We start from the raw sequence: 72,089 nt of genomic DNA, 5'->3' as shown, positions 1-72,089 counted from the left end.
AACAACTTTACACCAAAGTTTAGTACCATTAGAAGGGAAATGAGGAAGACAAAGGCTAGGAGTAAGTCAAGGATGGATTGAGGTGTTACCCAAAAGTGGTTGAAGAGTTTTAGGATGGTGGACCAAAGAGAAAAGGAGAAGGGGCAATGGATAAAAAGGTGAGGCACATCTTCTGCCTCCTGAAGACATAAGATGCATTGATGATCCTATAGTTCACATACTATTTCGTTAATTCGATCATAAAAACATTTCTTCTTGAACAGGGAAAAATCATTGCGTTGAAGGAGCCTGCGGGAGAAGTTAGGGATGGAGAAAGCCCTTTTTTGAAGTTGATCCAAAGTTAGAACTCTGCCATAACAAAGAGTCTAAAGACAGGCATGAACATTATGAGGGATGGGGAAGAACCAAATTTTATTAAGTAGAGGAGAGGAATTCAAGGTAGGAAGAAGATAATTATCAAAGGAGGAGACAAAGAGGTTACCCAAGGGGTTGGGAGATCAGATGAGAGAGACTTCTCTAGAAAGGAGACAGAAAATGGGGGTGAGGGGTTGGAAAAGAGAATTGAGAGTGGGCCATTCAAATTGTAGAAGGTTTCTCTCAGAAATTGGACAATAAGAGAGAGAAGGGCCCTTATGTTCTGCATAGTGGGCAATGAGGTCGCCTTGATTAACGGCGAGAAGAAAGATGGAAATGAAAAGAAGATCTAAGGTCTACTTTCTTAACTACATGTCTTTTTAGAACCTGATTCTAAGACTGTTGCATAACTTGAACCTGGTAGAAGTTTTGAATGCATATTTGATGGAGGAGACAGATCTCCATGCCCCTGAAGCATAAAACAAAAGGCAACAAGGCACCAACTTGTAGTCTTCTAAAGAAGAGGATGGGGAGATTTGAATCTCCACCACTATTTACCTAAAAGGGAGTGGTTCATAGTCCTAATTCTCTTAAACCCAAGGCCACTGTACTTTTTAGGAGTGCAGATTTTGTCTCCGGACACAAGATGAAATTTAAGATCCTCATATGTGCCATTCTAGAGAAAGTCTCTCATGAGATTCTAGAGGTGATGCACAACCGAGGTAGGAAATTGGAAAAGGGACTACGCTTCTAGTTGGCAAATTTCCAAATGGATTTTTCAATAATATTGTCCAAGAGATGTTTCCTGGGCTTCCTAATGCAAAGAGGAAGGTCCAAGTAGGTGGAAGGAAGATGATCAATGACACACCCAAGATACTCGGCAAGGATTGCAGTCTCAATGTCATTCACCTTAACCACCACTAAAATTTTGATCTTAGAAATGTTGACCTTCATCTCGGTGGCAACTTCGAAACATCTAAGGAAAAGCCAAAATTTATTTAACTGGGTCGGCTTAGTATCACAGAAAATCAAGGCATCGTCGGCGTAGAAGAAATGGAAGAGGATGGGTTCAGTAGGGGAAATATGGAAGCCCTTAAGGATACCCTGATCATAAATTCCGGAGAGAGATCTAATAAAGAGCTTCCCAATGAAGGTAAACATGAATGGGGAGAGAGGGTATCCTTGCCTGAGGACTCTAGAGGCTGAAAAGAAGCCCATAGGTGGCCCATTAATGAGAATAAAAAAGTGGGGATTGGAGAGACATACCTTGATCCAAGATCTCCATCTATTACTAATACTCATTCGCAATTGAATCTTATAAAAATACTCCAGTTGATATTATTATAAGCCTTTTCCCAATCAAGCTTAATTATCAGGCCTTTGTCCCTAGAGAAAATTATGGAATTGATAACTTCATGGGTTGTGAATGCCCCATTGAGGGATTTGGCCTAACAATGAAAATAGATTAGGCAGGGGAGATGACAGAGTGTAAGATCGCTTGAAGGCAAGAAGCTAGGACCTTAGTAAGAATTTTGTATGAGGAATTAAGGAGGCTAAAAGGGTGAAAGTCTCTAAGATTTTTAGGCCCTTCAAGTTTGGGAATAAAATCAATGAAGGTGCAGTTGAGAGCAAACCTGGGGGTTTATCTCGCCCAAGATCCTAGACTACCCTATGAATCTCTTTCTCGGAGAAGGGTCTTTCAAGCCAAATAAAATCCTCGGCAGACAAGGAAAGCAAGGAGATATTGCCTATGGAAGGGTTAAGGTAGAGGGAAAAGAGAAGAGGTTTTTGAAGCGTCCAAAGTCTGTTCACTTGATCAGGTTGGGAAATGGTACGATCGCTGAAAATAAGTTGGGTGATAATGTTGCCTCTTCTCCTGACACTATTTGTTTTATGAAAGAAGGTCGTATTAAAGTCCCCATCTTAAATCATTTAATTCTGGACCTTTGGTATCATAAGGTTTCTTCCAGTTTGAGGAGAAGGAACATGTTCTGTCTAGCAGATGCTTTTCTACAAATTCTTGGGAAGAAAGAGATCTAGTTTCTTCTTGGGTGTTTAAAGAATGAATGAGGGCCATGCAAGCCACAATTTGATCCCTGAATTTTCCTAAGATGGAACGGCTCCACTGTTAAATGGAGATCTTCAAGAGTTGGAATTTTATGGAAGACTGAATCCGACCTTGTTGTAGAGTAGTTTTCGACACTTGTATCCTCAATGGAAAAAGGAGGAAGCTAATTGTGACCTAAGCCTACGGGTACCAGAATGCCTGCAGACTACGAAAGCACAATTCAAATAAACTCTGATCTAGAGAAAATTTTTGAAGGGCATCAGATTGGTCCCAAAAAGCATGTGAGGGTAGCACTTGGCTTCCTAAGAACACCCGTCATGTTTCGTCGTGATCCGACGAAGTTAAGGTGGATCAGATGCAAAATCAGTTCTCAAATTCGGGCCTTAACATGCTGAAAATACCTTATAACTAAAGACCTGTCACCGAGGCTTGAGATGAACACCAGACCACTCCCGTCGGATTCAGAAGATCTGAAAACCCCCATATATAAAATTTTTGCTCATTCGGACAATTCTGGACCATCGGCCAACTTACCCAAAAGGGTAGGTTACACACTATCCTGTTGCACCCTCTGTGAACCAGTTTCCATTTATAGAAATTGTGTTATTTGATTTTGGGATCACCTTCAAAATGTCATAACTTCTCCATTTAAAGCCAGAACGAGCCCAAATTTCAAGAGGTTCTGGGTCTCATCGACGCGCACGTTTTGATATTTGTGTTCGAAGGCATTTTTCAGCACCATGAATCCCCGATACGAAATAAAAAGAGAAGCCAGTCAATAAAACCTGACTGACAATGGAAATTTTGACATTCTCATAATGGCCCCAGAACAGGTCATGGTCTTCATAAGGACGCCAAAAAGTCTCCTGTCAAGTTTCGTCGCGTTCTGACATCTCTAACGCAGTGCAGACTGAGAAACAGTTCCAGCAGAATCAACCTCTAGCCCCTTGAAAAGGACCCCTATAATCGGAACCCTACTTTTAAAGTATCAAACTGCTGTGAGACCACCACCATTAGATCCGACACAGTTGAAAACCCTCAGGGGTCAAATTTCAACTTAAACGAACACTCCAGGAAGAAGTTATGGGTAAAAGATCAAAACAGGAGGAGCCGCACACTATTTCAGTTCACACTGCAACTAAACTCCATTAAAGGGGCAGTCACAAATAGTGACTTGCAATGCTCATATCTCACTCGTTCGAGGTTGGATCGCGCTCAAACTTATTGGAGCGTGTTTGTCTCGTTGAGAAGAGTGTTTCGATATGTTGCACGCGTCGTGACGATGCCCGAGCAAGGAGAAAAGCTAGAGAGAAGTTGCCGAGGTTTGTAAGATTCATCCAAATTTCCAATCACATGATCGTGACTTAAAAACACAATCCATGGCTCGAAGTTGGTATCCAATCGATCACCATGTCAAGCTCTACAAGAAAACAATCATCTTTCGGACAAACGGGCACCAGAGTAACGCCGGATCATTCATGAAAGATCACACACGTTCTAGAGCAGCAACATGGACTATTCTGGAATTTTCTCAATTGTTAGGAAGGGGCAAATTAGTCATTTTGCACTCTATTTTCTTATTTTATTTAATTCAATTAAATCTTAATTTTCAGCAATTAGGTTTAATTTTGATCAATCCACCCATGTTTTGGCAAAACTCTATATATATCACATACTATCGTTGTACATGGACCAAACTTTGCTTAATAAAATTTCCATCTTTTCTTATCGTTGGGTCAAGTTTCGAGATAGACAGGAAGGAGAGAGAAACTTTTTGGTCGGTACCCCTGGGCTTAAGGTAAATCTCCTTTTCTCTCTTCTCTTATTCTCTCTCTTCTTCTCTTTCTTCTCTTTCGTCTGAGCTTTTCTTAGAGGTGATGTGCGACAGTGGCAGTGTTGTGCATGCCTCTTCCTTACTTTCCTTTCCTGTGGTTTCGCAGGTCTTGCATGACGATGGCAGCGCCATGCACAAGTTTCTTTTCCCCTCTCTTCATTCGTCTCTATCTCTCAACGAAGTTCACAGATGGCCGTGCTCATCGCTGTCCGCAGGCGTATCATCGGCGTCCCACGGATGCCTATTGCCACCTACAGGGGTTCCATCCTGTTGCGCGCCTATCGCAGACAGCGATGCATATCGCCGCCAGCAAAGGGTTGCGACAATACCTATCGTCGTCCGTAGGCTTCTCTTGCGTCTCGCGCCAATCGCAGACGGTGATGCCTATCGCTGTCCGTGTACTTCTCTCTTATGCCCTGTGCTTACAATGATGCCTATCGCCGCTCGCGAAAGGTCGCCGCGATGCCTATCATAGTCCGCAGGCTTCTTTTGTGCGCTCGGTGCCTATTGCCGTCCATGAGCTTTTTTCGTACGTTCGATGCCTATCGCCGTCCGCAGGCTTCTCTCGTGTCCCACGCCTATCGCCATGCACTTCACAAGAAGCTTTGCCACCCGTGGAGGGATTATCTTTTATTGTTGCCAACGGCGATGCCGAACGTCGTCGAAAGTTCGCTGCCTGCCCCTTTCGCCATGAGTAGCAGTGTCCAGCGTCGTCTAGGGGTTGCGACACTGTTACTCCACAACCGTGGGTAACGATCTTAACGCCATCGGTACCCTCCCACTTCACCGTCTTGCTCCTTCATTTCGTTCTCTTTTCTCCTCATTCTTGCTTGACTAAAGGATAAGCTCAGTCTAGCACTATCATAGTGGTCTGGCTGTCGAGCAGTATTGCCGTCATGCTGGTCCTGAGTATCATGCCCGTCTTGCTGCCACACTAGATTAAGACAATCATATCGATTTTTGTTTCGAGTAGTATTGCTGTCGCACCGGTCTGAGTTACCGTGCCCGTCTTGCTACCACTCCAAGTTGGTCTCTGTGCTGGTCCATCTATCATGCTAGTCTCGTCCCCTTATCAAGTCATCTTCTCTTTTCTTTCTTCATTCGAACCTTTTTCTTCATAACCATAACTTCTCATCTCTCTGCCATATGAATGTGCATTGCCCTAAGCCAAGGGTCGATCCTTCGGCCCACTTGTCTTGCAAGTTAACCATGATAGTGTTATGCAGAAAAGAAGAAGATTGCAAGTTAAGGGAGGCGATTCCAAACCAGCTGAAGCAGCTGGGGGGTTTTCTATCGTGATTTAAGAGGGCACCTGCGCAAGTCAGCCTGAGTAAGTCACGGCCCTAGGTGAGGTTGGTCCCCACCTCACGAATGACATTTCTCTCACTAATTAGGCACCTGCCTTTGTTTAGTGAACAAGGTTCCAGAGAGAGCGATCTCAGGTCCCGGATCTTCCGAATCCGAGACACATGTCACACGATCACCTAGATCTCGGGAGGCAAGATCGAGGCATCCGACCAGTTTGGAGATTCCACTGGGGACTTATTACCCCTTCTTCGGTTCTCTCTTGCTAGATCATATCACCTTTTATTTTCTGTACTGCAATCTATGGCATTTGAGTTATTCAACCCGTTCATCCGAGTAGGGGATTTTCTCATCCCCGTACTCGTGACTGTCCCAGGGAAGTGAGCTTCTCAAGCCTTGTTCCCCATATTCCTCTTGAGTCAGGACTCACAGTCTGGCTCCTAGGTTCTCTCCTAGATTGGTGCGAGAAGGGACTTGAAGGTCCCTAACTCCCCACTTTCTAGTCCTGGTGGACCCTCCACTATGGCCCTTTGCATTAGTAGCACATTGGCACAGCACACACCCTACTACTGGCAAGTCCCTTGCTGGTCATATTACTGAGGTACGCCGAAAGGCTGCCCTTTCGCTTTTGCGAAATGTAAGCATGTTGCCATCGCTCTTGAGGATCTCCGCAAGGCCATCCCCCATACTCCTTCATCACCCCGAACCTTTATGCCTAAAGGCTCGACACACGAGGGGGAGATCCTAGAGCCTCCACCTCTTGCACACGCCTAAAGACTCGTGGTCCGTCCACTCGAGCCACACCTTAGGGCAACTTTCATGCCGCCTTGAGTTCATTTTCAAGGCTAGGCCTTCTCAGGCCAAACCCTGCACGCGTCATGCATCTACATTCCACAGCTCGAGGCAACACCAATTCTGAGCCAACTCGAGCACACGAGGGTCGACCACTTCGTCCTCCCTCTCAACACACACGACTGCATCCTGTGAGGGATAGGCTCCTATCCGGTCCCTCACAGACACGAGCTCGTAGGTCTCAGCCTCCTAAGGTTGAACCAGCTTATCAAGCCCAGGCTGACCCCCAAGTCACCTGGATGGCTACCTCCAAAGGTGCACACGCACCAATTTCACAGGTTCCTCCTCGATCCCGACTCAGGGGAGGTCATGAGCTAGTTGCTTCTTCTGTCTCTCTTCCTTCGCCAGGAAAACACCTCGAAACCTGATACTCAAAGGTTTTCTCTAAGAGTACCATCTTGAGTTAGCCGCCCCAGGTCAGCCATGTAGGTCACAAGGGAATTCGGGGTAGAGGCCTGATGGAGAATTCGGGGCAGAGGCCTGATGGAAGATAGAAGCCTACTGACTTCAAGGCAGTAGCCCGGAATGCCCTCTATTTTGGGACCTCATTCTCTGCTCCAGCAGATAGACACAGCCCTCGCAAGCTCAAGAAAAATGGAGTAGTCCAAGTCTCAAGCTCGATTCTGGACTGAAATCTATTGCAGTCTCAAGATCAAGCAGAAGAGAGGCCTGCAACTCCTGACTAGAGAGACTCCTAAGGCAGTTGAGGTTACCACTCTCGATGACCTCCTGCCTCACAGTCCCTTCTTCCCTCTTCGGATTCTAGAACCTGAGTAAGAAGTCCAAGATTGCTCGGTGGTTACCGTTACAGGAAAAGATTGAGCTGCCAAGAAGTCACTGTCCCAAGATCGTCAAGAACCGGTCCCTCACACGGTCGACGTACAAGGCTCGAGTCTAGTTGGGGCATGCTGAGCCCCTACAGACCAACTTGTCATGTACGACTCGCCAGTCCCGACAGTCCACAACTCTACAAGGCTCCGACCTTCCAGAAGAAGCAGTCAGCGTCATGGTGATCAATGAGCCGGATGATGCTCAAGAAGAGCAGATGAACATGTTCGAGGTTGTAGTTCATTCTCGAAAAGATGGATAGCCTAAAGGCCTCTAGGTCCCCTGCTTCCCCACCTCACCATGAGGCCAACTCCCAACCTGGACAGGACACAACTCCCGGGCAAACTCCCCCACTGGCCTTCCAAGACATCTCTACTCCCCGCATGGTTTCGCAACCAACATAACATCCATGGTGACCCATAGTCTTAAGAATAAATTCTCGGGCATGCAAGGGGCGTCGCTTTACCAAAAGTTGTACCCCTCGTATATTGACCAGGTGTCGTTTCTCCCAAACTATCAAAAGGGCAAGTTCCCCTCGTTCAATGGTACTATGTCCCCGAAATAGCATACCGCTCACTTCCAAGGGGCATGTCGAGAAACGGCAAGTGACGGGTGACTCCTCCTTTGTCAGTTTGTCGAGACTCTCGAAGGGCCAGCCTTCCATTGGTATGCTCGGCTAACTCCAAGCTCGGTGCACACATGGAAAGAAATGGAGCAGTTATTTTACCAACGCTTCTATGAAGTCCAGAGAACTGTGGAATCCATTGAGCTTCTCACTCTGACTCAAGACCCTGGTGAGCAAGTCGATAAGTTCATCGTCCGATGGAGAGAGTTGGCAACCTATCATGCCACTCCCATGACTAAAAGAGGAGCAGTTCAAACCTGCATACAAAATATGCTGCCCGAGATCGCCTTGCATGTTGAGGTCTCCAATCCACCCTCAACTCATCTCTAAAGCGGTTCATATAGAAGGTCTGTCCAAGCACCATGGTGGATTTCACCAGCAGACCTCTAGCTCAGGAAACGGTCGGGGCAATGGCAATTCTCACTCCACCAATAGGAGCAACTAGCAAAAAGCGGTGATTAGTGCAGCTGTCACCATGACTGACACCAAGAAAGCCGCCCCACAAACTTGGGACCTCTTCAAGGCACAGACACCTCAGACTGAAGGCAAGCAGCAACAGTCTTATAACAAGGTCTCGCCCCCTAAAATTATAAATCGAAGTGATTACTGGATCCAGCATCAGAACAACATGTACCCCTTCGAGAAGGAGTGGGTTCCTGCACTGCTTCGATTATTACTAGAGCAAAACATGATCTAGCCGCCGGAGGTCAACACCCCAAAACAAGCTGGACAGGTGACACACGAGTGGTACTGCGCCTATTACAGGAGAGTAGGCCACCCCACTAAAGAGTGCTATATGCTCAAAGACATTATCGAAGCCCTTATTAACAAGGGCCAAATAAAGCTCGAAGAGCTAAAGAAAGCATTTAAGGCAACTGAGGCTTCCTACATAGAGACAATCCAAGACGATGACGAGGCACCTGCTGTCCTTCATGCATTATTCTCAATAATGTCTCATCACGCCAAAGCCGACAAGGCAGCCCAAGTTCTTGCCTCCAGAAACTGAAAACTTCTAGTGTCCGTATCATCTGATACGAGGCCATGACTTGAGCGAATGCACTGGCTTCCACAAGCTCTTGGCAAAGAAAATGCAACAGCACCAAGAAGTTCATGGTAATCCAGAAGGACACCCTCAAGTCCCTGCTCCACCAATGCGAGAAGACCTCTCGACACAAGCCTAGGGAATTGCTGAGTTAGACCCTCTGCAGGCCCTCTTCGAGGCGATGCTCCAACACTCGCCACTCCCAAGCTCGCCAGGCAACCTAGGCATTTGCCCAGGGTACAGAAAATCTCTGGTGCCCATATCACCAGGTATGGGGCCATGAGCTCGTAGAATGCTCTAGATTCGAAGCTATAGTCTCGGAGAAGGTACAGGAAGGCCACATTGTTTGTGCCATTCTCCTAGAACACTTCTAAGCCATGACTCCTGTCCAAGAGAAAATCCCACTCCAGGTCCCCTACGAGGATATCTCAAACCCTTGATTTCTCAGCCTTGGGAAGTCTATCATGGGTGAAGCAGACTCAAGTCCCTGCTGATGCCTAGACAGCCCAAGCCAAGACCGAGCCATCTTCAAGCTCATGTTCCAAGGTGGCCTCCCATATGGTGCAGATCTTGGAAGTACCATCCAGTATGGGGAAAATGAACCTAAGATCAGGAAAGAAGCTACAGCCCACACCTCAAAAGCTCAAGGTCCTCAAGTTTCATGATCCTTCATTTTTCCCTAAGCCTCAACCTCAAACTTCTACATCCCTAATACAAATCCCCATTACCTCCCATCAGCCCAGACTGCACCAGCCGAACAACAAAGTCCGCTAGGGTCACAAACCAAAATTCAACCAAAGCCTGCTCCTAAACCTACCCTACCACCTAAACCAGTGACTGGATCAGGAACACATAAGGCTAATGATGATAAGATGAAATATGATGTAATTGGGCATTTGAAAAAGCTTCCAACCCTTCTAAGTATCCATGACACCCTTATGCTATCCAGAGACTACCGTTTGGCCTTGGTTCAAGCCCTTTCTAACCCGGAGGTGTACGAGATTGAAGTGGAGCCTATTGAGGTGGACCCAGCCATCCTGGGTGGGTGCTTGGCAATCACCTTTTTCAAAGATGACCTGCAATTGGGAGGCAAATTTCACAATCGCCCCCTCTTCGTGAATGGTGATTTACACGACTGTCCTATCAACCGGATTATGCTGGATGGAGGGTCAACAGTCAACCTGATCCCAAGAAGGATCCTCACCCGACTGGGATTAGGATCTGGTGACCTCACTCCTACCCACATCATTGTTCATCTTTACCTCAAGATTGGTGACCTGAATGACTACGCCTTTAATCGACACCGATACATCTTACAATGTCTTGCTCGGCCGCCTTTGGCTTCATGATCAGGGGGGGTCTCTTCCACGCTCCACCAATGCTTCAAGTACAATCGAGATGGGAGACAACACATGGTCAATGCTAATAAGAGACCGTTCCCTGTAGCCGAGACTCACTATGCTGACGCTAAGTACTATTTCATAGACCTTCCAGCACCAGAAAGGCCAAAGGATGATGATTGGAAGCTTGTGAGAGAGACAGGACCCTGTCTCATGAGGATGTTGAAGACCTCGGGCGAATGATTACAGACATGTTCAAAGAAGAGGAAAAACTCCCCTTGAGTCCTATCTACCCAACTATACCTTGCCACCTCTCCGAGGTCATGGTGTCATCTCCCGAAGATGAAGCTTCTACCTCTACTTCTAATTCACCAGAACAAAATGATGACATAAAAGCACCTCCTAAAACTGAGGAAGCCCTAGAGGTAGACCTTCCAGCACCGAGGGTTACCTATATGTCGGACTAGTAAAAGGTCCTGCATGTTCTCATTGCTCTTCTAGAAGCACAACTGGCATACCTACCACCAAGGAAGGTACTCTAAATCTCGTGCTCCTTGAATAAGGAGATCATCAGTAGCCAAAAGAAGGTCTTACACTTCTTAGAGGTTCTCGGAGAAGTACAGGTGGACAAGAGTCAGCCCTCCAGCTCTCAGGAACAATACCTCATGACAAAATTAAGAAGTGAGGTTTGCAACCTCCAAAATCAGTTGGAGGTTATACGCGTCTCTTCAAAGCACTTGAAGGAGTTGTCCCTGAGACTAAGACCTATGATGAGCTCAAAAGTAATGCACCTCGAATCGAAGCCAAGGCTTCCTCAGATTGGAGTGTTTACAGCGAACAAGCTCACCAAATCATGAGAACCATGGATTATGAATCCCTGTAGAATCAAACACTAAGGGGCAAGGAAGCAACTGCTCTCCCATTCGAGGTCATTGAAGCCACAATAAGCTGTCATAAGACAAAGCAAGGGGTGGGCTATTCTCTTTCGTCTCACATTGTGAAAGGACAGATGTAATAAAATAGAAAGAGAAGGAAGAATAAAATAGTCGCGCATCACACTGAAGCAAAAAAAAGAATTTTATTCATAAAGCAAGGGGAAATTACAGGTGTTAAAAATATGGGAAAACGAAAAGAAATTAAGATGACACTTCAAAATCAATCAATCAATCCATTGATCTTCCCCTTATATGTTGCAGCTGATCCCCTTGCCTGCTCGATTTCGCCTCTCAGTTCAACCACTAGCTTCGCCTTATGCTCCATCAAGATGGTCCTTTCTTCCAAGGAGTACTCGAGGGCCAAAATATTATCGGCACGCACCTGGTCCTTCGCTTCCCATGCAGCAGTCTCCTCCAGCTTTTCAAGATTTTACATTAGCACTAATATCTTCGTTCATAGGGTCATCACCTTGTGGTGATGAGCGACAGCTTTTTCCGTAAGGTCGGATCTCTGAGAGACTGCGACATCCTTTTGCTGCAATTGAGATTCTACCTATTCACGATGGCACATAAGGGAGGACTCCAAAGGGGGTAACTACGAACTCTCTAGCCGCAGCGTAGTTGCTTCTTTGCCCAAGGTCTTTATTCTCCACCCTTTTAGCTCGTTTACGATATCATCGAAGTAAGGGACGGCCTCTGGTGCACCCCTACAAGGGCGACCTGCCTCAACTACTGGATTGCACCATTAAGTTCAGTAAGAGGCAGACCCTTCAGTCTCTGCACGCTCAAACGAAGCATGTTCATAATTATGCCAGACATCCCACTCAAGCTAGGCCCAGGCAATGCCGTTGTGGTCGCTGCAATAGAAGGAGCATCAGTCTCCGTGGCAGAACTCGAAGAGATGATAGCCATGTGAGTTGCTGGCTCTTCCTGAGGGACGGTGATGCCTAAGCTCTCATCATTTGCAGGTGTGAAGGGGGCCTTAGTTTCAACTTGTTGCGCCCTCACAGCCTCCTCACCGGGCCTGTTAGCCTCACCATTAGCAAGCTTGGTCCCTCCAAGGCCAACCTCTTCTCCTTGCCCCTTGTTTTCTGAAGCAGTTGCAATATCCCTTTCAGGGCCAACTCCTTCTCCCTTTTCTATAGGTTCGACACCTTCCCCCTCTTCTTCTTCTCCCTTATCATCCACAGTAGCCATTTCAGCTACAGGCTCTCCCATAGGGCCCGCCTCCTCAACAGACCGGTGTACCGCCTCTAGACCCTCAAGGTCTGACCACTGAGGATGTCTTGCCTCTGCATCCCCTAAAGCTACAACACCTGGGGCAGCAACTTCCTGCTGCTCAGGTGGCCCCTCTTCAGTCCCTGAGGCACCAGCGTCTTCTATGACCACAAGCTCTACTAGGGCTTCCCTTTCCTTGGTATGCATAGCAACCTCCTAAGCTCCAAAGGCCCTCTTCGCCTCGACCGCCTCATCAAGGCCAGCCTCATCAGCCTCGTTCACCTCCATCGGGACTGGGCCCTCCTCTTCAGCCACGGACGTCACTTCCTAGTCTGAAGCAATTTCAATCGGGGTAGTGGAATCTGAGGCACCGGCCTGAGCCTCTGAAGGGCCAAAAGAAGGTTCAGGTAAAAGAGAACATGAATCCTCAAGAGCAAGGGGTGATGCAGAAATAATAGAAGACACATATGACTCTGAAGAAGCAGCCAGTGAAGAACCATCTTTCGGCTCTCGAACCACTGGACGTTTGAGCCCTTACTCTTTGGAGTCCGACATGCAGGTGCATGAGGAACGATTGAGGCAGCCTGTTTCCTCTTCTTCCCTTTCGCTTGAGAGGGTGCAGCAATCTCAAAAGCACCCCCTCGAGAAGAGCCGATAGCAAGCTTGTTGTGAGGACCGCTCCCTATCAACTCGTTTAAATCCTGGACCGAGTGCCCTTCATACCCAGGAACCTTGCTGCCCTCGTTCCATTTGAAGATAGCAGAGAGTTGTCAAAACTGCTCTTTGTCTTCTTCTCCAAATTGAGAAACTGTGGCAGAGACTTGTCCATGGCAATCTCGTGAGGCCGCTCAACAGTGCGCTAGTTCCAAGGAAAGCCCAGGGTGCATATCTCCCCCAAAGGAGGAGTCATCGCCATTTTCCTTTGCCGTGTGTCCTGGCTCCAGCGGGAGTTATCCCCTTTTCAGGAGTGGTCGGCTTCCCAATACCCCTTACTGGTGATCCACCACCAGAGTTCGTGGGCCTCAGTCGCTTGCACTATTTTGCTAAAATATGGCAGCACGTACTTGTTGACCTTTGTAAACTCCAAGCACGTGGCCTAAGCTATGCGAATGTGCCTCGAGAGCCAGGTCTCACGATGGTTCCCTAGTTGGTCTTTCTTTCTGCAGCTGGCTTCATTATGCCGCTTCTCAAAGAATACCGAGAATGGACACCCTTGGTCCAGCTTGTGTTGTCGGGCAAATCGATGAGGGAACTACTCCTCAAGCTTGGCACTATGAATGGTACGGTAAGGTAGCACCTCGCCTCTGACACTCAGCATATACATCAGCTCCTCATGGGTGGTAGGACCACCATCCAGGCTCTTGCTCAGCTCATCAGCAAAAGCACGATCTGTGACGTTCCCAATCGGGAAGGCCGGTCTACTCATATGAAGATGGTCATTGTATAACAAGTTACGTGCATGACCAGGAGTGTGGAAGATTGCTTTTTGCCTAGCAATCCTCAGAAGAAACAGGCACATTATCTCATCCAATACCCTAGTTTTGAGGTAGGTGTTGGGGAAATAAGCCCCGAGCCAGCCATACACATAGTGGATGGGGAAAGGCATCTTAAAGTCCCTTGGGAAGGCTTCGCCATCCACTATGTCGTTCCCTCCTTTGTCGCCTTGATACATTTTTCCCTTGGACACGACTCCCAGCCATAATAGATGTTGTACAAGACCGGCTGTGCGAGCGCGTACTCTCGCCCCCTCACCATGTCACAGGCTACATAGAAATTGCCTGGACATATACTTTCTGCTCCTCCGGGAAGAGGAAACTTACACAGAAAGAGTACCAGATACCCCGCCAAGAGGATGTGGTCGTTCCCGTGGTGAAGCTCAAATATTGGAGGGGTTCCCTTCATTGATTCTTTCCCCTTTCTTCGTGGGCTTGGGCAAGCCTCATCATCACAGTCCCCATAGAAGAATGCCACCCACTGGGTGAAGGAGATGCGTCCTTTCTTGGACTCAGAGCTGAGCAGCTGGTAAACCCCAAATAACTCCTGTAGTCAAGCTGGCGGGTCTTCTTTACGGACCCGTTTTCCTCCAAATATGACTGAGTTCGGGGGCACGAACGCGTCATACATAGCACTGATGAGTGGGAGCCCACCGATGAAGTACAGGTATAGTAGAGAAATCCTTGTTTCCCCATGACCAAGCAGCCATGTATTCCTGGCATGACTTCAAGTTTCCAAAAGCACCTTGACCGTGTTTGAACAACGGTCATAGTATCTTGCTGAGTACTGAATGACGGCCAGTAGGGAAGCACGCTTCAAAATATCCTTGTACCGACTTAGCACCCTTACAGTGCAGGATGAATACCCTTTCAGATACTGGTGCTCCCCTTGCACTCGGAGACTAGAAGAAGACCACTTCAGGCCCGAGGTCTTCACCATTCTCTTGCCTAGGGTCAGCAACTCCCCGCCTGGGGCTATATTTGATGCAAACAGTGGAGGAGGCCTACCCCTTCTTCTATTTTCCCATTGTTGTCTTCTCTTACCTCAAAGCGAACAGGGTCACTAGCAGAGTTGACGCTCAAAGGCCACCTCGGTTCACACAAAGCCTCAGTGAGCCAGATTGGCTCACCCCTCACCAAGCTTTTGCTGGTGAATTCGTTAGTGCCAAGCTCCCCTACTCATGGGAGGTTCTTCACATCTGGAATGGCGCCTGAAAGCTGGGCCATGAAGCTAGAACAAAGGCTTCACCGTCGCATGCAAGTCACTAAGAGGCAGCCTTGTCGCCATGCGCAAAAGGCAAGGCTATCGCCGGTCGCGTAAGACTTCCACAAAACGATAAGGCTTAGCGTCAGCTGCGTTCGCAATGGCGTATCGCCGACTGGTCACTTAAGGCATAACGCCAGTAAGGGCTATCGTCGTCTGCCCACTGAGGTAGTATCGTCGTGCGCAGAAGGTTGGGTTATCGCCATATCACAACAAAAAAGGCTATCGTTGTGCGCGGAAGCCAGAGCTACCGTCGTCTCACGACTAAGGGGTTATCGCCGTCTGTCGAAGTAAGGCAGAAGCACCGCGCAAAGACCAAGACAAAGTGTGGTTGTTCACACACGTCACATGTGCGGCACACCACGTCCCTTGAAATCTGGGCACGCCGCCTGACACTCGCGACAAGGCCTGTTACCGCGCTTGCGAAGAGTGAACTCTTGTTGTCCCATGACCCTTCACCTCCCCGACCGTTTCAACCTTATGATGCCTCGAGTTCTCACCGGCGTGTCTTCTCCTCACTAGGAATCCAATCCTACTCGCCGTGATAGCCTTCCTCGTGTATTTCCTCTCTTCCACCGGTGACCGAAGCGAACGAAAAACCACTGGAATTCCTGTAGAAGCTCCCCTGTGACCTTGCGGGTTTCCCTTCTCCCTTCTTCCCACCCCTTTATCTGTCGAAAAAATCACAGCAAAGCCACTGAACCTTCTCCTTCCCTACCACTAAATGCAAGACCGCTAGAAGTCCACCAAAGACTCCCTATGCACACCGAAGATAGTGTCGCAACTTGACGGCACCACTATTTCTCTCACGATAGCTTCAATGGTCATCGTTCTTCATCGGAAAAGCCTTGGAGAAGCCCTGTGAAGCTTCTTGTTCCCTGCTCGAGAGGCCTTGACGCTCTCTAAAAATGTTTGTAAAGCACTCTGCAAGGCTCAAGACTTGCTCAAGTTCGATGAAGAGCTCCTGAACGCCTACACACTGCAAGTTTTGGCTCGAAGCTCGACAGAAGCTCCGGCTCTCTCTGATACTCACTTCACTGTTTTACCTTTTGCCAAAACAGTAAAATACCCCCTTTAACAGTCTGCAGTGCTGTAAAGTGCCCGTCACAAATTCGAAATGACGCTCCAAGTCCTTGTCTTCAGACAGCGATAGGTCCAGACCGGGGCAAGTTAAGCCCGAGGCCCGAATATGAATCGTTGCCGCCTATGCCTTATGAACCTGCTGTCATCTGTTGTTATCGTTATGCCTTATCGCCATGCGTCCTTCAGATGTTATCGTCGCGCTCCTCACCAAAAGCTATCGTCGTGCGCTTCACAAAGGGCAATCGTCGCGCGCTTCACCAAAGGCTATCGCCGCAGGTTCACAAGAAGCTATCGTCGCACGCTTTACAAAGACTTATCATCGCGTGCCTCACCATAAGCTATCACCGCATGCCTCACCAGAAGCTATCGTCGCGCGCTTGACGAAGAGCTATCGTCGCACGCTTCACAAAGAGCTATCGTCGCATGCTTCACAAAGAGCTATCGTCGCATGCTTCACAAAGTGTTATCGTCGTGGACCTCACTAAAGGCTTAAACACCGTATGCCGCACCATTTACATTTCCTATGCTAGTGCCGTGTGCATGCTATAGTGTTGTCTACTGTGGATTTTTCCCACTTTTTCCAGATCGTAACTTGTCATCCCCATAAGCAAGCCACTACTTTGCATCCTTAGGGAGTCAAGTCTCCAGTTACGGCTCCGTTCCCCATGGAGTCACATTCCCTACCCACTTAAATGACCTTCGTGCACGACCCTAAACTGCATGATCCAAACTATATGACCTTAAACTGTAGCGGAGGTCTAGTAGCACGACCTTAAACTGCACAGTCCTTGTAGCATGACTCTAAACTGCATAACCATGGTCCAACTGTATGACCTTAAACTGTAGTGCACGTCCTAGCCGTATGACATTAAAAGGCTTAGCACCATGGTCCAAACTATATAACCTTAAACAAAAAAAAAAGAATAGGGTCGAGGATAGACAACTATTGGTATCTTTACCGATAGCGAGAATAGAAAGAACCACTTTTCCCTCTACTGAATATGGGATTGGATCACCACACAACTGAACTCTTGGATCAACTGCTTATCGGGCATTTCTTTCTACTACCATACCCCTGTCTGAGATAAAGGCACGGTTTAGCTCTTGCCCAAATAAAGGCATCTTGATTACCTGCTCAACAAGGGGAGGGACGACCACTCGACTACGTTGGAAAGGCTAGGCTATTCGCTTTTCTAATTCTGGTTCTTGCAATCGACATGGTCCTCAAGTGACCACGACTTATACAGCTATGTTGGCTAGTAGGGTAAGGGGTAATCCTTCAGGCAAGCTATCCCACTTGATCTGTGGTTTGAGTCCAAGTCACATATAGATTTTATTAGGTCAATTGGGTTCAAGTCGAGGCCAACCCGACTCAAATATATTAGTATAAATTACATATAGATAATACTACTTATGTAGTATAAAACATATAAAATAATTTTTTATATGTTTATTTATAGACCCCTAACCAACCCGACCCACTTCAATTGACTTGGACCCAATCCATACCCAAACACACTTCAGGTTAGGTTTGGGTCTAACTTAGACCAAGTCGGCCTGATCCAACTCGACCTATTCCCACTCCCTTTTTTTTTTGCTGTAATTCAGTGAGGAAGACAGATCCCTACCCATTTTTTTCAAACGGATTAAGAATTAGCTTTATGAAGGTGTTAATGGAACAATATTAGTGATGGGAATGAAAACCACAACGTAGTGACTCGGGGTACTACCGCCACAACCCTAGGCCCTTCCCGTTCCCACCCCCTATTTTTGGGGGTAATTTAGTGAGGATGACAAACCCCTACCCGTTTTTCAAATCGTTAGTGGTTTTTGAATGCTTTAAGTGAGAATGGAAGCCTAAACCTTAGCTGGGACACAAGTGGTACTACCACCACAGCCCCGACCCCATTCTTACCCCCTACTTTTTTTTTTTTGGGTAATTTAGTGGGAAAAACAAAGCCTTACCCGCTTTTTAAATAGATTAAGAGTTATCTTTTTGAAGATATTAATAAGATTGTGTTCGCGATAGGAATAAAAACCACAATGTGGCGACTAGAGATGCTACCATCCCAGCTCCTTCCCATTCTCACCCCTTATTGCATTACACAAAATGCATAGCCGACCGAAAGTGACCGACATCTATAACCCAAATGGATTGCACGAAGTCAGATATATTTAATAAACAAATTGACCGCTCCCATTTTTGAATTGCTCTAATATCTATCAAAATCGATGGGTAGCAACTAAAGCTATTGATATTCATAAGATTGATAGAGCGTTTGGTACCAGCCTTCCCTTCACATGCATTTCATATGTGGAGCAAAACCCAGCCTCGAATTAACGAAAGAAGATTAGTCCCAAATTTTGTTAAGTCAAAATTCACTCTCATTCTGAAAAGGAACGCTGCATTCGCAAGTCCAAAACAGAGAACTACAATACAATCCAATTGTTAGAGAGAGAGAGTTCATAGCTCAAGATTTAAAAAATAAAAAAATTAATAGTTGGTCTTTCATGATACTATTCCCAGGATATACATAAAGCATCAAGTTTTCTGAACAATCTACCAACATGTTGGGCATCCCAAAAAACCCATAATATATATTAAAGAAAAAAAAAGAAGAGAGAACTTTACAGTTGCTCCACTTAAGGCTCACTCCAGATGGAGTGAGAAGGATACTATCAGTAACCCCCAAAAGCTTAAATTGGATCAGAAATGGCCCCATTTCACTTAAAAAAACAAATGAGGCACACCCATTCTTGAGATATAATTAAAAGAACAACAAAGGTGGTTATGCCTAAAACTCCATAATGTAACTGATCAATGTCCACAACAATCTGAATTATAGAAAAATCTAGACTTAAGGCTGCTATCATGACCCACACCAACACTGCACTTACCAGCTGAGGCCAGAGGTCCAAGGAAAGAGTCAGTTACCTCCTCTTGCTTCCTTTCCTCATTACTGAAATTCAAAACTTGACCTTTGTTTTCAAAGAAGAATCGTGTCTGTATTTTGCATTCTGTGGCCTTCATATTGGAGACCGGTTTATAGGAATAGTCTGGCCAATAATAGAGGCTACTTAAGAAGGTCGAAGTGGGGTCAAAGCCAAAAGCCTCAGAATAATCCATTGTGCTAGTCGAGTCTCTTGTACTCTCTGTGGTAAAAGAAGCATCATCGGAGCTCGTAAAGAGCACTCCATCACTGAATGCATAATCACTAGAATCTATGCTTGGTGAGATCCTGGTTTGGCTACTTATACAGCTGTTTTTACTGTCTGGCTTTTGAGCAGTTGTGGGGTGAATGTAACTAGGGGGTTTGCTATGCTTGTGTCTTGGAGAGCTTTCGGGACAAAGTGGGCAAGGCTTCAAGGAAGGGGAGGAATGAGAAGTGGTACTTTTCTCAGCATAAATTCTTGGCGGTCGAGGAAAGGACCTGTCAAAAAAAATAACCCAAATCAAAGTTGGGACGAGCAGCTTTTTAAATGAACCATGCATGATAAAGAAATGAGGAAAAAGAAAGAAAAAATGAAGGTTTTTTTTTACCTGGAGTAGAACAATATGTATGCACCTTCTGACATCACATGACTCGTTGTCACAGGCTCAACCTGTGGACTCACAGGGGAAAGTAAACAAGATTTGCAGGTCAATTTCAGCAATAAGGGAACTAGGACTCCAACATAGATAAAAATTGGTGAAAAATAAGGAGTCATATTATACCATGATGCATGTCATCTACTCTGTACATACCAATAAAGGAGAGTGGAGAGCTCAAAGCTACCATTGTCTGCTCAAGAGAAAACATGGCTCTTCTCCACTGTCACTGACTATGGATGGTGGAGATGATATATATAATGTGTGATACATCATAGAATGCTTTTTGATATATGTAAGAAACCAGGGAAATATACTACGATAGCATATAGCATACGGCTTGTATAGTAATGCATCATCAACCATCTGTTGTCATCAAAGGAACGTTGAGGTGTAGCGTTCCTCCTGTAGAGTCCTTCAAAATGGGTCCTAATGGACTGGAGCGGATTTTACTTAAGAACTATAAGATGCTAGTAATGAATTTGGCAAATACGGAAAACATCACACAAATGCATCAGCATAAAACATTGACAGTTCCATGATTCTTGGGTGAGAAAATTTTTAATGCGATCTCAAGTAGCCTATTGAAATCATCCGAATTTTCTATAAAAAAACCATCCATTAGTTTTTAAGATAAAAGTCTTATTGTGATCTTCATTCCATAAACAAAAGACTTTGTTCTACGACTTCATGATCATCCTCTTTGTGTGAATAAAAAAAATTGCCAAACATTGAATTCTTGGTTTTTTCCTGATAAGTTAAACTTCGATTACTTCTTGCCTCTTCTTTTTGGCACTAGACATTAATGCTTCTCGCTGTGATTTCCTTTTATGAATAGATGTGCCATTCATGTCCATTAATATAGTAAAACTACTTAAAAAAGCAATATCCAAAGGGGTCGCTTGGAAGTCGCTACCATTCAAGCTTAATACATTCTCACAACTATTACAACAGAAAAACCAAAATGCTCACAATTACGTTTGTTTGATTTTTTTTTTTTTTTTTTTTTTTTGATAACTGCTCTCAATTATGTTTTTGCCAAGCTATCACATACATATAATGATGCAACTAACTTCCTTTTAGGTTACCTGTCAAAGAGGGGAAAAAAAAACCTTTGGGCTAACTATAGAAAGGAAAAAAAGAAATCTTGAAGAAATATCCTCTTAGGCTTCCTCTCTCTCTACGTCCTTGTGCATTTATTGCAAAATGTTTTGGCAATATTTTATTTTTACTTCCCACTATTTGTCCACAAAACAACATCCTTTTCCTAAATATTACATAAGTTCTAATGCGATGGTCATTATTGCTAATTATTCAATATTACTGACCACATTCTTTTCCTAAATCTGACAAGCTGAGAGGATAATTAAATGTTTATGGCGTGCAATGCTATCTATGCCTCACTAGATACCCTAATGGAGCGAGTTCATTCGCCCATAGGGGATGGGATGAGCACATCTTCATTGGTCTGCAAAGGTGTCTATACCTCACTATAAACCCTAAAGGAGGGCATTCTTTTGCTCATAGGGGATGGGACAAGTACACATTCACAGACCTGCAGAGGTATGTCTCACTAGAAACTTTGAAGGAAGGAGTTTGCTTGCTCATAGGGAATGGCACGAGTACATGTTCATGGGCCAGCAAAGGTATGCATGCCTCACTAGACACCCAAAAGGAGGGGTTTGGTTGCACATCGGGGTTGCAAAAAGTATGTGTTCATGCACCCGCAAAGGTACCTTGCCTCTCTAAAAGAGAATTTGTTTGCTTATCGAGGATTTCTAGATCAATCCCAACACCAAGAGTGGCCTTTGGAAACATACAAGGCATGGACATTGAGAACATCAGGCCTTGGTAAAGATCTCAAAGTTAGCCAGTTTCTGGGAGAAGGTTAAAGGAAGCTTTGATGTGCTAGCAGAGCCAAGCTAATTTAAGCTTTACTCAACAGATATGGAGATCCATCCTGTCTCGGTTAACAAAAACATGGAAAGTAATACTGAAACTCGATGAGGAAATAGAAGCCTGCATGGACCTGCTATTCTCAAAAGGGCAGGTATATTATCTCTGGATAAGTACCGTGCCTTTGGTACCATCTGAAGAAATAAGATGCAAAATTTCTCCAGTAAAACAACACTCAAAGAGGTAACATAGAGAAGTAGGTGCAGGAAAGAGGTCGATCACCAACAGAATGTACTGGACACTCTAATAGGCATGAACTGGAAAATCTGGACTCTCGGAACATCAAACATAGAAAACCACAACTGGTCCCAATCACAGATTGTAAATGGCAACCATCAGATGAAGATAAGTCCAACGCCGAGAGATCAAAATTAAATGGTAGAACTGGATTTGGGGGTATATACTTCAACTCACGAGGATATTTTATGGGTGCCTTTGCAGGTCTGCTAGACGGGTCCCATAATGAGGCATAACCTCATATTATAGTAGTAGCTATTCTTTGAGTGACAATGAGTTATCAATGATATGAATTCTTTCTAGGGATGAATTGGTCCAAAATTGTTAATGAGCTGGGGTGGAAGCTAAGGAGGAAAGCAAGTCATTGACGTCAACTAAGCACAAAGTTCTAAGCAATTGAATTCAAGAATACATTTAGGGAACGCCACATGGTCAAGGATGTATTAGCACAAAAAGACACAAATCACTCAAGAATCTGGAATGCTGTGTGAAAATTTTCGAAGAGAGTGATTATAATGATGTGATGTTTAACGCCACAGATACCACCAATGGAAAATTCTAGTTTTAAACAGCAATAGAAGGGGTGGGGATGCCGTAAAACCCCAGATGCATAGCCAAAGAAAGAAGTGATTCAGGATTTTTTTATTACAAGTACTTTGGTCCAAATAGCAACGGTATAGTTTCAACAACTTTAAGTCAATTATCTTTTTTCAGATTAAAAGATACATGCAAAATATGGAAAATACAACCAATAAAAATAAATTCCTTTATTGGATTTCATTGTTTCTTCTTTCTGGTTTCATTATTTGATGTAACTCTTTACATGTCCAATTAGCTAATGCAAGATCCACCTCTCGCAAATACCACTTGGAACCATGAAAAATCAAATTAGTTATTGCATGCTGTGCAATGCATACACATGTTTGCATATGTGCAACACAAATTTTTTACTTTTTTTTTACAAGGAAATAGATGAGCTACATATAGAGGACCCAGGATGCAATGAGAAGGAAAGGAATGATCATGTATCACAAGCATATTGAGGACTAAGTTTATACATAGAAACCATCATGAATGTCAATGTTAAAAACATGACATCCACCATGCAACTTGAAACAAGGCCAGCATGTGTGTAACACAAAATTAAAATGTAAAATGTATAAAAAATAAATATTTCCTGCATAAAAATGAAAAATTATGAAAAATTAAATTATAAAAAAATAATATGAAAATATATCAAAACAGGGGTCATTAAAAGTTTATAGTGCACATATGAAATATTTGATGACTGGTAAATCAACATCATCATCTGAACCTTATGATTAGTAAATATTATGCTAAATTAACAACATATTTATCTTTAACTTATTCTATCAGTTATACCTTATATTTCGATATTTGTACAAGCAATATTACACATCATTGCATGGACATGGGCACGTGTGTTAGTGTCTTACAAGAGTACAGGGAGCCAATTTGCTCATTCCATGAAGAGAGGAATCAACAACACGGCTATATTGTGAAGAGAACAATATCCAACAAGTATTCCACTTCATAATGAGTAGCAAGAAAGAATCAAATTATACCTTAATTGGCTGAAACCACAGATCTTTCCAAGTTCCATAAACATTTACAAAGTTCACAGGTCTCCTTAGAATTAAAAAGAAGATCAAGCCTCTAAAATGATGTAATCAATGGTTAATAAACAAGAAAAATCCAGAAGAATATGCATATGCTCGTTGATACGTGTCCAACACAGGTACAACACCCAACTACAAGAATCCATATATATATAAAAAGTCATTGTAAGTCCTTCTCATAAGTATTGCTTCTTTTGAATTATGTTTCTCAATGTGAAATACTTGCATACATAACTCTTCCTCCTAATCTGTTACCTATTTTCTTCTTTTTATAGGAAAGTTGATTACCATTATCTCTTCCTTTTTTTAACGGTTATTATCCATCATATGCTCGTCTGTTTGAAGCTATATGTTGAAGTTATTTAATCATCCTCTTTAAGTCAGTTTGAAATTTTAAATAAAGGCTAATAAATGATAATGCTTTCTTGGAAATTAGAAACCTTTATTCTTGAAAAATGAGAACTCAAGGAATAGAAGGGCCCATACCCCATTATTCGAAAGCTGACACCTCTGAAATGGAGCGTCTACACCTCCATCAGAGGTGTTGAGACTTCCCTTTTTTTACTTTGTTTGCCTGACATCGGCAACCCGTACAGATCATGTTAGTCCCATTTCCAGCCATATTCCCATGTGTGGAAGAACACAAAACAATAAATTCTGGGGATTGGATGCAACAGTCTTGATGACTCTGGATGCTTTAATCAAGGTTTATTAGATGAGAGATTACCCCCCCAAACCCCCCACCCCCATCAAAAAAAAAAAGACAAGATATGAGGATGTAGGTACATTAAAGAACTGAAATTGTGGCATTTACACTTGCGTATTCTAGAGGACTCTTGGATAGGGATCACTGTTCATTGGCTACCAAGACCCCAAACAGATTATGAATAGGTTGCTCTGTCAAGTTGAGTGAATACTCAAATTTTTGACCAAGGCCACAAAGAAAAATCCAGAATGGCAGGTTTTAGTGTATCACAGGGCACAAGGATAAGTGGATTAAAAAGTTCTATGTTGGAAAATTGAGTGTCGAGGACTCTGATTGGTCTCGTATGTTTCTTTGACTAGAGTAAGAATTTGATGAGAGTTAGAAAGACCAATGATTATTGAGGATGACTCTTAAACATATGATGTAATGGTTCAGAGGGGCTGCCAATTCAACAGAGGCTAGTAATTTTGCAGAAATTCTGCATCTTCAAATTTTTAAATAGAGGATATTAGTCATAGAACAAGATGAAAATAGCATGGGCAACAAAGGTGTAACTGGGATACAGAAGGCTATTGAACGTGTAGACACTATAGCTTTTGTTTATCCTTCGTTTGTCTTGTTATTGTAAGTTTCACATTATTCTTCAAATATAATCTAGAATACACTGAAAATGAATGATAAACAAGTTTCAGGTGATTAATATTCTACCATAACAAGATGGAAAATGATCAGGTAGAACCAGATCTATCCAGGCTATGTAGAGACCATCTCAATACCGGTTAATCAGTTGGACAGTGTTGGAGTGAAAGTATGACTCACTCTCACCACAACAATGTCCATCCATTTTCCAGATAATGTTAGGCTGGTCTTGACCAACGTCACAGTGGAACAAATTCTACCTAACCACTACCAACAAAATATAGATTTACTGGCCATTCTTCTTTATTTTGACAAATATAAAGATAGCATTAGTGAATTTCATTGAGTGCATGATGTAGTACGCATGGGTAACTTTAGGATTTTTCGGATTATCATTAGGATAGTAAAGAAGTTTCAACCTTTCAGGAATCTAGGGTTTTCAGGAAATGTATTTTAATAACGTTTCATTGGTTTCTATAATAGACAAGGATAATATAATAGACAAGGTTTTCCTTTACTTTTGGAAGGTTTAGTGCCTGGCTACCAGGATATCCCAACCCAAACGTTGATCGCGCTTTGGGATCTCGCTCCCGCACTCTTGGATAGGGATCTCCATGGCATTTCAATCCCCACATTTTGGGATCTCGATCCCCATTTTGTAGCGATCGCTCCTAGTCATTCAGAGCGGCATCAAGAGGCCAAGAAGATGATTCATGTGGAGTGTAATTGCTATCATACTCAACGCTTTTCGGTGTTGTTAAGCGTAAAATTGTGAATAAAGCAGCTTGTTATGCTTTTGGATGTTGCAAAGTGACTGTAAATAAAGCAGGTTTTATCAATAAAAATCAGCACCCTTGTATTTTTATTTGTTATCTTGACGTTCCTCATCATATTATGTTTTGTTGTTGTGTGTGGGATTATTGTCACATAATTACGACCTCAATGGAATACCAAAATATTGTTTATTAGTTACATACAAATCTGATTAGTAAATATTTACATTTATTGCACATTTTGTGTGTTCATTTTTATTGTATTCTGTGGGATAATTGAATTTTTTATTTTTAAAATGCTTTTTCAAAAATATTTATCAATTAAAACTTTGTACGGAATCTGCTCCCGATCTAAGGAACTTCCTGTATGTATCGATCTATCGCTTCCACTCCTAACCCAGCCCCACCCCAAGAAACTATGGTTTAGCGGTACGTAGGATGCATATAAACATGTGGTTTTACAATTTTTTGCAGGGAGCTAGTTAGGGGAGGTGCAGATCTCCCCCTCCAAATCTCGTTCCAGTTATCTTAAAGCCGGACCTGGAGCCGAAGCCGGAGCTCAAGCAAAACGTGCTCCCCTTCCCAAAATTAAGGAATCTCAATATGTATCTTATAGTGATCTTGATCCCTGAATAGATGGGATCGTGATACCTAACTAAAAGGGATAATGATCCCTATGGGAGGGGGATCCCAACCGACCTGAAATTGGCGGCTTGATCCTAGATTAAGGGGATATCAAATCTAGGGGGAGTCACAAAAGTTTTTAAATTTTGTAGCCACGTCTTTGCTTTCCTGCTTATTTTTTACTTTTTGACAATTTTCTAGTGACTAACCATCTATCGAAGATTTTTGTTTTATGTTTTCATGATCATGGTTTGCATCGGTGGTTAAAACCATCAATTGGACTTGGGATTGCCTTAGTCGGCTCAATCCCAAGGGGTACCCTGTCCTCGATAATCCCAAACTGGGGAATCAACCGGGTTATCTAAAGCAAGGCAGTTGACTGCAATGAATTGCCTGGTGTTGCCTGGCTCAATCTAGGGACTTGGCAATTCCAAAGTTTGGTTCTCCCCATGGTCCTACAATCTTAGTTTTCTCAAATTGTTATGGGACTTCCAGGCTATAAAGTTTGCATCGTGCATGTTTATAGATAATGCTGAAAAAGTGTATTATATATATATATATATATATGTAGAGAGAGAGAGAGAGAGAGAGAGAGAGATTTAACCATGGTTCGATCCCTCAAACCAGAAAACAATGGTTCATTCCAGGGCTCTTGCTCCTAACAATTATAGTTTGGAAGTACTGTCCCTCTCCACTCTATTGGCTCCTATAGCTTGTGGCTCATGTTAGACTTAATGGTAATTTGTCTTGTATATTTCCTTATCCCTTCGTTTGCCTGTATCAATTAGTATGAAAAATACATTGCAGAATCAAATAAGGTACTTTGGGAATCTGGAGTATCATAAATAGGGACAAAAAGGAACAACTGAGGAATAAGAAGCACATAGTAGAGTTCAAGAAGTGGAAATTCACAAAGGACAAAAATAATACAAGTAATCAACCTATAAAGGTAATCCAAAATAGTCTAAAAGCTTCATAGGATCTCAAAGGACGAAGAAAGAGAGGAAACTGGGGATCATGCTCCATAGTTCACTCAAGATAGAGCAAGATGTTATAAAACATAGTACCACCTATGATACGACTAGGAAGGGAGGAGAACTTTAATAAGAGGGTAAATCAATCATAACCAAGATAACGAGATACAAAAGGGAAGAGTCTGACGAACTTTGCTGTTATGTCAGGGCGAAATTCAGATGATAATTCATCACTAGAAACGATAGAAACTAAAGATGCAAAGGAATACTAAAAAAAAGTGAACCGGGAATTTTGTCCCTACAGTCTGGAAGTTTTAGTTAGACAAAGCAGAACTGGACGGTGAAAAGCCCATTGCGACGAACATTGCTGTAATGGTAGGATGAAATTCAGATGATAATTCATCACTAGAAACCAGAGAAACTAAAGATGCAAAGGAATACTAAAACAGTGAACCACGAACTTCGTCCCACGAGTCTGAAAGTTTTAGTTAGATATAAGCAGAACTGGATGGTGAAAAAGCCAATTGCATGAAGTAAGTGAAACCAGTTCAAGGAGAATAAGATAGATTCTCCCAAATCCATAAAAAAGGTTGCCAAGCAAGATTTAGAAGAAAAAGGTAGAAATAAAGGATATAGCCATTGACAAAAGAAAAGTTGATAGATCCAGCTGCTGCTAGTGCAAAAGTGAGGGATAAATATGAGAAATAAAAGATATATGACAAAAACATATACGAAATGTTGACCAAAAGGAATAAAGCATAAGGCCAGAAGAAGGGTACTCAGGACTAACTCATTCTGCAGCAACTCCAAGTTAAAAAGATAACATTGTTCTGGATTTAACTATCAAAGACAGATTTTAAATTTTGTTTCTTTTTCTCATTTTTACAAATATTTTTTCTGGGGTAGGTAAGCAATTGGATTGGAGCCCTTAATGGTACATTGCATTTATATTGTGCTAACCATCGAGCAGCGAACCCCATATTCCACCATCAGAGAGATTGAAAAAGTGAACTCTTAATAAAACAAATTACAAGAAGGACCACAGGTTCCAGGACTCAAAGAGGAGCTATGGCTTGCTCAACTGCATTACACAAACTCAAGACATTTACTAAGAGGAGGGAACTCTATGATGTTCATAACAATCTGAATGTCCCTAGGATTCCTTGGATATGTTTAGGATGTTACAATGTGTACTCAAATACTGAAGGGTGCTCCCCCTTGTAAATGCAAAAGGAGGACTCAATGACAAGCTATAACAGTCTAATCTATATATCTAGGTCACCCAGGCAATAAATTCTCATGGGGCACCAAAATACAATTTAGTGGGTCAAGATGATTTGATAAAGAGATTTTAAATATTCATTTGACACAAGCATGCCATATATTTCAAAGAAATAAGAATCCCAAAAGAAAACCAAAATTGCATTTATATATTGATTCTCCAAGACTTTTAGAGGGACAAATCAATTCCAACTAATCAGTTTGTACAAGTTTATACACAAAAAGTTGAGTATATTTATAGTAGAAAATTGCAAGAACTTTGCAAACGTATATCATTAGACATGTACATATCGGGCAATATAGGAGCAGGATATGTAACAATGAGGCAGCTTACAAATAAACAAAGAGAACATCAAGTTACAAATAATGAGAACCTTAGATGGTCTCTTGACTGGAACGTCATGGAAGATGTTCTTATTAACCAGCTATAAAAAACAAATAGGTAAACTTATTATGAGATGTGCAATTTCCTAGGTTTCAGTAGTTCTTAATGGAACCTGCAAGGTTAGAACCCTTTTGCTTTATGAGCGTCACATAATAAGAAGGGAAAAACCTATATAAAGGCTACCATAGATTTCAAACCATAAGCACATCTGTGGAATGTAAAATTAAACACTCGAAATATTAGAGAAAGGTCATGGCATTATAGTTGAAAATAACCTAGGGTCAATTGAAGAAGAAAAAAGGAGGGAAAAATAAAAGTAAGAGATTAGAGAGTACTAAGAGAGGGAAAGAAAAGGAAGAAGAAACAGAATAGAGGCATGAGGAAGAGAGAGAGGGTGATGGTCTAGAAAGACCAGCATGCACCTCCTTTTATAGTAACAAAAGTAACCAACTACAATACTGCCCATGGAACAATGAAATACGACATATAAGTCCTAAACAAATATAAAAGACATTTATAGCCCTCAAATATAACAAGAGTTAATTGTTTCCAATGCTCCCCCTCAAGCTGGTGCATACATATCAATCATGTCCAACTTGCTTGTGATATCTTGTGGTCTATCTCGTCTAACAATTTTAGTGAAGATATATGCAAGTTGATCTTTAGACTTCACATGAGGAGTATGAATGATCTTGTCAAAAACATTCTCTCTAATGAAGTGACAATCTCCTTCAATGTGTTTAGTATAGTATTCTCATAGATATGAATGACAACTTCATTGTCACAGTACAAAGTCATGGGAAGCTTAATTGTACCCAAAATCAAATAGAACATTCTTGACGTATATTATCATCAGCCATAGCCCTGTATTCCACCTTCAACATTTGATCTTGCCACCACATCTTATTTCTTTCTTTTCTTTAAGAAATTAGATTTCCTAAATCAAAGGTGCAATAGCCAGTTGTGGATCTCTTATCAGTTTGGCATCCAGTCCAATCAGCATCAATGTAAATGGAACCATCACAATGCCCTTGATCGGAGAAAAATATCCCTCCCTGGAGCAGACTTGAGATATCTCAATTTTTTGATTCACTACATCAAGATGTGGTTCGCATGGTGCATGCCTAAATTGGCTAACCACACTAACAACATAAAAGATGTCTGGTAGTGTGATTGTGAGGTATATGAGCTAGCCCACTATTCATCGATACTGGTTGGGATTTTTTAGTAACTTTCCCCTTTCTCCATGGAGTTTATGATTAAATTCTAATATCCCATTTTTTGTGAAAGGTCGGCACATATTTTCTCTGAGAGATGGCTACCCCTTTCTTTGATCTTGCACTTCAATTTCCAAAAGACACTTAAGCAGGCCTAAATCTTTGATATCAAACACCTTGCTTAGATATGGTTTAATATCCTCAATATCCTTCACATTATCCCCTATTACAATAGCATCATCAACATACACTATGAGGGCCATAATCCCAACACTATTCTTCTTTACAAAGATTGTATGATCATCGTGGCTTCTTCTAAACCCAAATTTCAGCAGCAGCTTTCTGAAATTTTCAAGCCACGTTCTAGGAGATTATTTATTCCATAAATCACCTTCTTTAACCTGAAAACATTTCATATCACCCCCTTAATCTAAAACTTAGAGGCATGGCCGTATACAATTCTTCTTGGATGCCTCCATGCAAAAATACATTGTTTACATCTAGCTGGTGGAAAGGACAAGATTTATTAGTAGCTGGATAAAGAATGATCCTCACAGTGTTCAACTTGGCCACAGGAGCACATGTTCTTGCTAGTCTATGCCAGGAGTCTGAGTGAAGTCCTTTGCAACCAATCTAGCCTTATACCTTTCAATGGAGCCATCAGCCTTGTACTCCATCCACATCCTATGACCTTCTTCCCTTTAGGAAGGTTGGTGATTTCTCGTGTATTATTTTGCTCAAGTGCTCGAATCTCATCACCCATGGCAGCCTTCCATTGAGGTTGTGAAAGTTCCTTTGCAACACAAGAAGGTATTTGCTTAGAAGACCAAACTGATACAAAGGCACAATAAAAAGAAGACATAAGAGTTATAGGGTACAACTTCCCTATAGGAAGTTTGAGTACAAGAATACTTAACCTTATGTACAGCAATAGGTAAGTCCACATTAGGACTTTTAGAGGAGGTGAAAGAATTACCTGAGTTGAAAATAGCTCCTGATTCCAGGTTAGCATCTGGGGTATAATCATTTAGAACTTTGGGTTGTACCATCTTCTTTCTCTTGATACATGTTTTCAGCTCCTTCTCTAGGTGTACACCGTTCTTCTTAGATACAACATTGTCATGGGATAAAAGTGGTGTGGGAACAGGAAAGGGAACCACAAATATGCTCCCTTCACCAAAATGTATCTTATTCTCCCCCTAAAGAGCATACTCATGACCAGTAAATGATAAGTACAAAACAGACTCAAAGAAAATAACATCCATGGAGACATAACAGACTTTGTTAATAGGATCATAACACTTGAATCCTTTTTTATGAGATGGATATCCCAGAAAAACACGTTTGACAGCTTTAACATCAAGCTTGTCCTCTTTGGACCAAGTCTATGGACAAATCCTATGCAATCAAACACTCCGGGGGGTACAGGAAATACGAGACAATTTTGATAAATAATTTTAACAGGAGATTTGCCGTGACAAACACGAGAGGGCATGGGACTCATTAAAAAGCAACAGTGAGAACTTCTTCAGACTATAATATTTTGAAGATCTTCATTTCTAGTAAGAGAACTCAGGTGACTTCCAACAAGTACCTATTTTTCCTTTCAACAACGCCATTTTGTTGAGGTGTCTTCAGACACATTGTTTGGAACTCAATCCCTTGATAAATAAGAAAATCTCTGAGTTGGTTTGACATGTATTGTAGGCTTTAATTTGCACAACGTATGAGTTTTAACCATCTTGTGATAAACTAGAAATAGATTAGCGATTTCATCTTTGTGTTTAATTAAATAAATAGTTGCTAATCTAGATTAATCATCCATAAAGGAAACAAAGAAATGAAAACCAACAATGTCCAAAAAAATGGCTCTTCTAACGCCTAGGCAGGCCAGGCAACTTGGGTGCATCGCTTAGGCCTAGGCAGCCTTGGGCGGGTTGCACAGGACTGTGCCTGCCCAAGGGAAAAAATGCCCCTCATGGAGGGGTATTTTTGTACTTGTCCCCCCAAAATAAGGGGGAAAGGCCAGGGGGTGCTTAGGTTTTTATGTGTCCTAAACACTAATTCCTACACGAGTGAAAAGAAAACACACATTTTTTGCTTTCTTAATAATTTGATCGGTTAATTCAACGTTTTGCTTTCCTGCTAGACTAAACTACTCGTATTGAGTACATTTTCGCTTTGGACTACGGAGTATGGATTAATGTGATTATAATTTATGATTTGTGAATTGTGATGTGAGTTTGTGACTATATGACTATTATACTTTCCTTGTTATTGTGTAAGTACTTAGTACTAGTAATCTAGTACTGAATTTGAATGTTGGATTATTATTTCCTATTTTTCTTAGTGTGTTATTAAGTAATTGTCCAAATCTTATATACTTTGGTTTGTCTTTGGAGTTTGGATTGATTGAACATAATATATATATATATATATATTAAAAATTCCTTAATATGCATTTTTTACATACAATTTGGACCTAAAGCAGTTTTTTCGGACAACTCTCACCCCTGTTCTTCTACCTGGCCCACCAAGAAATATGGGTGGTTGTTGGAGTTAAGGCCCTCTCAAGCTAAGATTCCCTCACTCGGTGGGAGTGAGTGAGTGAACATGAATCTAAGTACTTGGCGCACTGGGGCCTAGAATCATATATCCCAAATACAAGGCATTGAGATACATCGATGAGAGAAAGAGAGAGAGAGATTACTTACAAAGGTGTGAGGGTCACCTCTGAGTCAGGAATATACTTAGATTGTATGCCTCATAGATGATGTATTGGTCAAGGCTAAGAAAACCAATAAGAGATTAGAACCTGAGTGCCTTAAGAGTGATAACTCTATATAGGATGGTCATGATTCATGGGACATGTGTCCGTACCTAGACACAAGACCACCCTATAGCATGTACACCCAAGTTGCATGGGAAGGCACTCTTCTGATGTGTGATCCAACTAGGAAGAGCTTGTGCATTTGTACCTTGAGAAGACCCCTGTATATGAGCATTTCTATGTCCCTTAGGGTGCACTTGTAAACCATTGACATCCAAGAATAATGGGAAATTCATTGGTATGACTTTGATAAGCCATATTATGTGCTCATGCCATAGATTGTGGAGCATAGGCTTGTTGGATTATTCCGAGAAAATTGACCATTATTCCAAAATAGCCCAATGGAGTACTTTAGTAACCTGGATTTCAAGCTTAGAAATCTCATTTACCAATTTTCCATTTTATTGTGATGCCACAATGGTATTTATGATAGAAAGTGCTTTATGGGATTTTTTATAATTTTTTGAAATTTTTCTGAAGCATTAAAAATGAGATTTTAAAATTGTGTTGCCCAAATTCCAATTAAGGACACCTAGTGGGGGGGCCCATGTACCACCCAAGTGGCCATAGGGATGACATGTGGCTCCCCTATGGCCCCACCTAGGGCTGACTTCGTCATGAGTCAAAACCTAGTGGATGTCCACGTGTCTTTTGTTATGTTCATTTAAGTTATAAGGTTTTAATTATGAGAAATTGTTTTATATTTTAAGTAACATAATTAGTCATATGCTATTTTGGCACACATGGTCTTATTCACATTTACTTGGGGTTTTAGGCATGCAATGAAACTTTAGCTTAAATCCTAATCCATCAGAGAAAGTGATGTATTAAAGTGGCTTTTGTGTCGCATCACCTCATTGGCTAGAGCCCATGTGAATATCATGGCTTCATCCCATTGGATGAAAGCAAGATATTTACTAAATTACATGACGGCCACGCCCTACACCTTTATTCCTTGTTTAATTTCAAAAATTACCATGGGCACTTTTGGAATTGAGAAATGGCAGTTTTGAAAACTTTTCTCTACATATGGCAATTTGGTAAATGGCTAATCTAGGGTTTCCTAAAGGAGGGATAACGGTGTGAAATCTCATCAGCTAGACAAGGATGAGGGACTAGGATCAAAGCCTTCTTATGCGCTATGGAAGATGAGCATTAAGGGCCATGATCTATTCACTTTAAAATATCTAAGGTGAATTACCTATAAATAGCCCCCCATAGCCTCGTTCTCTACATACTTATGAACATATTTTAAAGATAGTTTACAGAGAAAATCGAGAGCTCCACGCCCCACATAGTGCTTTCTTCTTCCTTGATCCAAATTGTGGAGAGCAAAGTCCCTATTGCAATTGAAGCTTCCTCTCATGGTGTCTAGGCTTGAGGTAACTTCCATAGCTCCATTTCTTTCTTTCCTAGAGTAATATGATCACCTTCTTCTTGAGGTAAATTCCATTTTGAATTAGCCTCTTAATATTTATATACTTGAATTTTTATAAATCCTACGTGGCTAGTTCAATACTTTGCACCTAGACACCATCTTCTTTTTGTTATTCATCATCTGGTATCTCTGAGATTTTTTATCATATCATCAAGCATTTGGTATGTATTTGAGTACCATTTCATTGGCCCTTGATCCTTGAGTGTTTCTCTCATGAAACTACTCTTGTTTCCTTAAGAGTATGGCCATCTACACTCGTATTGTTCAAGGTGTTTATAGCTAACTTTTTCTCACTGTTTTGAATATCAAAAGGTCATCTCTCTCTCTCTCTCTCTCTCTCTCTCTCTCTCTCTCTCTTTCTCTCTCTCTCTCTCTCTCTCTCTCTCTCTCTCTCTCATTTTAAAGTTAATCAAGTGCAAGCTTCCCAATTGAAGAGTGCGATCAGCCCTTTGGATATGAGCCATCATTGCCTTCATCCAAGGGACCACACTAAGTGCCTAAAACATCCACTTGAGTGACCCTGGCGCAAAGGGTTCGATCATCAGCTGTCCACCATTATTCTGTACTTATTTGTCGTAACTTTGAGTTCATTTGTGTTTTATATAATCAAGTGTTGCTCATGTAAAATTTGGAGTTGGTTTATGGAAAAGAGAAGTATATGTACAATCCATATACAAGTGTATGTGCTGAGTGATGTAGTTTACTTCTATGAATACAATGTGTTTGTTTTTATGACTTGGGGAATCTAGAGAGTCGTATTTCTTTCATTTTCAGTGATACTTGAGTCTTTGTAAATCAAGTATTGTGGCCATAGTGAGTGAAGTTGTATTTGAGAGAAATGCTTGTAAAAATTTTAAGTTGAGTAACTAGTGCAAATGTTGTACAAGGAGCACTCCATTCTCTATACCACTGTCAGTGGCGACCTAGGTGTTGGGCGGCAAGGACCCACCGGCTGCCCAGGCACCGACTGGAGTTTTTTGGAAACTTGGAAACCAATCACAATGGCAACTGTAGGCGGACCCCACACATCAAAGTGTATGAGACAAAAGGAATATCACATTTTTATTAATGCTGAGTGGAAATGAAGTTCAACAATGTTTTGACGACTCACAAATATCACACTGAAATTGCACTTGACTCAGAGACTTAAACGCTTTAGGAAATTAAGAACGCAATGCAAAAGACAACGCATGACCTAGATGGGTGTACACAAATGCACCCTTTCTTTATTAGCAATGGAAGATGTGGCGACAACCAAGCCACGATCTGGAGTCTCCAAAAGGAACTACCCTCCATCATCAGGATCACATCCAAGTGTCTTCCCCGTCATCAAGTCCTGGAAGACATAATGAGACGGAAAAAAAGTTACACTGTAGTTTAAAGTCTTTGCGATATTACTAATTGACATGAGGTTATTTGAAAGATTGGGGTTAGGCAAGGTGGACCACAAGTTAACAGGAGTAACAAATATGGGCTCCCTTCCCCTTGACAGCAATAAGAGAACCATCTACTATTTTAACAGATTCAATTAGAACAAGGAATAAGAAGAGAAAAGATCAGTCATACCAATCATATGTTTAGGAGCTCTAGAGTCAATAATCCAACGGGATTTAGATGAATTTATCGAGGCATGATGAGCTGATGTAGATTTTTCTATTGGGAAATATGGGATTCATAGGAAGGAAAGTTTCGAATGGAAGCTTGCTGCTTGAGATCAAGATGCTCTCTTCTAGGAATATTCACCAAGCATCTTGCTGCCCATGCATAGCAAGAGTAGTACTTTCACTAATCGTTGCTGAATTTGCTTGACAAAAATTATGTCTAGGGCGTCCAATCAGATCTCAACATGTATCCCTTGTTTGTCGAGTCTTCCCACAGCGAATGCACTTTAACTTATCCTTCTCATCAAATGTGGGGTTTCCGCAACCACATCCACCGCCACCACGGACTGCGCTTCGATTCCCAAAACGTCCTCCACCTCGATTACCACTTGAACTTGAGAGTGGGGCAGATCTTCTATTTCGCCTATCATTCCATTGCTTTGCGGCGAGTTTGTTCACACTGAAGAAGAGAAACAATTTCAATTGATGGTAGAGTCTCACCACCTAGAACATTTACCCTAATTGCTTCATATTCCCTATTAACTCCTCTCAAAAGATAAAAAATCTTCATCTATTTTAATTTCTCTTGGTTCCCTTGCACAAGATGAGCACTGTATAGGTTGTTAAGCCTCAGAAATTGCATCCCGTATATTGCAGTTCATAAAGGTGCGATTTAGATTGGGCTGCATAGAATACAATAACCAATATTCCATATCATCAGCCTCTTCATATTTAAGACACTTGCGATTTGGTTTTTCTACACGACCTTCAATATATCTCATTTTTTTCTACCTACCAAGAAATAATCTAACTGACTTCGCCCACTCTAAATAATTTGTGCCATAAAATTTAACTGTGGTAATTTGGAGTCCAGACTGCTCCATATTTAATGTTTGTTAGGACTTCTTCTACTGGTTGAGATCTGGTTACAACCTCAAATCTAATCAATAGTTTAAATCAGGTTACACCCTCAAATCTCTCCCAAAAAGAGATTTATCGATCTGCTTACACCTAAGATCTGATCACACTTTTTTTATTCCAAAGAACATCTCAGATCTCTTCTTAAAAGGATTTACAGATCTGGTTACACCGTCTGATCTGATTACACCTCATTTTTATTCAAAAGAACATTAAAAACAATGCTGCCAATATTGTTTTTATTGGGTACACAAACCCTAATCCATCTGTGATTTAGGTTTTCTATCAAACACATGATCTACATCAAGAAATAACCAAAAGAACTCATCTTGATCAACACAATCCTTGCTGAAAAAAAAAGGATAGGGTTTCAAGGCATGATAACATCATCTAATCATACGGATGACATCAGCCCCAAATCACATCTCCACACACCTTCTATTTTGATACCAAGTTAAACTTAACCTAGGGTAAATTAAGAAAGAGAAAAGGAAGGAAATATAAAAGCAAGAAATTCGAGAGTAGTAAGAGAGGGAAAGAGAAGGAAGAAGAGAAGAGAGAGAGAGAGAGAGTGACGTGAGGAAGAGAGAGAGGGGGGAAGAAAGTGAGAGACAGTGGCGTAATGGTCTAGAATGACCAGCATGCAACTTATTTTATATTAACAAGAGTAACAATTACAATACTGCCCATGGCACAATGAAATAGGGCATATAAGTCTTAAACAAATATAAAAAACATTTATACCCCTCAAATAGAACAATAATTAATTATTTTCAACAATTATAAGGAGCAAAGTAAGCAAATCTGAAGTTCAGTTAAAATGAGGTTTTCCTATTTTTTAACATCTATATCTTATTGTAAAGAAATGTCAGTTGCAGTAGCTGGCAATTGTCCCATGCATCAGAGTACAGGTTGAAAATATTTTTAGTAAGTGGGAATTTGCATTGAGTATATAGAGGTATATTAAAGGTTTAATAAAATGCATCTCACAAAGCTAGAAACAATAAACCATTTTAATTACAAGTATACTATATTCCAATAACTGCTGTATAACCATAATCATTGGATCATCATTGTCCAATGAAATGATGGATGGTGATGGAGATAGAATGATAGATAGGTATATACATAGAGAGAGAAAGACAGGGACCTGCTAGTAAGGTCAGCTCCCGTTAAGGTAGGTCCCACATGCTTTCCATCACCCTTTCATTTCCTTGAACAATGATTATTCCAATGGAATGTGCTCGGCCTCAGTCCATTATATTGTAGTGGTCTTTCCCTTCCTAGTATTATATTCAGTTAACAGCCCATTTATGATTAGGTAGTGTTACCTCAGTATCATCAATCCTGAACCATGCTCCTTGAAGGTCCTTCACATATGACACATAATGACCAGAAAAAGAAGCATTTGACGAATCCAAATGTACAACTACACCATACAGCATGTAAAGAGGAGGACTATCACCAGTTCCAGTCATGTACGGGATCATGTCTAACATATCGGGGAAGGTCACGCATTTATTAAGTTTCCCATATTTCCCTGTCTGATAGATAAAACCCACAAATATAAGAAGCAATAAAGTTAATAAGTTACAACAACAGAAAAGAGGAAATACAGTATCTATGCTAACACAAGTGTGTGCATGTCCATGTGCATGCATGCATGTGTGTATGTGTGTGTGTGTGTAGGAGAGAGAGAGAGCGAGAGAGAGAGAGAGAGAGAGAGAGAGAGAGAGAGAAGTGACCTGGAATCTTTTCAATACAATTGTCAGAATATTAGGTGCCTCATGAATACTCAACTGCTTCTTGGCTTTCACATATGCTGCACATCTACTCATCACAATATGGAAAACATTAAAAGTGTATTTCGTGACTAACAAAAGATAAAAGTTTCACAGAAGCATAAGATTATCTGTGGGAAGAAACATAAAACCTTCCACATCTGTACTTGTTATCTCCATCCAAAAACTCAGGAGCTGTAAACTGGCAAAGTGCATCCTCCAAAGAGCCGACCCAACCAAGTATCTCCAGTGTAAGATCCATGATATTTTCATATCGCTCAGATTCATGTTGGCATCTTAGACACTTCACCTGGTTTCAGTGAAAGGAGGCTACCGTAATAAACTTAGTGATCAGGAGAGTAACAATAACTCGTAATAAAGACCTGAGGCATCCACCGGCAAAGCACAAGCTCAGGCTTTGTTCATATGGCAAGAACCATGCCTAGAAATTGAATTTCAAGGAGGTACAAGGCTAATATTAACATATAGGATATGGTATTCCTTCAGCCAAATGGCAAACCTTGGTCCAAGTTCAGCAGAATTCAAATCGAATTGGAATATAAATGTGGGTTCTTTTCCTAAGTTTAACTAAAATAGATTGAACTTGAATCACTTACAAATTTTAAAAATTACAAACAATTTCAAAAAGACTTCTAGTTTAGATATCCAAACTTTGACTTTGACTGTTAAAAGCATTTTTTGAAATCCCAATACTTAGAAATCTTGAAAATAGCTAATTATCCTTGAGGAAAAAAGAGAAGCCATGATAAATCACTGTGATTGAGGAAGAAGTAAGGAGCACCTTTGATCTAAGACAACCACCAAAAATCTGATGAATAAATGTTGTTTCTTGCAATTGTGGATCGACTTTCTTCTCACCTCCCAATTTCTCAAGGCAAATAGATTGCATAGAAGTAACAAGAAGCCTGGATAAAAATGGCTTTATCAATCACAGAAAAAAAGAACTCCAGTCAAACAATGGAGAAGGAAAGCAAGAAACACCCTCATAGCTTGCCATGACTAAAGAAAATACTCGGTGACATTGTGTTTCAATGAAAATGAGAAAATACCATTCAAAGAGAAGTGTTGCAATTTAGAAGCAAACACACTGTTAGAATCCTTCTCGTTTTTTTGTTTTAAAAAAAAAAAGGATCAAACCCACCTTAAGAATTCATGGGCGTCTTCCTGGCTCCCTCCACCAATTCGACAGCCAACGTTCTGCATGTGAGAGAGGATTCCAACAAGAGACAGAGGGCCACCATCTTCCCTTAGATTTGATATGTGCTGCTCAAGTGCGCACATGAGGCACCATTCACTCATCCAACCTATATCCAAGTACTGAGGAATCAGACTGAAGTATGAGTAATAAACACAAGATAGCATGCATAAAAACTAAAGATCAACTACACAAAAGCAAGCAAAGAAAAACAAATGAAACATGAAAATTTGTACATTTTGCAGAATGAGATTTCTGGAGTAGGTAAATGGCAAGTGGCTTTGTGTAGGTCAAGCATTGAAGTACTGCATTTGCATAGCAACTGCAAAATAGCAATCATTATCATTGGGATTTAAGTTCAAAATCCCACCATCCTAAGTAATGCAAGAGAGAACCAAAGTAAGATAGTGCAGCATCAGATAGATGACATAGAAAGCAGAAACCATTTTCAAACAAATTACATTTTCCATTTTTTCCGCCATGACTTTCTTAATGCTCAGAATGGTGCAAAACATTGATATGACTATGAATACCACAGTAAAGGAATACCTGTTCCCGCAATTCAGAAGGCCTCTAGGTGACAACTCCATGGCTTCACAAGCAAATAGGTGAACAATTTCTTCATAAGGAAACAACATCTGAGACATTAAATTGCAAGGCATATCAAAATCCATAGACCAAAATAGCCCAGGAAAGAAAATTTAAACGTGGAAGCAAGGATCAAAATTCAAATTCAAAATGGCAGACCTTTTTTTTTACTTTTCTTTTTGACCTATTGTATAAGGAAACAACATCTGAGACATTAAATTGTAAGGCATATCCAAAATCCATAGACCAAAATAGCCCATGAAAGAAAATTCAAACGTGGAACCAAGGATCAAAATTCAAATTCAAAATGGGAGACCTTTTTTTTGGCTTTTCGATTTGATCTATTGTTTTAATTTTTTTTTTTCTTAAAAGTAAAATGGAGATTGGGTTGTAGTCCAATTTTTGAGATTCAAATTTTATTAATATTTTATTGACTTATTTTATTTAAAATGTAACAATGGGTGGAATTTTGCCTGAATCTTGGACATTTCTGACCCAAAAAGGACGATTAAAAAAAAAAGTTCTCAAAATGTTTAGAAGCCTTATGTTTATACATTTTGGACTCTAGCCAAAATTAGATTATAAGGATCAACAATGGGACACCAGATATCAACTATGTACTGTTACAAGCCTCTCCTTCGTTCAAACTAAGTTTGGGTCAGTATTTTCCACAAGTTTAATCCACCAACAACTTACCTTGTGCTTCTTTAAACCGCTAACCATTGCTTCTGTAGCAGATTGCTTAGGAGGTTTCGAAATCTTCTTAGGACCCACTGATTTATTGTCCTCATGTTTCAAGACTTCATGTCTCTCTTGAGCCGGAGGTGTCAAAGACACACTTTTTACAGGGCCTGCAAAAAAAATACCATGTCACGAGCAAAATTCTGGAGCACACCAAAGAAAATATACTGAAAATTTATGTCAACTATAGCACTGGAAGTTCCTGATGACCTACTAGATGTATTAGATGAGTGAGCCTTCTCTGTTTCAAAAGATGCCCTTCTTGATTTTGTGCTTTCCCTGTAGGATGGGTCTACTGTCGAAGAGCAAGTTCTCAAATCACCTTTATAACTTAAGGGTGAGTCCTCTTGAAACTTGTCTCTATAAAAATAAGGACACTCCAAGCTCTGTCCACTTTCACCCACACCATTTCTCTCCGAAGGCTGAGTCTGTGACGATCTCTTTGGAGGAGAAGGAGAATTACTTGATGCCATTGAAAGGGTTTGCCCCTTTGAATTACAATATTCTTGTGAAATACCATGCGGTAGAGCATCCTCAAATACAGATTCCATAGGCCAGCCAGTGCCCCGTTCTCTTGGTAACCTTTCTGGGAAACAAATGGGGTCCTCAGGTCTGAACCAAGAAAAGTCTAGACCGAGGGAAGGAGAAGAGGGAGAAATATTAAATAATTCAGAAGAAATACCATTGAGTTTAGGGACTTGGATTGAGTTGACTTTTGCATTCTCAGGTACTGATGTCCTTGGTAGAAGAGATTCGGTAGTCATTGATGCAAGTCCAGTAGAAGAATTCGGGTTGGTTATAACCAATGGAACACATTCTTGCTTGTGACCTAGTCTCCAGTGAATTATTTGGCATTTACCAGAGCTGAAACCAGGCAAACAACCCCTTCTGTTATGCAATAAAAGAAATGCAAAGCTTGAAAAGATTCAATTTGACGAGGCAAAATTGACAGGATTTCTTAAGAGCAAAAACCATGGTGTATCACATGCTTTACCAAATGAGAGCTAGAAAGGAATTATTTATGAACATTTAGTGCTCATGATAAACTTTGCTTGCAACTGTAGAACTGTAATCAATTAGAGCAATAAGAACTTTATTACAGACTATTAAATTATAAATAGAACATACACATTAATTTTCACTTTTTCAGATTTTAATATTCCACACAATCAAAGAAAGTAGTGTTGGGGATGGGATTTTACATAATGAAGAACTATATAATAATTTCTGAAGCTCTAGGACAGCAAACATTTCAATTTAGATTAAAGAATGTTGCCATCCTGCCTAAAAATATGTTCATAAAGAATTACCTGTGAGAAAGATTTCTATGGTTGGTTTGAGATGGGAGTTTGATGCCATTTTCACCTTAATTCATTCTTAAAACATACATGTAAAATTGTGCCAAGCTCGACCATTGCTGAAATAAGAAGAAAATTCTATGTTTTGTCAAAACAAAAAGAAAATCCTTGAGAGGGGTGACTAAAGAGTTATGCAATTCCAATGGAGCAAAGTTCATGTTACTGAGAGTGTGAGTGATAGCAATGGGGCAACCCTAGTGAGAGCCTCCCTGGTTTGAGATTACCCAGGGAGCAACTGTACAATAAACATAAGTACAAAATTGGGAATTTGCATAAACTTTTTAGAAAATATAACTAATTTTACAAATACAATTGAGTTGTATAATGTTACCCACATAATCTATGAAAAATATAATCATAAATATCGTTTGAACCATGTGAATCCCCACACTTTGCCCTCTAACTCGATTTGGATATTGAAGATAAATGCATTCTATCACAATCTTTATAGTGCTAAATTGTAATTGTAGATTATTAATTGAGTTTTAGTTGCTTAGATAATTTTTTCATGATTTCTCATGTGGATTATTTTTAATTCAACAAAAAAGTAATATAATGTACAAGAGGGGTGGTTTGTTCTAACTTTTTGAATCTAGGAGTCCACAAGAATATTCTCTCCATCCTGAGAAAGGACAGTGAGCTTGACTTCCTCTCTTGGGTGCTGAGATCCTTTCATCATGCTTAAGACTGTAATAGATATTAAATTACACTTGGTAATAAATATCAAAAAGGGTTATTATCGGCAAGGTATTTCATTTGAATTACTCTCCATAACTCTTTTTTCCCTCCAATAATCATAAAACCGCTCTCTAGTGGAATAAGTTTAGAATTTGAAACTCTATATCTAAGCAAAGCCATCTACCTCTAACTCAAACTAAATTCCTAGATTCTCTCTCCCTCGAAAGGGCAAGGAAAGGACTCTCATCTCAAGTCTTTCCTAGTGTTCTAAATTGCTTATTTTAAGTACACATTAATTATTTCCAGAAAAAAAAATATTTCTAATTTAAAATGTGAAAAATTGTATCTAACAGATGCTACAATAGAGAATTTTAAGGAACAGTTCAAAAATTCAAGTGTTCTATTGTGGAATAAACAAGTTTGAATAAAATAAAAAACAAAAACTTGTATTTAAAAAGGGAACAAATTTCGAAAACTAGAGCTTTTTGCAACAAATATGCCATTAGCAAGTGTGTGTGTGTGTGTGTGTATGTGGGTGTGGGAAAGGATTTAGTCTGCCCAGTTTTGTTATCCAAAACACATAGTTAGGGGGCATTGTTTGACCTTATCTTTTGCAAAACATCTTTGAATCACCAAGTGAACAATTTCAAAGCAAAAATTGATTTTGAGTTCTCTAGACCTAACCAACCAAATGGAAGGGCAGGGTTCACCATTGAGAGCATAGTTTCAAAAGAACCATTTTCAGGGCACGTTTGGATTCACTGAACAGGGCTATCATGACTAGCATTAAATATGTTACAGGCTTAGTTGCAGTGTTTTCCAAACAAGCAGGATCCAGAAATGGTGCAGACAAATGCATTGTGAAATAATTCCTGCACTAGTGTGTTAAATAGCTATATGTAAATGTATTTAGTGCTCAATCCAAATAGGGCTCTACATAGCCTTTTCTTCTTTTTTTTCTTTTTTAACTATTGTTTGCTGGGGATGAGGAGAGGCAAGGCACAGAATATGGGAACTAAACTTATTCCATATTCTATGGTTTGTTTTGCAGTGGGAAAGCACCATTTGAACTCATGGGCTGACTCCTTTTATATACACATTGTTGGAAATAAAAGGAATAAAATTTATTGTATTTGATGGACAAACCTGTCATTTATCTTTTGTTTAGTCCTTATTTGTTTTATGCCACTAAATTAGGGCAGTATTGTTCATAAGTTGTAATTAGGCTTATTACTACATGTTCGTTTCATGTGAAAGTATTTCCTATATGAAAGAACTCCCTCGTGGTTAGGTGTAGGAATATTTTCACACCAACCACGAGGGAATTTTTTCAAATGAAGATATTTTCCAAGAAATATTTTCACGCGAAACAAATGTTCCCTTAATGTTATAAGAAGGGTAGAGGTCACCATTGACCCTTAAGCCACTCACTTTTGCTCTACCACTCCATCCCTCACGTCTTTCTTTCCTTTCTCTCTCTCTAGATCCTACCAAACGGTTTTTTTCTCTACTTTAATTCCAACTAGGTATCAAAGCAAGACAATTACTAATGATGGGGTCAATCTTCAAAAAGGTGTGCAGGAATTGTGTTTAGGGCTGACGTCATCCTTCGGTTAGATGACATCATCATACTCTAAAACCCTACTTTTTTTCCAATAGTACTTGTGCCAATGAAGGTGAATTTTTTTTTTTATGATTCTGGATGGCGATCAAATATTTATTCAAAAAACTAGTTTTTGAATGGATTAGGGTCTATGCCCCAATCAAAAAACGTATTGTTTTGTTTTTTGTAAATCAGTGTGGGAGATGGCCCCCTACCCGTTTTTCATTAACAAAATAAGACAAAATACATCTCACTATCTTACAACACTACAATAGGGCAGTTGTGCAACATCATGAAGTAAAGAAAGAGAAAGACAATCAGGAGGCCTAGAGCGCTAATATGTTGCATCTAAAAAAATTGTAGCTTTTTTGGCAAGTACATATATCACCATATTAGCCTCACGAAATATATGACCAATTGACCATGATCGAATTACAAGTCTATATTGGCAATTAGCAGCTATTGCGTGAAGTGCCTATGGAGATTTACAGCTGCACTGCATGACCTATACAAGCAGTGAGGAATCACTTTCGATCTGAAAATCCATTTGAGTAGTAGCCAGATCAACTCCAGCTTCCAAGGCACGAAATTCTGCAGAATTATTTGATGCCACACCAAGAGGGATGGCGTAAGCAGCAAAGAAATACCCATCATCCTTTCTGATGACTCCCCCATAGCCTGTTATTTCTGGATTTCGAAAAGAAGACCCGTCAATATTCAACTTGACGTGCTTAGGTTTTGGAAATGTCCATGCAATCGGAGTGAGGGACTTGATCCTCTTTTGTCGCCATACCACTTTTAAATTTTTGTTATCTCCATCTCTCAGATGTGACATGACCACTCTTTGATATTTGCAAGTTCACTAACATGGCCAGTAATACTTCTTACCATGTGTTCACACCCATACTCCTTTCCTTGATGTATACACCAATTGTGCACTTCCTAGAGCATCCAAACTGCCATGAAGGATAAAGAATTCCAAATATTTTGAATTCCCTCTGACAAAGCTATCCAATTTCTCTAAATAGATGCAATGGATGAGTCTGAAGTGGATCTTCACCACATCTCCACACAATTGATCTCCATATCCCCTGAGAGTAAGCACAATCAAGCAGAAGATGACAAATGTTATCATTATTAGAATGGCTAAAGGGACACTCAAAAGCAACAGATGGGGAGACGATGGTGAAGAGCCAACCAAGAAGACTATTTTTCCCTAGAGTGGCATTTTGAAGACCTAGTGCTCTGAAAATAGGTTGGGGGGAGACCCCAATGTCGAATAAGCTACCAAGTCTCCTTTACCGAAAATAACCCATTAGAAGAATGAATCTATATGAGAAAGTCCTTATGTGGTGCCAAAGGAAGTGTGAATGCCTCCACCTCCTTCCAGACCCTTTCTAAAGTTCTCCAGGCTCTAAGTAAAAGACCGGATGAAGGAGAAGGTAAATGTCAAGACTGAGAAGAACCCTGTATATAATTTGCAATCTTGTATTTCAGAAAGTTCCCAGATCTCTATGAATATGGTCTCCATAAGGCTCTACAATCAGCCTCTCTGACAACCATGGATCTTCCCAAATATCCACTGAGTTTCATCTCCAATATTCCATCTTACATTGTGATGCAAATGGGAGGGGCCCATTTGGAGGCCTTTCCAAGCATAAGAGCAAATCTTCTCATAAGCGCCCCATATAGATGAAATTTTGAAAACCTATGCTTAAAGAAACGTGCTATTAAAGAGGAAAGATTAGCCAGGACTCTCCATGCCAGCCATATTGAACTCTGAGATGTCACGGATCCCTAGACCCCCTCTTCCATAGTGAAGTATACATTCTTCCACTTGATTAGATGAATTCCTTACTTCTCAGTTGTGCACTGCCCATAGGAAGTTGCGCTGGAATCTCTCAACCATATTGCATGTGCAATTAGGGAAAATAAAAGATAAGATCTAGAAAATAGCAGATAAGCTAAATACCGATTTCAACGAATGCAAGCAACCCGCATAAGATAAGGACAAAGCTTGTCAAGACCCTATCTCACCAATGAATTTCCAAGTAGAGTGTGGCAATGGTTATGTATTAAATCTCCATGAAAAAGAGGCAACCCAAATATCTTACCAGAAGAGATCCTTCGCCAAACCCCAACTCCTTCAAAATCATGTGTTTAGAGCTTTGTGATGCTCCAAAGAAAAATGCCTTACTCTTACATACATCCAATTTCTACCTCGTGGTCTTTTCAAAAGATCGAAGGACAGAGATGATGGTTTGGGCGGCTAAATTAGAAGATTTACAGAAAATAACTGCATCCTCGGAATAAAACAGATGCGAAACCCCATAATCACAACCATAAGATAAAGTCAAAGCAAGAATTCCTTGTGCCACCACATGGTCCAATTGCCTGCTGAAGAAATCCATAACCAATATTGCCTTTACATTATCAAAAAAAAGGCCTCTCTTGCCTTTGAAATAACCTTTTAGGGAACCATTGTGAAGCAACGAGAAGAATGATGTGGTAATACACTGTTGAATCTAAGAGACAAATAATTCAAGGAAACCCAAAGCATGCAGCCTAACAATTATGAAATCCCAATATACTCTATCATATGCACTACTTAGATCTAACTGTAGGCACGTGTTAGCTTTGGATGAGTTCTTGTAACATAGAGAGATAAGTTCAGTGGCCAACACAATATTATCCGTGATAAGTCTTCCCCTCAAAAAAGAGGTCTGTCTAGGATCAATGAGAGTGTCCGAAACCTCCCTCAATCGGTTAGAAATGATTTTGCTAATGATCTTAGACAAGACATTGCATAAACCAATTGGCCTAAAGTCTTTCATTACGGTGGGAGAATTAACTTTAGGAATGAGACAACTGATAGAATTTATTTGTTTGAGGAATTTACCTATTTTGAAGAAGCTAAAGCCACAAATAAATCCTTTTTTATCTCCTCCCAATTGAATTTACAGAATTCCACCATGAAACCATCCGGGCCTGGGGCACTCTCACTCTTCGTATCCCCATATACAAGCGTGAATTTCCTTTAACGTGACATCCTTTATGAGTTGACTCTGCCGTTGCATATTGAGTTGTGAAGGAGGTAAATACAGCTCTGCCAAATGAATATTAGTATTACTTTCCTATGCAAGTAAGTCCTCAAAAAAACTAATCATATGATCACCAATTTGGCCTTCAAAAGCAATGGAGATCCCGTTTTCGTCCTTGAGTAGAAATATCCAATCATTTCTTCTTCTAACAATAGTAGAAAGATGAAAAAATTTAGTATTAAAATCACCATCTTGCAACCATGTCTACCGGGACTTTTGGCTCCAAATACTCTCCATGGGATAATAATTGTTGCAGCTCACTTGTACAATCCCTCTCCTCCAACATGAGAGCCTCATTAGATGGATCGCTAAACAAACTATCATGAATAGAAGAAAGCTGCCGACAAATGTCTGAGATTTTAGCACCCACAACCAAAAGAATTATTTTTCCATTCACGCAAATTTGTCCTCAGTCTTTTCAACTTCATAGCAAACCTATACATGGGAGTGTCCCCCCACCCTTCCATTCCAAGAATTAGGGATGATATCCAAGAAACCTGGGACCTTCTGCCTGTGGTGAAATATTTAAACAGTTTTGGGCCAACTTGGGGCAAGTTTGATATAGACACCAATAAAGGACAAAGTTAATAATTACCTTTAAGCAATAACACCACCTTAGACTCCGGAAAGAAAAAAACACAATCCGTATTGGCCAAAGGACGATCAAGCCGCTCACATATACATCTTCGTCTGACATGACTATTCGACCATGAAAACCATCCCCTAGCAGAATCAAGATCAGTCAGAGCACAATCAGCAAGTGTACTGGCAAAATCCCCTGAATCCTGGGTAAAGAGACACTGCCCCCATTTTCCTTTGAATTATCCAAGATGGTAATAAATCCCCTAGCACTAACCATGAAACCATGGTGAGATTGCTTATGTCTCTCATATGGTCCCATAGCATAGATCATTTAACCACGGAGTTAAATGCATAGAGACACGAAACTATCAAAATATCACCATTACATAAACGAGATGCTCGAACTGTGATCATCTGTTCATGGACATGAAGAACATTGACTGAATATATTAAAGGATTACATAACACCATTATGCGAGATTTACGCTCCACTTCATTTACTACTACAGTCATAAAACCCAATTTTCTAGGCCATCTAGCACTCAACTCTGTACGAACTTTAGTCTCCAAAAAAAATAGAAGACATTATGATGATTCACCAAGTTGCCAATATCCGAATTTCTACCATGGCCCCGAAGACCACGGACATTACAAGAAATCACCGACATGTAAAACAAACAAAGATTAGAAGGCTTACGTGCGGAACTAGCCTTCCCTCCACCAATTGTAACAACATCTTTTGGAATCCTTTGAGCTTTCATTGATGCAGTTTTGTTGCCACCCTGCTGTATAAGATGGGCGGGATTTGTTCACTCAACCGGCTACATTCTGTCCAGGCAAGAAACGCTTACACTTAAAATTATGTTTCAAAATATTCGCATCCTCAACAGGTTTCTGCGAGTCCACAACCCCATTGTTTTTCTTCAAGTTTGAAATGTCCATAGATTGTTTCAAACCATTTTTCGAAAAATCAGTGCTGTCATTGGATCTATTGAAGTCCACTACCTTGCTGGGATGTTGTGATTCCACAGCCTCACTGTTTTTCTGCAAATTCACAGCATCAAGAGATGGCTGCAAATGGAGAGTAATATCCAAAACAGCATTACCAGCCTGTTCAACCGAAAAAACATTCCCAGTCGTAGCACACGTGCCCATCATCTTATCACCGTCCAATTCACATGCATCATTAGAAAAAACCAAAATGGAACCTTCTACTTTTTCAAAATTTGGGGCTGAAGATTGCTCAATTTTTTAGTCTTGAAATTGCACAGAAGTAGGAGGTGATAACCTTTCCTGATTTTCATAACTCCAGAGGATAAACGGTGGTGATCCATTGTGACCATCCACGACCTCTATGCTTCCAAAAAATCAAGATTAACCTCCATCTGATTTGGCAAATCAGTAGCATCATCCAATCCCGTAGGAGACACATGAGCATTGCATCCACGTAGGCATGATTCCTTGCTTCAGTTCAGCATTCATGGCTGCTATCTCACTTACCACCTGCTCTTTGCTTGCTGGAGGCAGTGCTGAAGATGCAGTCTCCTCTCCATCAAGGCCACCCAAAATCATGAACTTATTAGAGTCCATGTTCACCATTTTTTTCGTATAAATCAATTGTTTTCTCCTTTAACCACCCACCAGCCTTCCTCTACAGATGCTAAAGTAACAGCCCCACCGTGAACATCATTCAGCACTTTCTGAGCTTTAAAGTACTGCAGAATTTCGCAGAGGTCAGCGGTGTGGCCAATTCGCTTGCAAGAAGCGCAAGAAATTGGAATAAACTTGTAGACTACCTCGTATATAAACTGTTTCCCTTTTAACTCAAAACATACCTCTTTTAGATGAGATTTCTCTATGTCCAAAACGACACGGACCCTGGGTTCTTATCTAGTTCTCAGATTAGTGGGTTTGTCCATGAAATACAGCTTCCCTACCAGTGAACAAATTCGAGACAGAATTTCCGACTCCCAGAAGACCACGGGAAGATCCAGGAGTTCAATCCAATCTGGGACGATCTGCCTGGTCTTTCTTGATAGTTTCTCAGTGGGATCCCACTTGCAAGATTAAACACTTTTATTAACGAATCATGTACCCCCAGATCTGGTGACCTCCATTTCGTTTCTGTTTTGAAATCGAAAAACCAAAAAACTGTCATTAAGAGAAAATATTTGAAGATCCTTTTCTATTCTCCACACCTTCTTTAGCATATCTTTCATATAGAACCACTCAGGCCTCCTACCAAGGAAGTAACCTAGTAGAAAGTGCTCCCATCTCCCCAAGCAAGAATCAACAATCTCATCTCTGATCTTCACATGACACCTCCCGTCTATAACTTCAGCAGAGGGAACTTCAACATCGTCAAAATAAAAAACACCCATCTGAATACCTTTCTTTCCAAAAAGAAGATTAGAAGACTTCCTTCATTCCAGCAGTTCATAGCTTTGTGGTTATGCAATGGCATATTTGATATCAATGGCGGAAAGAATTCATCATTATGATCTGCCTCAGTAACAGAACTTTCCAATTTTGAATCGTAGATATTCCCTACACCAGTATCCTTCTCTCCTGGAGTCAATTCGTGCAAAGGTTGAGCATCAGATCCATGCAAAATATTGATACATGCCATGTGAACAGCACCATCTTCAACTCCATCTTTAACAGAATCACTAATGCCATGTAAAGAAGCCAAAGTTTTAGCATCCATATCAGTAACTAACAGTCTCCCAAAGAAGGAGATCCGTGAACTTCATGAACTCTAACACCAGCAACAGAAAAATAAGAAGGATCATCTAAAGACAGAAACTAGATCTGGAGGATCTTTGACAGGCATGACCACCATGGGGGGATCACCATGGATGGCCTGACCTGCAGACTGCATGATGATCGAAACAGCTGTAATCCCCAACTCTCGATCATGGCTGCTGCTCTCGGTCATGGTTGCTCCTCTCACTTAATTGAAATTCTTAAAGAAGTACTGTTAGTGTTGTTTTCTTATGTTTTTCTGGAAAAAAGGGACAGTGATCAAATATGAGGGTGTAACTAGATCTGTAAAACCTTTTATTTGAAGAGATCAAAGGGTATAACTTGATCTCAATTGTTGATCAAGATCTGAGGGTGCAACCATCATATCTTAACTACAATAGAGAATGTCTCTACGAGGATCAAATATGGAGTCACATGTGTTTGATGGAACCAACTATTTAGAATGGGCCAGGTCAGTTAGACTATTTTTTGGTGGAAAGAAAAAACTAGGATACATTGACAGCCGTGTGGAAAAACCTGACTTGAAAGATGCTAAATATGCAGACTGGGAGGCTGAAGATATGGCTATTATGAATTGGGTACTATTTTCTATGTAACCTAATATAAGTCGATCCTTTATGAACTGCAATACCTCCATAAGGAATTATGAGAAGCAGTCTCTAAGTCCTATTCCCAAAGAAAAATATTGCAAGGTCATGAATTAGAACAGCAAATCAGTGATTTTAAACAGAATGACTTGTCAGTGAGAGACTACTATGCTCATCTTTGTGGTCTGTGGGGTGAATTAAGCCAGCATTAGCCCAAACAGTGTTCTTCTTGTGCAAAGGAACAGAAAGAGATTGGAACAAAGGAAGGTTTTCTATCTTTTGAGGGGAATTAATGGAAAAATTAGGGCAAATGTTCTCAGTGGTGAGACTTTGCCATCACTTGGTACTGTTTTCTCCCTTCTTCGGCATGAAGAAACTCTACACAAGATAACGAATCTATGGGTGAAATTGAAAGACCCACCCTATTCAAAAGTTTTAGTTGCAATCAAGGTGGAGGGCGTCTTGGAAGCCGTGGTGGAGGCCGAGGTGGTGGACGTGGCCATGGAAACCCCACATCTGATTAGAAGGGCAAACTACAGTGCCCCCCCTGTGGGAAGACACGACACAAAAGGGAAACATGTTGAGATCTGGTTGGACGCCCAAGGCAAAACTTTCCAAGGGCAAATTCAGTAACAATCAGTGAAAGTACTGCCCCAATTACTCAAGGGCAACAAGATAACGCCTCCAATGAACCTCAAGAGGAGTTGGTGACTTTTCCTAAAAGAAAGCTCCTGGATCTCAAGCAGCAGGCTTCCATTCAAGACCCTTCTTTATCCTCTATTTCTCACATTGCACAATCAGGTATATCTGAGCGCATCATATCTCTGTAAACAGGTCTGAAACCCCTTGGATTGTTGATTCTGGAGTAACTGAACATATGTCTAGTATGGCTGATTTTTTCTCCTCTAGTATCCCTTGTTCTAGTCATGAATCAGTTAAAATAACAAATAGTCTCTTATTCCAATCAAGGGCAAGGGAACCATACATTTTACTCCTTCTATTAACATATCATCCGCCTTGCAAGTTCCCAATCCTTCTAGTAATCTCCTATCAATCAGTAATCTCACAACTGCAGTATAACTTTTTCTCCCTTCTCACTGTGTATTCCAGGACTTAATGAAGCGGTAGACATTTGGGCATGGTCGTAAAAATGGAGGGTTGTACTTTTTGGAGACTCCTGATTGTGCCTTGACTGCACTAGCCACAACTTCAATTGCTAACAAAGAAAAGGTGTATTTGTGGCACACCCGACTTAGTCATGCATCGTCATTTACTTTGTGTTCTTTAGTTCCTAAATCGTTTGAGTCTCTGAATCAAGTTCATTTGCAATGTGACATTTGTGAGTTGTCAAAACATCGTAGAACTTCATTTCCTATCAGTGTTAATAAAAAGAGCGATGTTCCTTTCTCTCTTATACACTCTGATGTGTGGCATCCTTCACCATTTCTTTGTTATATTTGTGGATGATTATTCCAGATTTACAATTACTTATCTAATGAAACACAAAGATAAAGTTATTAATCTATTCCAAGCCTATCACAAATTGATCATCCCAACTCATCCATATTCCCCATACCTCCCAAGGTGTTTGGTTGCGTATGTTTTGTCCACATCCTTGGTCCAAAGAGTGACAAGCTGATGCTAAAGCTCCCAAATGTATTTTGGGGTATCCACCACATCAAAAGGGATATAAGTGTAATGATTCTATTACCAAGTCCCGTTATGTTTCCATGGATGTCACTTTCTTTGACTCTATTCCATACTTCTTGTCTACAAGTCATGAGTGTTCTTGTCAGGGGGAGAATAAGATACAATTTAGTGAAGAGAGTACATTAGTTGTCACCCTACGTATTCCTACACCACTTTATTTGAAGAGAGTGGTTTATCGGAAAGGAATGTTGCATATTCAGAGGAGTTTGAAAACGTATACCAAGACAAAGAAAATGGCAACCCGAAGTTCTAAGCAACCATACCTAAAATGCTAATTCGGAATCAGAAATTGTCCCTGACCCAGGTAACTCTTTCCCCCTCTCAGAGAATCCTAATTTGGATGGACCTATTGCTATTCGCAAGGGTCCACATTCTTGAACTCAGCATCCAATAGGAAATTTCATATCCTACACTTTTGTGCCTCCCTCTTATCAGTCTGCTTGGTCTTCTGTTAGAATACCTTCTAGTGTTGTAGAAGTACTTCACAACCTCAATGGAATGCTGCCATGGGTGATGACATGCAAGCACTTGAGCGGAATGATACACGGGAAATCACTAAACTTCCTGAAGGGAAGAAGGTCGTAGGACGTCCGTCGATGGTTATTCACTATAAAATACAAAGCTGATTGTACCATTGAAAGGTACAAGGCAAGATTGGTTGCAAAAGGTATCTCCCAGACTCCAGGCATAAACTACCAAGACACTTTCACACCTATGGCCAAGTTGAACGCTGTGAGGATCATTCTTTCACTAATTGTGAATAAATCGTGGCCACTTCATTACCTAGATGTTAAGAATGCATTTTTATATGGAGACATCAAAGAAGAACTCTATAGCCATGCCTTCCGGTTTTCAGATTAAGGGGGAGACAGGAAAGGTTTGCAAGTTAAAGAAGGCAATATTAAGAATTAAACAGTCTCCTAAAGCATGATTTGCAAAATTCAGTTAGGCACTACTAAAATTTGGGTTCAAAAGGAGTAAAGCTAATCATACGCTCTTTGTGAAGAAGGATACCACTGGAATTACTGCCCTTATTGTGTATGTTGATAATATAGTTGTGATAAGGGATATTGTGCAGGACATTGAGGATCTTAAATCTTATTTAAGCAAGGTGTTTGATATCAAAGACTTAGGACCCCTTAAGTATTTTTTGGGAATTGAGGTGGCAAGATAAAAGGGATAGTCATCTCCTAGAGAAAATATGTGTTGAACTAGTTACAGCAAACGAGGATGTTGGGATCTAGACCTACAGATACTCCTATAGAAGGCAATTATAAACTTCATGGAGAAATGGTAGAGCTACTCAAATATCCTAATTAGTATCAACGAAAAGTAAGCAAGCTTATATATCTCACAATCACTTGAGCAGACATTTCTTATGCGATTAACGTGGTCAGCCAATTTATGCATGCACCACATAAACCTCACCTCGATATTGTGTACAAAATATTAAAATATCTCAAATTTGCACCAGGGAAAGGGACATTTTTCTCAAATAAAAACATCTTGATAGTGTTTCAAGATGCTAGGCGGTCCGGGCCACCCAGCGCCTTGGTAGGCTCCTAAAACTAGGGCAACCCAGTAGAAAGAAAAATGTCTTTATAGTCTAACAGTATAAGTAGAACTACATAACACATAAGAGTTAGGGATTTAGGACACATCAAATGTATAGTACACAAGTCCACATACCACACACTCCTCCATACTCTATAAGTCCATAGTATGATACTTAGATCAATTTCTCGTAACGTTGAGAACCCTTTGATCTTATGGAAAACACCAAAAACTAGTTTTTTGGGGTTTCTCTCTCGAAAATAGGCTCTAATGGGGTTTAGGTTCAAATGAACCTAAAACCCATAATTTTGCCCCTTTAGTTTAAAAAAAAAGACACAAAAATGTCGTGAACGAGGGGCATTTCCGCCTCTAAGTAGGGCACAAGCCCTGGGCGGCTGCCCACGGTTGGGTGCTGGTCGCCCGGCTAGGCGGGTTCCAAGGCGCCTAGGCAGGTGCCCAAGGACAGCCCGCCTTTAGCCGCCTTGGCCTAGGCCAGGCGCCCAAGCCTTCCGGACCGCCTAGGTGGCGCCTAGGAGCTAGGCGGTCCGCTTTTTAAAACATTGCATCTTAATGTTGCAATTTGCACAAATGCTGATTGGGCCGATTGCCAAACTGATAAAAGATCCACAATTGGCTATTATATCTTCATTTTGGGAAACCTAGTTACTTGGAAAAGCAAGAAGCAAAATGTTGTGGAAGATCAAGTGCTAAAGCAGAATACAGAGCAATGGCTCATGGTACATGCAAAGTAATGTGGATCAAAAGTGTTCTTTTTTATTTGAGTATTAGAGTAAAGCTTCCCATGACTCTATATTGTGGCAATGATGCAGCCATTCATATTACAAAAAATCATATGTTCTATGAAGGACAAAACACATTGAAGTAGATTGCCATTGTATCAGAGGGAAGGTTGTTCCCAGGATCATTCAAACGCCTCATGTAAAATCCAATGATCAACTTGCAAATATCTTCACCAAAGCCGTTGAACAAGATAGATTACATGATATCACAAGTAAGTCAGGTATGATTGATATCGATGCACCAGCTTGAGGGAGAGTGTTGGAAATAAAAGGAATAAGCTTTATTTTATTTGATGGACAGAACTATCATTTATCTTTTGTTTATCCTTGTTTGTCTTATGTCCCTAAATAATGGCAGTATTATCCATAGGTTGTAATAAGATTATTACTTAATGTTATAAGAGGGGTAGAGGTCACCAATAACCCCTAAGCCACTCACTTTCCCTCTCTATCTCTATTCTCTCACACCTCCCTCTCTCTGTCCCTCTTCTTCTTCTTCTTCTTCTTCTTCTTCTACTTCTTCTTCTTCTTCTTCTTCTTGTTCTTCTTCTTCATCATCATCATCATCATCATCTAATGAGGATGTTCTCAAATCAAGTTACCAGCATGGTTTATCTCTAAAATGTAACATACCATCTTGAGATATTTTAGGTAAGTTACTAATGTATTTGAACAATGTTAGCAATTATTAAGTTTTCCATATATTTACTCCCCAACTATGTAACTTACCCCACATTTCCTTCTCTAGTAATGGGAACTTTTGTACCCCTCCTCATTTTTCATCAAGTGGCTCATCAATTTGTCATTATTGTTGCCTAGTACTAGGGAGCATATTCTTATGATTTCAAGTAATCACATGTTTACTTATTAAATTGTAAAGCTTCCGCTCAGAAAAATATGGTTTAAGTAACTCACACCCCAAATAACAGCTGTTATAACACTAGCAGCCCCTCGTACTATGGTAATGAACAGGCACATAAACACAATGAATAAAGGTTCTTTTATTCAGTAGAACAGCGAATGTAAAACGAGTTAAACACCCTTGAAATCAGGCCTCCAAATTTAATACTGAATAATTCCACAAAAATGTCAAAAATGAAAATAGAAATCATAATTTTCAACATAGCAGAAATAACAGCCATTATTTTACATCAAGTTGCTTCTTTAGAGCATGCAACCCGGGACATGCGTGGTCAAAGGGGGAGAGAGCAACGAGAGAGAAGAAAACAAGAAAGCCCAGGACAAGTGCAAAGACGGTTTAAGGGGATGGAAATCCCATTCCTACAATGAGATCCGCTGTGAAAATTTCCAACAGAGGCCATAGAACTTCTAGGTCATTTCCACCCTGGGGACATGCTGAAATGTTGCCATTTTCCCATAGCACCACATATCTTTAAACTCTCCCAACACATGGGCAAGTTTCACCAACTAGGGCATATGTTTTTAGGCTGGGTAAACTTCTTTACAGACCCAACATATACTATTTAAAGAGTTGCCTTTGAAACATGTGACTGTAGAATTCCAATGTACAAGTTCAAAATTTTCTTTACTAATAATTGGAATTTCTAATTACAATTCCAACAACGCAATTTAGAAATAGACAAATAAACCTACTACGATCTAGGATCTTTGACTTTTACTGCCAAAAAAAGTCTTTATAGAAAACTGAATTTAAACATACAATATGAATTCTAATAGAATTAGGCATTCTAACCTAAATAGGTGTCCTAGTCCAAGTAGGAATCATGATTCAAATAGGAGTCCCAATACATTTAGGACTTCTAAAACAAATATGACTCAAGAACTAAAGAGAAAATGACAATAAAACTAGGTAGGCTTACTGGATTTTTGCCTGGGTTACCCCCTTAGGACTTAACACACCCCAAACTGATCACTGAATAGATGGTCCACTCTGATCCTTTGGTCATGCTGAATCCTCTAAACTGGGAAGCTGGAATACCCTCTAACTAATCTATGGATCTGAGAGCATGGGCTACTAGAACTAGGGTTTCTTTAGACCATTTAAACTTTTGGGTCATGCCATTATGTGGCACTTCCCCTAACCAAACCTAGGGGTGGGTGTGCCCCCTCTATGCCCTCGGTGGTGCATGCCACCCCTAGGTATCTATGGGTGGGGCGTGCCACCTTCGCGAGAGAGAGAGGTGGCATGGAAAAGAAAAGTCCAAATTTTTGGTGAAGAGAATGTGAGGACCCCTCCTTATATAAGTCTTAATGGCCCTAGAGTATTCCAACTTGAATTAGGATTCAATTTGATCTTAGGATTCCTACGAAATGTGTGAGGTGAGAGAAAAACAAATCAAAGTCATTCATTCCTATATTCAGCCGTTATGATTTAAGAAGGAATCTAGGAACCTTATCTCCTGAATCTTTGATCCATATCCACTCCTAGTTAGACTAGAAATAGAACTTCCATAGTCCCACTATGGACTTTTTTGTTTTTGGGGTAGATCAATGGGGATGGTGGGACCCTACCTGTTATAAAATATGAACTCTTACTCATAAAACAACTCCTAATATCTTTGGAAATCAAAGTCAACCTGAAGATCTAATTCAACGTCAACAATTAACATAATCTTAAAAAACCATAACAAGATATACTATATAAAAAACATTTAAAATATTTAGTGGGGCGTCCACTCATGCGGGGCATGTGGCCCACGTGGGCCCCCACATGTGAGAGATGCGTCCTTGCCCACCCCACCTCCCACCCCAACCCCCAAAAACAAAAAAACCAAAAAAAAAAAACGAACGCACAAAAAAAAAAGGTGGGTCCCACCTAACCCTGACAACCTTCTAAAACATCTTTTATGCCATTTCAAGGTTTTCAAGCCATAAAAAATAATCTTAAAAATTCTTAAAAATTCTTAAAAATATTTAAAAACACAAGAACATAAATAAATCTCAAAACAATATTATGATGTTTTGAAAATTTCTAAAACACTCAGAAATAACTCTAGAAATGGACTGGTACCAATGGGTCAAAAAAACGAGACTGTTAAGGCACTCCACCTATGCTAGTAACCACTAACCATGATCTACAACTATCTTCTAAAACAAACCCAGCAGGTGAACCATATCCATGTGCATGGGCTCATTATTAGCCCGTCAATGCTAGCCAATAAATAAAGGAACCATAGTCATAATATGTGGATTACATGTTCACCCCTATATGCAAGTCACATGCACATGTAACTATAGTGCAAGGTGGACTCTCTCTATATGCATGTACCAGTGTTTCAAAAAGAGCTAGGCAGCACCTAGGCGGTCGGAGGGGTCCAGGCCGTCCAGCGCCTAGGCGGGCGCCCAGAACCTGAGTGGCCCAAAAAAAAAAAAAAAAAATTTTGGGGGTTTTTCTCTCTCTAAAATAGCCTCTAATGGGTTTTAGGTTCATTTGAAACCTAAAACCCACAATTTTGCACCTTTAGTATTAAAAAAAATGACCCCAAATGACCCAAAAATAGCCTGAACGAGCGGCATTTCTGCCCCTGGGCGGCCGCCCATGCAGCCACTTAGGCGGGTTCCCAGGCACCTGAGGATACCCTCCTAATTTGGCCGCCTAGGCCTGAGCGATGCTCCCAAGCCTTTTGGACCGTCTAGGCGGCCGCTCATGTACTAGGCAGTCTGCTTTTTGAAACACTAGCATGTACACATATCCCTCTATGAGGCTGCTTCCCAGAATGCAGTTATCATATGTACATGCCATATGGAAGTTCATTGAGGATTTGGCCCTCACTCTCAGAAGCTTACAACTGCACACAGGAGACCGCGAAGCTCTTCTAGCCTACAAACCATCCCTAAGCATGTCTCCGACCTCAACAAAGGATAACCCTCCTAAAACCCTCAATTGTAGTGCCTCTACCGAAGGGAAAAAGTTTTGGACAGGACCCAGGCCATAGACTACCCAACTCTAGGTCAGTCAACCAACATACATTCCCACTGAAGTGCCTTTATCTATGCTGCATTTGCAGCCACAAAGCCACCAAGACTGGAAAAGGAAACTATAATGGATTCTTGAGATTCCCCACATCACGTACGGACTATCGTTAACATAGGAATTGTTGTCGACGGGTACCTTCAATATGCTAATGGGATGATCGGCGAAGTCGTTTTTGGCACCAACTATTTGCTAGTGGTTCTCATCCTCTGATTAAGTCAGGGGCGCAATTCTCATGGAATTCCTTCCTGATCAATGCCCATGAGATTATGAGATAACTAATTCTCCTAAAATTTGATTTCCTCCCAGATTGTTTGCCTTGAAATATACATTTGTTTCATTCTAGCCATAATCCCCAGAAGTGACATCACTAAGCAGCCATATTGTTGTACCCTTTTGAAAGAATGGTTCATTTTTCCAACTGGTTAAGACTAAAGCCATTCATTCTGAGAAAACCAATTGCACCAGAAGAATACCCGTAATCTGAAGTTCCAACCCATGTAACCCGTGCAAATGAACAATGTCACGTGATGTTGTACTGATTTCCTAAGCCCCCAAGAGCATCACACAAAGAAAACTACATTGTTATATGTTATGCTTTGCTAAGCACCATAAGATATCATAAACATAAAACTCAGGAGGGTTGGTGGTTGTTGGGATGGTCTTCCACCAGTCGGTCCCTGCCTGGAGCCTCAACAATAGGTGAAAGAAAATCTGTGAATGATTTAACCGAGAACTTAACACTAGCATCATTTATTCATATGAGTCCATTTGCCCCACGCCTAGGGAAATAGGTTGGGTGAGGCACTCCATGATACTATACATGTCCTCAGTCTCATGATTGGCCAAGTTTTTTCCCCATGATTTTTTCTATTGTTTCCATTACTCCCTATTTTTTTTATATTTTTCCCTTTTTTCTGTATCTTGCTTGTTTTTCCCCTTTTCTAATTAGAGGTTGATTTCCAAAATATAATGATAGTTATTATTATAAAATCGACATGGACCGAGCCTGTCGCTTTCCATTATGCCTCTTTTTAAAACCTTTGATTTCAATCACCTTTTCCCAAGAAAATGAGAATCATTTACTGCTTTAATTATGAGAAACTTAAAATAATAACATGTTGCTATTTACTCTTATATATCAGAGATTTTGCTGTGTAAACAATTTAGGATGAAAAAATCTTGGTAAAATGAACAAGAGGCAAGCATTACCACGTAGGTTATTGAGGACTGTGGTTTTCTATATCTATTTTACTTGATCCCTTTTATCATTTTATAATCCCCATCTAAACTCATGAATATGGTTACCTTTTATATTTGCTAACTCATTATTTTCTCCATTGTTATTCCCAGAAAAGCTGGTATCACCTTCCTCTTAACATAATCTTGTAACCCCTTATTCTTTCCGTTGTTATCTCTGCTAAATAATTAATTAACTACTTATCCTCTAAACTATTTGCTCATTTGAATCACTTTTTCACAGATAGATGGGTGGATTCAGGTGAGATCCAATGTACATTTAACTTTCTATTCACTCATGAGATACAAGAGAGACCACCATAACAACCATTGTCAATATTTGCACAGCATCTGTCTCTTAAGCAGGGGTTGAAGTTGGTTTTCAATGGGGAAAATGGAGCACCTAACTACATAGCTTCACAGACCGATGATCAAGAACAACAAGATCACCATTTTCATTTTGGGGTGATGGAGGGAACGTACCCTCGCGTTTTTTTCTTCTTATGTCTCCTTGGTCTTCAGAGAAAGCAGTAATTAATAGGATTTTCCGAATATTCTCTTCCCAAAAGGAAGAATATAAAATTATTTTGCCTTTTCACAAGGACCAAGATATTGAATGCAGCCTTATAAATGAAAGAATGCTTGGTATAAACAACTCACATGAAAATGCCATTAGGCCATAGATGTTCATTGGTTTATTAAATCACCCTTTTTTATCCTTTGTTTACTACCCCTTTTTCTCGCTTGTTTCATTATTTGGTCCCCTCCTCCCTCCCTCCCTCCCCCCCTCCCTCCCCCCTTCCTCACCCTTTTGTATCCTCTGTTTCCTACCCCTTTTTCTCCTTTGTTTCATTATTTGTTCCCCTCATCCTTCCCTCCCTCAAAAGGAAGAAACTTCAGCCAAATAATCTCATAAGTAGTCAAGGCAATATCTTAGGAGTCACATGCACGAGAGGTGTACACCAGAATAAGAAAAAAGAGATTTTAGCCAAATAAGCTCATAAGTAGTTAAGGCAAAGTCCAGGTAATCAAACTCTGCACTTGATAGAAACAACATATTGCTTGCTCCTCTAACTTTCAAGTGACTAGATTGCCTCGAAGTTTCCAACTAATGTGCCGTATCCAGTAGTACAATGGCAATTTATGGAGCAGCCTGCCCAAATCTGCAATGGAATAACCAACCAGATCAAGTCTGGTATTTCATGAGAAAGGATCCCCTCAAGATAATACTGGATCAGGCGACTCCATCCAATTGAGTAGATCGTCATGCATGTGCACGATTGACTCGTCAAACTCATAATGCATCTAATGGCTACTATGCAATCGTCAATAAAAAAGCTTATATACCAGCCACTAATACAGATCAATTTCACACTAAATACAGACAAATATCCTTTACGGAGTGCCAGAAACAAGTCAAGTCTGCTCCCAATTCTATTTCTAAGTCAATTGACTTGGTTGTGAAGGGGTCAATATATCTCCAAATCATGTGAAGTCCTTCCAAATACGTAACTGTTTTCACTATAGCTCCATATAGTTAAGGGCTCACTTATGCAATCATGGAATTCATAAATGTCTTTCTTTCTCATTTGTTATGTAAAAGATGATAATATAATTTGTCAAACCCCATGAGATTCATAATTCATAATATCTCTAATCAAACTGAGGAGAAAATTCGTGTGCAAACAATGCAAAACCAGGTTGCACGCCACTAAATATCTCAATGAATTATCTGGACCAATCATTTTTTCCATGAGAATGCTGACAGCAACAATAAAGTTCTTACAACATTTTTTGGAAATATTAATTTATTTTGTTCTATCAACTATAATAGGAGGGAGAATCAAGCTCAAATTTGCCAATTCAAAAAAGAAAAACAAAAGAAAAAAAAATTCAGTTGAAAATCCATATCCACCATAAAGAAAGATGAGAAATTTGCATTAACTTAAATCCGAAACTAGAGCGTACGCAACTTCATTTAAATAATTCATGCAACAGAAACCCAAGGACTTCCCAAAATCTCACATTATAGGCTTCCCAAGAAAAAATGATAAAACACATATTAAACATTCATTAATTTCGCAAAAGGAAAGTCCAAAGAAGATGAGTGGTAGGGCACTAGATTTAATCGAGTCAGGAAAGCCCAAAATTCAAAACATATGCTTCAGAATATAGAAAGAAACAAAACAAATCAACTCTATTCTAATTGAACTCCAAACGAGACCCTTACCAGTTTGTTCAGGCTACCCATCTCTCTATAAACTCATGAGAAACAAATAACCGGGTGAAGCTCTTGAGCAGCCCCTCACAGAGCATACTTCCATAGTTAAACACAAAACAGACTAGCGTAGAACCATTAAAAAACTACCTTTCCATAAGAAACCCACAAAAATGGTTGAAAAGATGAATAAATGAGGTGAAATGGAAGAAACCCACAAAGCATTTCCACTAATAACCACCATAACCTTGAGTAAAGAAATAGAGAGTACAGGCAAGATCACTATTACTTAAATAGTGTATTGGTAGAAGCATACGGTTTTCTTCCAGAGGTTTATCATCAAAAAAAAAAAAGAGAGTACAGGCAAGCCGTACCAATATCTAACCGACTTGCATCGAGAGCATCGAGTGGTTGCAGGACTGAAACATCTAGCGCAGGTGAGAGAGCCGTTAAAGGAAGAGTAGGCAGGTGAGGAAGCTGCATTCAAAGAAGTAGTCTCCTCCACTCTCAGGGACTCTTCAGCCACTGAATCAGCAAGCTTCCTTATCCTCTCTCTCCTGTTCAGGGCCTCCTTCCATTTCCCAAGCAAGAAGTAAGTGAATGAAGTGATTAAGATCAGTGCCAACAACAGGGCAGGCGCTTGGGATTCTCTTTGCTGAAGCATATCCCCTCCAACATGATATTCATATCAAACCACTCTACTCACTCTTCAAAAAGGTACCACCTCTCTCTCTCTCTCTCTAAAATACCCACCCTCTCTCTCTCTCTCTCTAGACTCTGATACACAAATCAAGCCCCCATTTTGTAGATTTGCAGAAATACAATAGAAAAGAAAATAAAGAGGGGAAGAAAGAAGAAGTGTAAAAGAAAGATACTAACTTTTCAGTGAGAAATGGAAAATAAACTGAGAAAAAAAATTTTGGGTCCAAAAGTAAGATTCAATTCATGTATCATGGAAAAGAAAACAATGGGGAGGGATGGTTTTAGCGTCTGCACCACGAATTAGACATGCCGCGCTCTCTCTCTCTCTGGAACTGGTGCCCTTCTCAATAATTTCAGTCTCACGACGCAGGGATGTCTTACTAAGAAAAACGCTTAGAGCAGCTAACACCCAAAAAATGACGCTTACCCAATTTTAGTAAAATAAGGGTAGGTGAAAAATGACGCTTACCCAATTTTAGTAAAATAAGGGTAGGTGGTGAACCCAATTTTAGTAAATAAGTGCAGGTGAACCTCAAAAAAAACCTCTCCCTCTCTCACCTCAAACAAATAAAAAAACTCGTTGTTTTTTTGACAAATAAAAGAGCGACAATGGCTTAAAAAAACCCCAATACATACTATCTAAACACACTACCCCCATCCTAAACTTTCTTCACTTATTTTTTTCAAAAACTATCTTTTATAACTAACACCCCAATCTAAAAAAAAAGACAAAATTACCCATTTCCTACATTTTTTCCCTCTCCTCGGTCCGGCTTTTGTGAGCATCGATCCAGTGTTTGCGTAGGCAGTCTGGCGTTTTATGAGCACAGTCCAGCGTTCTTGTTATTATAATAAAATCACTATGTCGTTTTGATGCAATTGTTTGGCAACTAACTTACTGGAGTAGGTAAGTCCAGCATTTACATTGCATGGTCCGGCGATGTTTCCTGTTACAATGCGCTATTTGGCGTTTCAAGGGTTCGCTCCGGTAGAGGTATTTCTAGATGGGTTAGTCGGCCAGTATATGTGCCTGGTCTGGCAAGTTGTTTACTATAATGTGGGCAGTCCGGCGATTGGAAATAGTGCTCCGACATTCGATGTTTGCAATGTGCGGTCCGGCGTGTGGTTCTGGAATGATGTTAAGTTCAGCGTTTCACAGCTGCGCTCCGACATTAGGGTCGATCTATCCAGCACTGGGAGGATGTAGTCTGACAATATCTTAATCGCGGTCCAGCGTTATGGAGCTTTGCTCTGGTGATTTTGTTACTGGAGACGTAAGTCCAGCATTTCATGGTCTCGGTCCGGCGTTTTAAATTCAGGAGTAGGTTGGTACGGTGTTAGTAATCTACTGCCCGGCGTTTCATTGTCTAAATAAGCAGTTTGGTATTGTAGAAATGCAGTCTAGCATATGTCATATGTTTGTACAATGAAGGTATGGGAATGGGTATTTTCGTCAAAAAAGATGTAACTTTGAGTTGGGGGTATTAGTTAGAAAAGATGGTTTTTGAGAAAAAAAGTAAGAAAAATTTAGGGTGGGGGGTAGAATGTCTAAAAAGTATATTTTTCGAAGATTTCATCAATTTTCTCAATAAAGAACTCTCTTTTTTAAGTCAAAAAAACTTTGATTTTTTTTAGTCAACTCTCTCTCTAATAAGTGTAGGTGAACCTCAGCCAAAAACAGAAACCCATCTCTTTCTCAAAGTAATACCAAGAAAAGGCTTATAGGACTTGGCCAAGCAAAATAACACTCATCCAAGTTTGTCCCCAGATCTCTCTCTCTCTCGATAAAATATGAGTATTGACCTGTTGGGATCCAATCTAAGTCTCAAGTGCGTGATGTCTCTCTCCATCTCTTTCTCTATCTCTCTCCATTCTCTTTTTATTTTTTTTTGCCCAAAGATATTCTACTCCTTCAAGAATATATTATTTATTTACTCTCTCAAATAAAACCCCACCTAGGTTTAGTTTTAAGACCGCAAGTTTTAGGGGTATAACCTCTTTAACACATGGATTAACTTCAATAAAAGAAATTTTTTCTAATTGCACTTTCGAAACGCTTAAAAATGGTAATGTATCAAGATTGAGTAGAAGCTGACTAATTTTTAGAGGGTAACATCTATGTGTTAAAAGACTCAATTTTCTTTTTTTGTAGAATAAGCATCCAAGGATTTTAAGGTGGTTACCAAAATTTCATAGTAAGAAAATCCTCTAAAGTAGGTCATCTAACCAAGGGAGTATAAATAAAATTACACTCCCAAAGAATCACAGAATACATTGTTGTTGTTGTTTTTTTTTTTTTTTTTTTTGAAGGACTAAACATATCCTGCCTCTTTCTCTTTCTATCCAACTCTGTACTCTCTAACCACGATATTGACCTTAAGTAATAATCTCTCTTAAGACTATTTAATCAGAGATTGTCTACAAAGAGAGCATTTATCTTTGGTATAGAAAGGTCACAATCATTCTTGTCCGTTAGGTTTCAAAATAAACGGTCGTAAGAGTATCATTGATTAGATACAAAGTTCTAAAAATAATAATTTTTCGAGCTTCATGCTCACCCCAAGCCATTTAATTTGGCACCTAATGATTATATATAGTCGCCACCTTCTTATAGAAAAGATAAGTGATCTCTTAATCTTATATGCATTAGTAGTCAATTGGAGAACCATTTCTCAACCTAAAAAAGAAAAGTTTGCCCTGTTACACAAGCCCCTCTCTCTCTAAAAAAGGTTTTCCCTCCTACACCAGCCTCTCTCTCTCTAAGATAGTGGAAAGCCAACGAATCTCATCTTTTGTCCTCCACGTGTAGGAAGCAAATATTCACATTAGCATGCGTATTCTTCATCCGGCGTTATACGCGGGAGAACATCACACATTCTCTATTTTCAAAAGTTTCTTTCACAAATGCCAAGCACTAACTTAATAATCACAACAATGCCCAGTATCACTCTCACAATAGATATTTGTATTTTAAGTCAATGATTTTTTTTACTTTTAATCATGGAAAATGGTTTGATAGGGCTGCAGCTCTATCAAAATAAATAAATCCTCACCTCATAACTCATTGAAAATTGCAAGTTAAACATTTTGCAGCCCTATCAAAATAAATAAATCCTCACCTCATAACTCATTGAAAATTGCAAGTTAAACACTGAAAAATGTTTACATCGATCATCTCAACTAACCATTATGGTCGTGAAAACAAATAGGGTTTTATTGTCTAAAATTTGCGTATATTATCACAAATTATCTATTCTAGATTGCCATTTTGCCTTAAAAATAAGTGTTCACATACCCGCAAGATCTGTATCCTTTTTTTTCGTTTCAAATTTTATTGTTGGTGTTGGAAATTAATTTTAGAGCCATCATAGGGATTTCCGTCGTCAAAATTACTTTCCAAATAAGGATTTGAGGTGAGGCTTTATTTTGTTTTCATAAAGCCTAGGCGTAATAGAGGCGTCATCCATTAATCATTATTGATGCTCAATAATAAATGGTCCATTTTCGCTTAATATTGTGCGTGTTTTAAGTTATAAAAAAGTTTATATAGAGCCGAGGCTCAATCAAATTTTAGCCCAAATAAAATATTTCACTAGAATAGGTTATTTTGATGCCCAACTATCCTCAATTGATCATCTTGACATCAAGATGCATGATGGACATGAGAAAAAAAATAGATTTCAAGTTTTGAAAATAGTGCATCTTGTAACGCATTTTTTTACTGTCAATTTTTAAGGCTTTCACAAAGATTTTTAGTATTGAAACCACATTTCTCGACACTATTTGAAAGTGCTCTTTACTTTGATTGTTTAGAGCCTCATCTCTATACAAACTACACCCTTTAAATTAACGATTTTTTATACTTTTATTAATACTCAATAATAAAAGGGAAAATATCTCCTTACCCCATATTTTTAAGTTTCATTTCTTAGTAGACTTTAGGTTTCAAAACATATCTTGAGGCATAGTAATTTTAGGTTTTATATCTTCTAACCCCCTAGAATAATTTTTACCCACTTTAAATTTATTTTTAGCCTAAACAAATTTAAGAAAGACATATACTTTCTAAATCTTTTCCTTTCTATTCCCCAAACTTCTCTCTCTTTCTCTCTCCCATGAGTCTCACCAAATATACCATCCTTTCTTTCTCTTCCCCAAACTTCTCTCTCTTTCTCTCTCCCATGAGTCTCACCAAATATACCATCCTTTCTTTCTCTTCCCCAAACTTCTCTCTCTTTCTCTCTCCCATGACTGCCTCCACTTGAGCACTGGCCATGGTCGGTTCCGGTGGTGTGCAGTGTATAACAGGAGGCACACACTCATTTCCCCAAGGAGGGCAAGACTTTAATACACTTAGTTTGAGGAATTGAAAGGGTTTATGGATTTCAATTTTACATTTGAAGAGAGCGAATTGAGTCCTAGATTGAAATCCATCATCCCCGAACTCCAGAGGATGGTAAAGAAGAAGGAGAAAGAGAATAAGAAGCAAGAAAAAGAGAATAAAAATATTTCCAGACCATACTTATCAGACGCATAGTCAGTGAGAAAACCAGAGAGCTAATTGATTTAATGGAAAATGCCTGAATTGAGCCAAGGCATGGATGTGAAGGAGCATCTCAAACTTTGGGCTTATAATGTTGCCTCTACAATTAGATAATGAGAGAGAAATCAAGGTTTATAACCATTTTTCTGCCCAAAAGAAGTTGATCTTTGTTGTCTAATCCATGTGGCACTAAATGTAGTTCTTAAATTATGAAAGTGGGTGGTGTCTGCAAATTAGAAGAGCTTGTAAAGGCCTGCTTTTTGAGCTTCCTCAAGAGAAGAAGGGAACATTTTATTCTTGCTGTTTTTTGGCGAGTAAATGTGTAGTGTCTCCCTTGATCAGCAGTGAGGGGAAACCTTATCGCTTGTTTTTGTGTTTGTGGGAAACATAGGGGGAGAAAGAGAGAGGTTGGGGAAATACTGAGAGAGAGAGGGACAGGTTTGGGGAATCATGGAGGGAGTGTGTGGGAGACATGGGAAGAGAGAGAATTGAAGAAAAGAGAGAGAGAAGGGGTTTGGGGAATATCTTGAAGAGGGAGAAAGGTGGGATTTAGAAAGTGTATATCTTTCCTATATTTGTTAGGGCTAAAAGATAGGTTTAAAGTGAGTAATGTTAGTCAAGGGGTTAGAAGATACATTTTGAAATCCTAGGTCTATGGAGAAATGAAGCCTAAAAATGGAGGTATGAAGATATTTTTCCATAATAAAATGTATGTTTTGGGGCTTAATATACACATCGGGAAAGCATAAGACCATTTTGTTTTGTTCTTTTTTGCTTTTTTTTTTTTTAATGTTAATTAGATTTGATTTAAATGATGAAAATGACATCAACAAAAAAATAGCAAAGAAAAGAAAGAGCAAAGGCATGGAAATATAAAAACCAACACAAATCAATTACATTCAAGCATAATGCCTTTTTGTTAGGAGGTCACAATCACCACTAGTTTGGCATAAATAAATTTTAGAAGGAAAAGTATACAATGAAACCATTTACCTTTGCTACAAAGTGTTCACAATTAATATTGACCATCGAATGTGAAATTTGGTGGCTGCGTATATTCTATTTATCAAGCTCAAAGTTCAAAAGAAATTTTCTCGAATTTTGTGATACACCCAAGCTATCAGATTTTACATTAGATGACTATAAGTAATTGTGACCTCCTAGTTTTAAAAGTAATGGTCTTATTATATGCAATTCCAATTTTAGAAATATTCCTTTGTATACATGTATAACTTCCTTTTCTTTCCCATTCATCTTGTATGGAAAACACTTACAAATACTCATAGGTGAATTTCTATAATATTTTACTCATGGTTCATCGCCATCTAAAGTTCATCAAGCCATCAGAGTTGCCTGATAGTAGTTGAATTTTAGTAAGTTTTTTCCTAGTCAAACATATATGAATTTTTGTAGGTGTATGCGTCTCAGTTAGGAGCACCTAAATAAAATATAAAAAATAATTCATATGATAAAAATAAATAAAGTATCCTACTATGTATCACAACATACATAGTAGGTCGGGTGTAGTAGATCTATCTACGTCGTCCAAAAAAATCCGACGATGCCGAGCCTATGGGAGAAAACACAGTTCATTTTCGCCCATAAGTGTTGCTTAGTGCCTTCCATACATGTATATATACCCTTAAAAATGCTTATGGGCAAAATGCTACAGTGATTTTATCCGCAAGAGCCATTGCAGTTTATATTGAAAAGTCGCAACAGCTCTAGGAGAGCTGCTGTCGATTTATCCCTGTCAGACGACGCTGAGGCTATAGGCGAAAACACTATTTATTTTTGCCCATGCGTGTTGCGCAATGCCTTCCTCTCTCTCTCTCTCTCTCTCTCTCTCTCTCTCTCTCGCTATATATATATATATATATATATATATATATATATATATATATATATATATATATATATATATATATACACCTTTAAAAATTCTTATGGGCGAAATGCCACAATGATTTTGCCCGTAAGAGCTGTTGCGGTTTATATTGAAAAGTCAAAACATCTCTAGGAGAGCCGCAGTCGATTTATCCCCGTCGGATGGCATCGAGCCTATAGGCGAAAACACTGTTCATTTTTTCCCATAGGTGTTGTGTAGTGCCTTCCTATATATATATATATATATATATATATATATATATATATATATATATATATATATATATATATATATATATATATATATATATCTGGAAAACCTAAAAAAGGCCTATAGGTGAAGTGCTGCAATGTTTCGCTACCCGCCATGGACTTGCTATATCCATGGCGATTTATTGAACGGACTCGGAACGATCCGTTGCGGTTCCGTGTGATTTTTTGACCATCACGGACCTAGTATGTCTGTGACGGTACACCACAGACATGCTGGGTCTGTGGCAGTAGAAAAACACACGTCATCCGATTTTTTCAGACGGTGATGGGCCCATGGGCGAAATCACTGTAGCATTTCACCCATAGATGTTGTGTAGATGCTTCCACATATATATATATATATATATATATATATATATATATATATATATATATATATATATATATATATATATATATATATATATATAAAGTAAATGCACCTTAAAAATTAAGTAGAAAAGATTGTGATTTATCATCTATATATATATATATATATATATATATATAAAGTAAATGCACCTTAAAAATTAAGTAGAAAAGATTGTGATTTATCATCTATATATATATATATATATATATATATATATATATATATATATATATATATATATATATATATATATATATATATATAAAGTAAATGCACCTTAAAAATTAAGTAGAAAAAATTGTGATTTATCATCTAAACTTCAAGATGTATGGATATGAAGACAAAAAATGAACTTCAAATCATTAAAATAGTGCATCTTGGGACAAGTAATCAAGACAATTAATTTTCAAGATCTTCAAGTTTCTTTCAGTCTACTCGATTAGCCCTGGTTTTTTTACAAACTTCATAGCTAGAGTTGAACATGAATTTTCAAGCCATCATACGGATTCCGACATTAAAACTACATCTTCTGGCAAAATTTAAGGTACGCCTTATTTGTATAATATAAAGTAGGCACCTTATACAAACCTCACTATATGTAATATGCAGTAAACCATTTATATGTTTTTATTTAGATGTTGTCCAATGACTTGGATCCAACCCCTAGCCCAAGTGGGGCCTGGATCCAACTAAGACAGTCCGGTCTGGGTTAGGCACTGTATTGACTCTACCTGACCCATTTATGCCGCTACTCAAGTCCCACAAATGTGGCCTACTTTACTAGTCTACTACTTGGAGTCATAGGA

General features: G+C 40.0%; 1 protein-coding gene across 4 annotated transcripts; it reads right to left on the bottom strand.

The window, feature by feature from the left end:
• Positions 1–18,718: 18,718 nt before the first annotated feature.
• Positions 18,719–64,839, bottom strand: UBP15 (ubiquitin-specific protease 15). Of its 4 annotated transcripts, none has more exons than XR_016052263.1 (13): positions 63,901–64,797; positions 42,058–42,239; positions 41,590–41,961; positions 41,331–41,485; positions 40,596–40,684; positions 40,283–40,368; positions 39,993–40,168; positions 39,633–39,756; positions 38,983–39,140; positions 38,795–38,879; positions 38,381–38,593; positions 19,783–19,844; positions 18,719–19,672 (listed from the first exon to the last, which is right to left on the bottom strand). XR_016052263.1 is itself a non-coding variant. In XM_020665032.2 (13 exons), the coding sequence occupies exons 1-13, from the start codon at positions 64,188–64,190 to the stop codon at positions 19,060–19,062; spliced, it is 2,592 nt and encodes an 863-aa protein (XP_020520691.2). In that variant the 5' UTR covers positions 64,191–64,797; the 3' UTR covers positions 18,719–19,059. The 4 variants fall into 4 exon arrangements, 3 of the variants coding, with proteins under 3 accessions (XP_020520691.2, XP_088718356.1, XP_088718357.1); XM_020665032.2 differs by having other exon boundaries at positions 39,993–40,155; XM_088862230.1 differs by having other exon boundaries at positions 39,993–40,155; positions 41,590–42,239; positions 63,901–64,839.
• Positions 64,840–72,089: the final 7,250 nt, after the last annotated feature.

This window comes from Amborella trichopoda, chromosome 3 (genome assembly GCF_054954075.1).
Source record: "Amborella trichopoda isolate Santa Cruz 75 chromosome 3, AtrichopodaSantaCruz75HAP2 v2.0, whole genome shotgun sequence".
In the NCBI taxonomy this organism is placed as follows: domain Eukaryota; kingdom Viridiplantae; phylum Streptophyta; class Magnoliopsida; order Amborellales; family Amborellaceae; genus Amborella; species Amborella trichopoda.
The sequence above is the reverse complement of the archived record's forward strand: the minus strand, read 5'-3'. Positions and strand labels throughout refer to the sequence as shown.

Coding starts and splice junctions, on each gene's coding strand:
- UBP15 (XM_088862230.1), bottom strand. CDS start 64,190: ATGCTTCAGCAAAGAGAATCCCAAGCGCCTGCCCTGTTGTTGGCACTG. Junction 40,156..40,282: donor GAAATCTCATTCTGCAAAAT/GTACAAATTTTC, acceptor ACTTGGATATAG/GTTGGATGAGTGAATGGTGC. Junction 39,141..39,632: donor GTGGTTGTCTTAGATCAAAG/GTGCTCCTTACT, acceptor CACTGAAACCAG/GTGAAGTGTCTAAGATGCCA.